Below are 65,764 nucleotides of genomic sequence, written 5' to 3'. Positions count from 1 at the left end.
GTATTTTGTTGATAAAATAATTACATGTGAAATTAGATTTAATTGATAAATAGGAGTATTTTATTTGTATCATAGTTTGTTAAAGTGTTGCTATGGTTAAATGGAGTATTAATCTTCTCTCTAATTTGAATTAATATATTTACTTTTTCGATTCAGGTGATCATTGATTAATTGTAATGGCTATTACCTTCGACTTGCTAATTTTCATTCAAATGACGGCATGGCTTCGATTTTCTCAATGCATACTAAAATTTCGAACATGAATCTTGTGGAGTATTTAATAAAAAGACGAGCACGACAAAAATAATAGATACTTAGAGCATTCGCGGTGGTTGAAGTACGGCGTCCGTCCGTCCGTGCCAGCGGCGCGATGGACCGCTGCTCGCCGATGCGCTCTTGCCGCTGGCGCGGCGCTGCTCTTAGCTAAGAGCACGTCCGTGTCAGCGGGCAGCTGAAGTGGTGGCTCCTGATTGGCGAACGACAATACTGTTGGAAAATGTTTTTTTTAAATCAGATTTTAATTAAAAAAATCCGATTAAAAATATAAAAAAAATTATTTTATTTTATTTTATTTTATTTTATTTTATTTTATTTTATTTTATTTTATTTTATTTTATTTTATTTTATTTTATTTTATTTTATTTTATTTTATTTTATTTTATTTTATTTTAGTTTAGTTTATTTTATTTTATTTTTTTCATTTAATTCCCTTAATCCATGTTTTTTATATGTCGGCGCCAAAGTCTACTGATTGATTCGATAGCAACATTAATGTTCTTTGAAACTTTCTCGCAATTTTTTTTATCATAGGATATTAATGACAACCACAACCAAATACAAATGTTAATAATTTGAAACGACGCAAACACGTCTCTATCTGACAACCACGTTCTACCACCTTAGAGTGTCCACTATAATGAGGCGCGGCTATAGCCGCGTTTGGGGAAAAAGAGGGGCGGAAGCGGGGCGGGTTATAGTGGGAAGGGTGTCCGCCGCGAGGGTGGACGCGGCGAGTGGGGCGAGATGCGGCGGACGCGCGATAGCCGTGTGCGCGGCGGGGGTGCTATAGCCGTGCCTATAGGCGCGGCGCCTATAGTGGAGACATTAGCCGCGGCGGTTGCATGCGATTTTTTTTTTTTTTTCACTTCAATTCACCTATAAATACACCCCACTCCATTCATTATTTTCACACCATTCAAACACAACATCTATACAAATTTCTCTCACTACAATTTGGGGTCGGAAATGAACAATTTGTGGAGAGACAACTGGAATGCTCTGATTCAACTTGATAGTGATTTGTACTAGATTCAATGTAGTGTGTGATTTTCATTTTAAATATAATTTAGTGTGTAATCCTAATTTTAATTTTAATTTGTATTTTATTTTTATTTTTATTTTTATTTTTATTTTTATTTTTATTTTTAATTCGTATAGTCGGCTTCTTCTAATTACGTATAGCCCGATAAAGTTGTTCATAATTACTTGAAATATTATAAAATAAAAGTTGATTATAAAATTTTGGGGCTATTGGAGGTGTCCACCATAGTGGCGGACACAAAATTTTGGGGCTATGGACAACAAAATTGGGGCTATTGACAAAAACTGGGGCGGGGCTATTGGGCGTGTCCGCCTTATAGTGGACACTCTTATTATCGATAACCTAAAAATTAAACTCACTCCGTATAAAATTAACAGAGACAACATAAAATCTCTTTGTGTCTATGTTAAGAGCATCCGCAGCGGTGATCGCTGGCACGACGTCCATCTGTGCCGCTGGCGCGGCGCACAGCTGCTCGTCGCTGCGCTCTCGCCGTTGGTACGACACTGCTTGATGCATCGAGCACGTCCGTGCCGCTGAGCAGGCTGACGTGGCGGCTCCTGATTGGCCAACGGCAATGCCGTTGGCAAATTTGATTTTTCTTTTTTTTTTTAAATCGTTTTATTAATTCGAATTTAAAAAAATTTATTTTCCCACTTCCCAATAAATTATATCCGTTTTCTCCCACTTTTAATTTATTTTTCAATTTTCCCCTAAAATTCACGTTGTCATCTATAAATACCCTCACTTTCACACAAAAAATTTCACACCACACTACACAATTCTCATCTAAATTCTATAATTTTCTCTTATCAATTCTCAATCTTTCTTTCACTCTTACAAGCTAAAATGTCCGGCTCCGACGATCACCCATCCGACTTCCGCGGTTGAAACCATGAATGGTTTAGCTCACAACCATTGCCTAGTCCGGAAACGCAATTTTCGGCCACTCTTCAAACCCAAGGTTCTCAAGGTCCGGGTGGCTACCGCCCTTACCCGGTGGACGACCAAGATGCCCCCGAAGGGCAATACGGGTGGGCACCCCTAACCCAGATTGGGGAGGGAGCATCGACTCTCAAACTCCTCCTCTTCCTACTCCTACTCCTACTCCTACTTCTACTCCTCGTGATGTTCGCACCCCGTACACTCCGGGCGAGATGGGTCAATTATTCAAAGCTTATTTGAGTATCTCCGAAGATCCGGCGGTTGGCACGAACCAAAGCGGAGATAGGTTTTGGTAGCGCGTCTCTCGCCGGTAAAATGAAAGAGCGGTTGTGTGTTCGGGCAAGGACGCGTGATTCTACCGCCTACGCCCAACTCCAGGAGGATCTAATGGAGCACATTTGGGCAAAATTTGGCAACCGTTAGACGAGCACCGCATCACTTTCCATGATTATGCGGATTTCAATAAATTGTAATATTAGGATTTCAATTATATATTTTTCGTATTTTCGGATCTTGTAATTTTCGTGGTTTTTAATGATTTTATGAATTATTAGTATTAATTTAATATTTCAATGAAATATTAATTGAATTTGTTGGAAATAAAAATAAAAAATGAAATTGAATGAATAGTTAAGGGATGAGACAGTTAATAGATGGAGGATTGTAGGTGTTGTCTCTTAGTTAAGAGATGAGGTAAAAAGTGCAGTGGGGTCCATGAATAGTGAATGGATGAGACGGTTAAGAGACATGGATGCGGATGACGTCATGTTAGGCCACCCGCAACGCGTTACGAGGGTGGCTCGAAGCTAGTTCCTCCGTGACAAGACGCGCGCGAGACGAATTGCAGCGTCCTGTCGCGTCCCCAGCCCGCCGAGACACCCGTCTCTCCGAGACGGCCCGCGAGACGTCTCGCCATGAGCGCGCCCACTCGCCGCCCCGCGAGTGGGTTTCGTCACGCTGACGCAATCAATCATTTTTTTAAAAAAATTAAATTTAATTAAAAAAATTTTGAAATTTGAAAAACGGTAATATTACCGTTTTTCTACTGTTTTCCTTTTTTTAACTCTATAAATACTCCTATTTCATCCTCATTTCACACACAAACACACATCTATTCTTCTCAAATCATCTCTCTATCAACTCCAATTTTCATCTCAAATCAACTATTTTATTATTCCCCCAAAGTTAATCGATCTAATGGATCCATATGAGCAAATGCGTCGAATAATAGAAGAATCACTTGAAGAAGATCGACGCCGGGAGGCGGAGGAAGCCGCGCCGCCCCAAAGATGCTCCCGGACTTACATCCATCGTAACCGGGAGGAAGCCGCCGCAAGGTTAGTCCGCGACTACTTCTGCGATAGCCCGGTTTGTGGAGATACCTACTTCCGTCGACGTTTCCGCATGCGGAAACCGCTATTTCTCCCACATCGCAAATACATTGGCAGCCAGGGAAGAGTTCTTCCAAGAAAGGTCCGACGCCGTCGGCCGTCCCAGGCACACGATGCTGCAGAAATGTACTGCAGCAATCCGTCAACTTGCCACTGGACAAACGGCGGATGTGTTCGACTAATACCTCCACATTGGAGAAAGCACTTGGAGAATGTGCTTGATCCAATTATGCAAAGGCGTCCGGGCAGCCTTCATCGACGAATTTCTCCGGAGGCCAAGCACGGAAGATTTTCAGTTTCTGCTTCACCTTCACGAAGAAGTGCACGGATTCCCCGAGATGCTTGGCAGCGTCAATTGCATGCACTGGCAATGGAAGAATTGCCATGTGGCGTGGAGGGGATCGTACACTACTAACGGCCACAAAGGCACCCACCCCACCGTTATACTCGAGGCAGTTGCCGACTACCGGCTATGGATCTGGCATGCGTACTTCCGGATCGAACAACGACATAAACGTGCTCCACCAATCCAACCTCTTCGCCGAAGTTTTGGATGGTAAAGCGCCGGCCATCAACTTCATCGCTAACAACCGGCGGTATAAAATGGTGTATTATCTTGCCGACGGCATCTACCCGAAGTGGCCAACCTTCGTGAAGACGTGCAACAGGCCTGTGAACGCAAAGCAGACTCTTTTTGCGCAGAAGCAGGAGGCTGCTCGCAAGGATGTGGAAAAGGCGTTCGGGGTTCTCCAAGCGTGCTTCAACATAATCAAAGCCCCGGCTCGTACGTGGTTCATGGGGAGTATGGTCGACATCATGTATACGTGCATAATCTTGCACAACATGATTGTCCAAGACGAAGGACCTGAGGCGGGAAATTGGTTCGACCCTGAAGCCCCCGAAAGCTCTACCGCAAGTAGTCCGCCTCGCAGTGGAGTGCATCCGTCTATACAAGAACCTTGTCTATTCGGGCAAGGACACGTGACTCTACCGCCCACGCCCAACTCCAAGATGATCTAATGGAGCACATTTGGACAAAATTTGGCGGAGGAAATTATTAAATTATGTATTTTTAATTTTTTTAGGATTTTACGAATTTTATGTTGTAATTTTATTTTATTTAATGAAGTGTGTTTTTATTAATTGAATTTGTTGGAAATAAAAATAAAAAATGAAATTGAATTAATAGTAATTTAAGAGACGGTTAAAGGAGAAATAAAAGATGGAGGGTTGCAGGTTCAGTCCCTTAGTTAAGATACGAAGTAAAAAGGTACAGTGGGGCCCATGAATAGTAATTTAAGACACGGTTAAGAGACGAATAAAAGACAGCGTTGCAGATGGCTTTACTCGCGTCAAAATAAGTGTATACAAAACACTGAAATAGTCAAACTCGAACTCTATAGCTTGAGATGATCTATATATATTACAATAAATATAATTAAAGCATATTAATTATAAAATTAAGATAAGTGTATACAAAACAAAACCGTTAAACTTGAACTCTATAAATTGATAGCTTGAAATGATCTATATATATATAGGGATTATTCATTTCCTTTTTGTATCTTTTGTTCTTTGTTCTTTTTAATCTCAGTCCCACGATTTTATCATTCGACGGTTAGATTGGTGCCACATGTCATTTAATAATGCAGATTTTCAGTTGAATAATGCACCATTATTGTGTAATAATGCAGATTTTCAGTTGAATAATGCACCATTATAGTGTAATAATGCAGATCATCTGGACCGTTGATGAATGAGATCTAACGGCTCATATTAAAAAGAATAAAGGATCTAAGGGATGAATAGGAGAATAACGCTCCCCTAAATATATATTATAGGGGAGCGTTATTCTCCTATTCATCCCTTGATCCTTTATTCTTTTTAATATGAGCCGTTAGATCTCATTCATCAACGGTCCAGATGATCTGCATTATTACACTATAATGGTGCATATTAGTCGGTGTGCATTATTCAACTGAAAATCTGCATTATTACACTATAATGGTGCATTATTCAACGGAAAATCTGCATTATTAAATGACACGTGTCACTAATCTAACCTTCGGATGACAAAATCGTGGGGCTGAGATCAAGAAGGAAAAAAGAGAAAATATGCAAAAAGGAAATGAATACATCCCTATTTATATATGTATATATAAATAGGGATGTATTCATTTCCTTTTTGCATATTTTCTCTTTTTTCCTTCTTGATCTCAGCCCCACGATTTTGTCATCCGAAGGTTAGATTAGTGACACGTGTCATTTAATAATGCAGATTTTCCGTTGAATAATGCACCATTATAGTGTAATAATGCAGATTTTCAGTTGAATAATGCACACCGACTAATATGCACCATTATAGTGTAATAATGCAGATCATCTGGACCGTTGATGAATGAGATCTAACGGCTCATATTAAAAAGAATAAAGGATCAAGGGATGAATAGGAGAATAACGCTCCCCTATAATATATATTTAGGGGAGCGTTATTCTCCTATTCATCCCTTAGATCCTTTATTCTTTTTAATATGAGCCGTTAGATCTCATTCATTTCCTTTTCCTTTTTAAACTCCTAAGCTTATTAAACTCTTAGGGGAAACAAGAAACGTGTGTCAAACATCATAACATGGTACATCTTATTCGTATGCATTGCAGTTCACATATTGTGCATTATATAGTTAATAACATCCATTACTCGTGACAATTTGGTGAATTATTCGTATCGTTTTATAATTTGTTATTAATGCGTACGTACTATACCCTAGCCCCTAAGCTTATTAAACCCTTAGGGGAAACAAGAAACGTGTGTCAAACATCATAACACAACACATCTTGTTCGTATGCATTGCAGTTCACAAATTGTGCATTATATAGTCAATTATATCCATTACTCGTTACCATGTGAAGATTACATACGTGTCTACGTACTATACCCTAGCCCCTAAGCTTATTAAACCCTTAGGGGAAACAAGAAACGTGTGTCCAAACATCATAACATGGTACATCTTATTCGTATGCATTGCAGTTCACATATTGTGCATTATATAGTCAATTATATGCATTACTCGTGACCATGTGGTGCATTATTCGCAGATACCAAAATGTGGCAGTTACTTTTCCGTCAAATGTCAATAATAACCCTGTAATGCATACAACCACCTTCTATAATGCAACACGGAACCAGTTTTATAGAATCAATCTGATCCGTTGATGCCTTAGATCTAATGCGTAATATTAAGAAGGAAAAAGAATCTAAGATGTGAAAAGGAGAATAACGCTCCCCTATATATATATATATATATATATATATATATATATATATATATATATATATATATATATATATATAGGGTTTTGATCCATGCAAAACCATTATTAATACAAAAATGCAGAACCAAGCATACAAAAGTCATTTTTAGGTCATTGTAAGCTTATTTTTACGTCATTATAGTAAGGATGACATGAAATGATCTTAACATGACCTCAAACCCAAAGTTTATAATATGACCTAAAATTGCTTTACAATGACCCTCTGTGTTTTTGTTTAATTATTGACCATTGGATTGTCAAATCTCATGGTCAGGATTTGGTCTGGATTTTGTATTGAGATCAAGTTTTGTATTGATCATTTTCCTATATATATATATATATATATATATATATATATTATACTCCCTTAGTCTTTTACCAAGTTAAGATAAATGTATACAAAACCGACAAACTTGAACTCTATAAATATATTTGACTAAAGTCTCTTTTTGGTCCTTAACATATAGCGATTTTTTTGATTTTGGTCCAAAATAATATCTTTTGAATTATTCGGTCCCTCACAAATAAAAACAGGTCACATTTGGTCCATTTTGGACGGAACGTCAAATTTTTTACGGTTTTAATTACCGGGTCACAAATCCGTCACTAATTGGGAGAAACTGATCCGTCACTAATCCGTCACTAATCTCCGTCACTAATCTCCACCACTAAACTCCGGCCCCTTTCTCCCAATTGCAATATTCCCACTAAATTTCAAAGCACAAAATTTCAGGAAATTCGCCAAAATAGAATGCTAAAATATTATTCAAATTCGTTGAATGTATAGATTCCGAAAGATGGCGGAAATAGACGGCGCTCTGTCGTCGGAGCAGCCGCCGCCGCCGATTTCCGACATGTTCTAGAAATTCGCGCTCGCATTCAAGACCAAAACCTATGAGCTCTTCGCCGAGGAAGACGACTACGCCACCGTGGACTCCGATTGCGACGTCACCCTCCTCCTCGACTCCGCCGAGGAGTTCATCCCCCACCAGAAAGTCATCGTCATCAAACCGGACTCGGATAATTTGGATGCGGAATTGATTCGGCCTTTAATTCCCTCTCTCTTCGCCACACTCTCATCGTTTGAAGCTTCGTATTTGCAATTTCAAGCGGCGCACGTGCCGGATATCAACCAAGCCGCCCTCGAGGAAGCTGATAAGTCCATCGTTTCGATTCTGCAGAAATTGATCGAGCTGAAGAATTTGTACAGGGAATCGGAGAGAAAGGGGCTGGAGTTTAGTGGTGGAGATTAGTGACGGATCAGTTTCTCCCAATTAGTGACGGATTTGTGACCTGGTAATTAAAACCGTAAAAAATTTGACGGTTCCGTCCAAAATGGACCAAATGTGACCCGTTTTTATTTGTGAGAGACCGAATAATTCAAAAGATATTTTTTTGGACCAAAATCAAAAAATCACTATATGCTAAGGACCAAAAAGGGACTGTAGTCAATATATTTATATCCCTATAATATAGGTGTGTGATCAACAAACTCTCTATAATACAAACTATACAAACTTTAATCATACTCACTTAATACAATTAATCAACGATTAATATATGATATTTTTCTAATATCAACATTTCCTACATTGACATATGAATTCCATTGACATTGACATTCCCCAGTGACAGAATTTGTATTAGGCGTTGACATTGACATTCCCCTCAATGACAGAATTTGTATTAGGCGTTGACATTGACATTCCCCTAAATGACAGAATTTGTATTAGACGTTGACATTCCCCCAGTGACAGAATTTATATTAGGCGTTGACATTGACATATGAATCCCATTGCTAACCGTTGATTACTTATAAGGAGTGTGTAGGATTAAAGTTTGTAGTTTGTATTATAGATAGAGGTTTGTATTTGATCACACCTCTCTCCCTCTCTCTCTATATATATATATGTATATATAGGGGTGCGTTATATTGATAACCCCTAAATATCGTAATAACCCTATAACTAAATCTGGACCGCACATTTTTAAAATCACGCGGTTGAGATTCAAACTTAGATTTATTTCATAAAAAAAAGCGGAGGGGTAAAACTGTCATTTCGCTCAATTAATTTCGCAGCCGATAAAATGATACTTCGACCTAAAAAATGACGAAACTATCATTATAAGCCAAAAGTATCATTTTATCAACTTAGAGTATCATTCTATCCGGCAACACTATCATTCTATCCGACAAAGGTATCATTTTATCAACTCAAAGTATCATTTTATCTGATGTGAGTATCATTTTATCATTTTATCAGTCAAAAGTATCATTTTATCAACTCAGAGTATCATTCTATCCGACAAAACTATCATTGTATGCTGTAAACCTAACATATACTATCATTCTATCCGGCAAAAACTATCATTCTATCCGGCAAAACTATCGTTTTATCCGGCAAAAACTATCATTCTATCCGGCAAAAACTATCATTCTATCCGGCAAAACTATCATTCTATGCAATAAACCTATCATTTTATCATTTTATCAGTCAGTCAAAAGTATCATTTTATCAACTCAGAGTATCAATCTATCCGGCAAAACTATCATTTTATGCAATAAACCTATCATTTTATCATTTTACGTGATATTTGGCGAAATTCAGAGTATCATTTTATCAGTCAAGAGTATCATTTTATCAACTCAGAGTATCATTCTATCCGGCAAAACTATCATTCTATGCAATAAACCTATCATTTTATCATTTTACGTGATATTTGGCGAAATTCAGAGTATCATTTATCGTTCAGGGTATCATTTTATCAACTCAAAGTATCATTCTATCCGGCAAAACTATCATTCTATGCAATAAACCTATCATTTTATCATTTTATCAGTCAGTCAAAAGTATCATTTTATCAACTAAGAGTATCATTCTATCCGGCAAAACTATCATTTTATGCAATAAACCTATCATTTTTATCATTTTACGTGATATTTGGCGAAATTCAGAGTATCATTTTATCAGTCAAGAGTATCATTATATCAACTCAGAGTATCATTCTATCCGGCAAAACTATCATTCTATGCAATAAACCTGTCATTTTATCATTTTACGTGATATTTGGCGAAATTCAGAGTATCATTTTATCGTTCAGAGTATCATTTTATCAACTCAAAGTATCATTCTATCCGGCAAAACTATCATTTTATGCAATAAACCTATCATTTTATCATTTTATCAGTCAGTCAATAGTATCATTTTATCAACTCAGAGTATCATTCTATCCGGCAAAACTATCATTCTATGCAATAAACCTATCATTTTATCATTTTATCATTTTACGTGATATTTGGTGAAATTCAGAGTATCATTTTATCAACTCAGAGTATCATTCTATCCGGCAAAACTATCATTCTATGCAATAAACCTAACATATATCATTTTATCATTTTACGTGATATTTGGCGAAATTCAGAAATTAAATGAGCGAAATGACATATTTACCCATCCGCCTTTTTTTATGAAGTAGAGTATCATTCTATCCGGCGAAACTATCATTCTATGCAATAAACCTAACATATATCATTTTATCATTTTACGTGATATTTGGCGAAATTCAGAAATTAAATGAGGGAAATGACATATTTACCCCTCCGCCTTTTTTTTATGAAGTAAATCTAACTTTGAATCTCAACCACAAGATTAGAAATATGTGTGGTCCAGATTTAGTTATAGGGTTATTACGATATTTAGGGGTTATCATATGATCACAACTCTATATATATATATATATATATATATATATATATATATATATAGGTTAGTGATCAAGATATAACTAATCTTAAGTGTATAACTAGAGAACAAATCTCAGCCACACATCTTAATGGAACAAATATTATTTATTTTAATAATGTAAAATAGGCCAAGGGTATTTTTGGAAATTAAATTATAAAATTTAAATCTGCTTCGATTCCTTCTATTTCCTTCCAAATTACCCACTTTCTTCATTCTTGGTGAACAACTTCCCACCGCTGAAAGAGCGTAGCGCCGCTCGTCTCCTCCCTCGCAGCTGAGGATGGAGTGGGCGGCGAGGAGGCGGAGGATTCTCTCGAGCAAGGCCCCGGCCCCTGGGTTGCTCGTAGGAAGCTGAGCAGCGAGCTCCGCCGCCGAAATGCTGCCGGCGTTTTTGATCAGCTGGAAGAGATCGAGCTCGATGGAGGTTTTCACCATTAACGGAAGCACGGCGCCAGAGGCGCATTTTATTGCTAACGTGCTTGCTTCTTCCTCCGTCGACATTTTTGGCCATAAATAAGTAGGATTAGTTATCAGAATTTTTTTATTTATGTAAGTAAAAAATAAAACCAAAAGCTTTTAAAACTCATATAGATGTAGTTGACTTTAGTCAGAAAAATGTGCTACTAAAAAAAATAGATCTGAGAAAAATTAGATTTGAGTACAATGCTAGAGGGAGAAATTTGCAGCTATTAATGTTTCATTCTTCGGAATGAGAGGAGAAGAAGAAGAAGGAAGGGATTTTGTGGTTTGAATTTGTCCCCCGTTGTTTACAAAACACATCACTATTAGCGTGATTTTATTTCACTATTATTTACAAAACACATCACTCTTAGCATGATTTAACTTCACTCTTGTTTACAAAACACATCACTCTTAACGTGATTTTACTTCACTCTTTTCACAAAACACATCACTCTTATTCTGAGTTTACTTCACTCTTGTTCACAAAACACATCACTCTTAGCATGATTTAACTTCACTCTTTTTTACAAAACACATCACTATTAGTATGATTTTACTTCACTCTTGTTCACAAAACACATCACTCTTATTCTGATTTTACTTCACTCTTGTTCACAAAACACATCACTCTTATTCTGATTTTACTTCACTCTTGTTCACAAAATACGTCACTCTTATTCTGAGTTTACTTCACTCTTGTTCACAAAACACGTCACTCTTATTCTGATTTTACTTCACTCTTGTTTACAAAACACATCACTCTTATTCTGATTTTACTTCACTCTTGTTCACAAAACACTTCACTCTTGTTCACAAAACACATCACTCTTACTGTGATTTTACTTTACTCTTTTTCACAAAACATTCACACTTGTTCACAAAACACTTCACTCTTATTCGGATTTTACTTCACTCTTGTTCACAAAACACTTCACTCTTATTCGGATTTTACTTCACTCTTGTTCACAAAACACATCACTCTTATTCGGATTTTACTTCACTCTTTTTCACAAAACATTCACTCTTGTTCACAAAACACTTCACTCTTATTCGGATTTTACTTCACTCTTGTTCACAAAACACATCACTATTATTCGGATTTTACTTCACTCTTGTTCACAAAACACATCACTCTTATTCGGATTTTACTTCACTCTTTTTCATAAAACATTCACTCTTGTTCACAAAACACTTCACTCTTATTCGGATTTTACTTCACTCTTGTTCACAAAACACTTCACTCTTATTCGGATTTTACTTCACTCTTGTTCACAAAACACATCACTCTTTTCGGATTTTCTTCACTCTTGTTCACAAAACACGTCATTCTTATTCGAATTTTACTTCACTCTTGTTCACAGAATACATCACTCTTATTATGATTTTACTTCACTCTTGTTCACAAAACACATCACTTTTATTATGATTTTACTACTTTATTTTGATAATATTTGACCATCTTCTTGCTCTACATTAAATTCAACATTCCACTAACAATTCACAATTATTCAAATCTGTGTAATCTCAAAATGATCCAATCCATGTAAGTTTGTAACAACAAAATACGACCACTACTGCTTTTATTTGATTTAATTTAAATCACGAAAAAAACAAAATATATTTACAATTTTTTATAATCTGTCATCATTTATCCCACCTACCACGCGAAGCCATCATCCACCGCCTCCGCCGCCGCGTGTCTCCTCCTCCTCCGCCCTTCCCACAACCGCACCACGTTGCCGCTCAACAGCGTCCTATCCTGCCACCTGTACCACCCCATATCCCCCATTCTCAGCGCAATCACCCCTTCCCAATCTCCCCCAAACTCCGCCTCCCCCCGCCGCCGCACTCCTCACTCTCGCCGCCGTCATCCTCATCGCCCCCAAAATCCACCTCCTCCGCGTAATACAAGCTGAATTTCATCTTCGTGATCCCTTGCCCCTCCGCCGCCACACACGGCGCTGCTCTAGCCGGAGCAGCCTCCTCCGCCGCCGCAATCTCCTCAACCCGCTCCGGCACGGCGACGACGGCGATCGGAGTCGATAAAACCCTAATTCGCCAGAAGCTGACGGCGAGCCACGCCCAAATGTTGTTGACGGCGGTGAGGAGGGCGTAGCTCAGGTAATTGAAGGCGAGAGCTTCCAGCGGAGAATCCAATGCGGCCTCCATTTTTCTACAATCAGAATAAGAGTGTGCAAGTAAAATGAAGAACACAGCGTGGTTTAATTTTGGATGTGCAATGACCATAATACCCCGCCTTATTATTATGGAGTAAATTTTTGTTTGAGGGAGTTAATATCTCCTTAAATTCGAAAATTAATACTAGCCCTTGATTTTTTTGATCTTGTGGCTATTATTTGTTCTCTAGTTATATGGTTAAGGGGTGTTTGCCATAGATCATGACCATATATATATATATATATATATATATATATATATATATATATATATATATATATTATACTCCCTCAGTGACGGGTAAGAGTCTTAGAATTTTTTTTATTTCCGTCTATCCCATAATACAAATCCTATTTTACTTAGTAAGTGAGCCCCACATTTCACTAACTAATTCTACCCACATTTTATTACTATAATAATATATATAAATGAGACATATGTTCCATTAACTTATTCAATTCACCTTTTTTACGGTTTTTAAAAACATGTGACAAATTAAATAGGCTAGTTTTTAAAAACATGTGCCAAATTAAATAGGCATTCAATTGTAAGACCGGAAGTATTACCATAAATATAATTAAAGTATATCAATTACTATAAAATTAAATGAGCAACCTCCAGTCAGTAGAGTGTGCAATAGAGTAAAAGAAATTAAATACAATATAGGCCTTCAATAGTAAGACCGGAAGTATTACCATAAATATAATTAAAGTATATCAATTACTATAAAATTAAATGAGCAACCTCCAGTCAGTAGAGTGTGCAATAGAGTAAAAGAAATTAAATACAATATTTTTTTCTCCGACTTTACCAATACAGTGCGCAATCTAAGTAAAGTACAGGTGAATAGCTTGTTTAATTCAGTAATTTGGTTTCTAATTTTTAAATTCACATATTTATATGAATTTTCTCAGACTTTTACTCCCTATCACTTTTTCTAATTTCTTGGTGGTTCATGATGAGTTTTAATAAAATGTTACGAAATTCTTATTCCCAAAATATTACACTATAGTATTTATTTATATTATTATATTTATCATTGAATTTAGAATTCTTAAAAATTTTCTTGATATTTTAAGTACTTACGGATAAATGGAGTATATGAGAAATTAATCATGTTTTTTGATGATTGGGCGAATTTTTGATGGTAGTAAATGCAGGTAAAAGAAAATATAGATCACGACACAAGGAATTACGTGGTTCGATTTACTGAGGTAAATCTACATCCACGGGAAGAAAGGAGGGCAAGATTGTATTGCTTGATCTGGTTTACAGCTTACAAATACAGACTTGCTATATGATATTTGATGTCTAGAGAGCTCTCCTGGTCTATCTGATCTAAGTTCTATTTATACATTGAACTAAGATCGTGGCTTGCATCACCACTAACTAGGTCGTGGCTTGCATCACCACTAACTAGGTAGTGGATGTCGTGGAGGTCATGAGATCCTGCATGGGTCCACTATCTCTTTGTTTGGTCCGCTATCCTGCCTGAGATCCTGCATGAGTTGACACCACTAAATAGATCGTGTAGTGGAGGTCGTGGAGGTTCTGCATGAGTCCACTATCTCCCAGTTCGGTCGAATACTGAGACCGAACTGCTGAACTATTGCCGAGCAGCTTTTGCCGATCTGAGAGTAGAGCTTGATTGGTCGGCTTTTACCGAGCTGTAGGCTGGAGCCGAACTCTTTGGTAATACCGAACTGATACTCTTCCTTGGGCTTTGGGCTGATGGGCCGTCACTGCTATTGGGCTTGTTTAGTACGTACCCCATCACTTTTCAACAACATTATTTTTCCAACAAAGAAATGCCGACGTTGGGATTTCTATAAATGGTGTTGCTTAATAAACCCAATTATTCAAATGTATAGTGAGTATCTCAAAGTTATAAGATGGAGTTTCCTTTAATTGTTACTACTTCCAAGATTTCAGGTAACAATGTGGGTGTAAACGACAACCGTCGCTCTGTAACTTACCATCCCAACATTTGGGGAGATTTTTTTCTTCCATATGCTTCACAACATACGGTAGGTATATACTAGTAGTAGTAGTATATATTGTTTCATTCTACTTTCACAAGTAGTTGATCATATTTGATAGCTATCGATGAACGAAGTTGGGATGTCAGTAGAATCCGAAACAATTATAACTTGATGTTTCATTGAAAAGCGTTTCTCTTCTACGTGTTAGGACATCTCCATTGCTGAAAAGGAAGAACATGAAAGACAAAAGGAAGAGATTAAGGATTTGGTCCTTCAAATTGATGAAGATGATATAACCCTAAAACTACAACTCATTGACTTGATCCAACGGCTTGGAGTTGGCTACCATTTCGAAGAGGAAATCGACAGAACCTTACGATGGATTCATGACACCTATAGTGGGAAGGACAACGACAACGATCTTCAAGTGGTTGCTCTTCGCTTTCGCCTACTACGTGAACAAGGTTTCCCCGTTCCATGTGGTATGTGTATAGATATTTTTCTAACTGTACACGTTGAGAGTCATATTCCTTTTGAGATATCTTGAATTAAATGAGTCGTTTTCTCTTTTGATCAACATACTTTCTCAATTTAATTATGTAGGTTATTCCTTCGTCTACTTTATTCTCTATTTACATATCTATTTTGTAATATCTTCGCGTTAACTCACTAATCATTATTTGTACAGATGTTTTTAGCAAATTCGTAGACGAGGAAGGAAATTTCAAGGAGTCGATAACGAATGATGTTGAAGGGTTGTTGAACTTGTACGAGGCATCGAACTATGGAGTGCAAGGAGAGGAAATTCTTGACAAAGCATTAGAATTTTCCTCTTCTCATCTCCAGTCGTTAATCATGAACATGAGTAATGATTCTGTTTCAACACGAGTTAGGGAAGCTCTGAATATCCCAATTTCAAAGACTCTAAACAGATTGGGAGCAAGAAAATTCATTTCTATGTACAAAGAAGACGGCTCATGCAACAGAAAGATACTCGATTTTGCGATATCGGACTTCAATCTTGTGCAGAAGCTACACCAGAAAGAGCTAAGTCATCTTACAAGGTTAGCAGAGATGGATAGCATATATTTTCATCGTTTTTTTCCATGATAAATGTGCAGTAAAGAGAATTGATTTGATTGAATTATATATTGTTGTAGGTGGTGGAAGGAATTGGACTTTGCAAATAAACTTCCCTTTGCTAGAGATAGACTTGTGGAATGCTATTTTTGGATTGTGGGTGTTTACTTTGAGCCAAGATATGCAATTGCAAGAAAGCTACTAACCAAAGTCATTTATATGGCTTCTGTCCTTGATGACATTTACGACGTCTATGGAACGTTAGACGAACTAACGCTTTTCACTAGCATTGTCCGAAGGTAGGTGGAACGTTTTAATGTTAAAATAAAGGGAAATTAAAAATAAAATATTTTGGTATAATTAAGGTGGGACATTAATGCGATTGATGAATTGCCACCGTACATGAGGATATACTACAAAGCCCTATTGGATGTATATGTTGAAATGGAAGATGAAATGGGAAAATCATATGCGGTCGAATATGGAAAAGCTGAGGTATATTTGTCAAGATGAAATTATATACTCCTATGTTGGTTGGTTGGTTGGTTTTATACATATATATGTTCCGAATTAGTGCAGATGATTAGGTTGGCGGAGGTGTACTTTAAAGAGGCTGAGTGGTCTTTCAGCAAGTACAAGCAGCCTACAATGGAAGAATATACAAAAGTGGCACTTTTGTCTTCAGGATATATGATGATGTCAATAAATTCATTAGCTGTGATCAATGATCCAATTAGCAAGGAACAGTTTGATTGGGTTTTGAGTGAACCACCCATTCTTAAATCATCTTCACTCATTACTAGGCTAATGGATGACCTTGCAGGATATGGGGTAACACTAACACTATATACACAAATTGAAATTTCTCTATCCGCTCTCATCTTGTTAGCAAAACTAGATTAACTTGAAAATTCAGCAAACTTAGCACGTTTCTTTTCGACATGAGATATACTGTGATCATGCAACTTTCTTGATAAATCAAATCTCCCCGACCAATCAGTTAACATCCAACTGACCTACTGTTTGTTTCACTGCATTCTGATTGTGATTATATAAATGTACAGTTTGAAGAAAAGCTCTCAGCAGTGCATTACTACATGCATGAAAATGGTGTGTCAGAGGAAGAAGCTTCGGCAGATCTGCGCAAACAAGTCAAGAATGCATGGAAGCTTCTAAACAAGGAACTTCTTCACCCAAGAGAAGCTTCCATTCCTATCCTTAAATGTGTTGTCAACTTCACTCGTGTCATAATCGTGCTATACACAGATGAAGATGCATATGGAAATTCCAAAACTAAGACTAAAGACATGATCAAATCCGTGCTTGTCGGTCCCATCTCCAATATTTAACAGCGATGAGACTATGGTTTAATTTTACGTGTACGTTATTGTAGCCAGTGATGGATTCAGCTGAGAACAACGGGTACAATTGTAGCATGTCTAGGCTCGACCATTTTTATTTTATGTTTAACTATGTACCAAATAACTAATAAAAAGCTCTTTTTTTATGTGGTAAGTACATTTATTATGTTATATATTGATTCTTGGAAATTTTAATTGATTGATGCATGTTCTTTATCACTTTAGATTCAAGCGATTGGCAAGGGCAGATGCAGGAAAAGATCTTAATAGGAGTCATGGCTTAAAAATGTAGAAGAACGATTGAAATGTAGTATATATTTTTGTTGATGTGTTAGTTTGGTGGAAATTAGTTCATGGTGAATGAATTATCTTTAAAAGATCAACGATCTTGACAATGGGAGTATCAATTTTATTCATGTGTTGGTTTGGTGGAAATTAGTTTAATTATGGTGAATGAAATAGCACTTCTCATGATGTTACTGATTTGTTTGAAATTGATTTCTGATAGTATTCGTTGTGAGCCCATATTTTCAGAGCAAGTTAGCATCAATGGAAAGTTGGACGTGACTCTTTTCTCTTAGTCTTAGGGACAGGTTTGTTGATCATTCACCAACCCTCAAGTATGATAAAATAAATATTACTCCTACTATTGATTTTTGTATAAATTCAAACCTAGGAATAAAGCTACTTTTTAGGAATTATATTTATATACATATTTCTTTCATTATACATATTCAAATGACTCCTATTGCCGATTCGCAAAGGAATAAAAACTGTAGAATGATAAGGGTAAGTAATTAAACTAGAGTAGTTAATATAAGTACTAAATTAAAATCCCTTTTCACCAATGAATCCGGAACGCAAAAACTACTACAACTAATATCCAAGAACCAACATTTTGCCTTAAGACGGACAGATTTCCTGTTAAAGCCATATCAGACCGATGAGATTCATCCACGTGCATATCCTAATCCTATATATATATATATATATATATATATATATATAGGGTTTTGATCTATGCAAAACTAGATTTAAATACAGAAACGCAGAACAATATCATAATTAGGTCACTTTTAGGTCATAATTAGGTAATTTTAGGTCATGCTAACAAAGCATGACCTAAAACGATCTTAGCATGACATTAAATCCAAATATTATAATATGACCTAAAATTGCTTAATTATGACCTTCCGTGTTTTTGGTTAATTATTGACCATTAGATCATCTAATCCTAGGGTCAAGATTTGGTCTGTATTTCTGGATTTAAACACATACTTATTTTGATCATCTCCCTATATATATATATATATATATATATATATATATATATATTACATATGTGATAGTGAGATAAAAGAGGTACAATTAGTATATTCTCATCACTTCTTCCACATTCTAATCCAAATTCCTAAATAAAAAAAATGTGGAAACACTCGCCTCCAAAAACTAGTGTTCCACAGGAGGCGGGGCTGCGGTCGCCGCTTGTGGGGGAGGCGGAGGGATTGTGCATGGACGAGATGCTAAAAAAGTATTGCGGCGAATTCGGGTGGTGGCAGCTGAGGCACTTTGTGCTGACGAGCATGGCGTGGGCGTTGGAAGCGTTCCACACGATGGTGGTGATATTCGCCGACCGCGAGCCGGCGTGGCGGTGGAGGCGACGAGCAAGTGTGGGATGGAGGATGGCACGTGGGAGTGGGTGGAGGGGCCCGGTAGCTCCACGGTAGCGGAGTTCGGCTTAGTCTGCGGCGACAAGTATAAGGTGGGCTTGGTTCAAGCCTTGTTTTTCGCCGGCTGCATGATCGGTAATTAATGGACTACTTTTATTCCTCCCCTCCCCTCCCCTCCCCAACTAATTAATTTTATTAAATTATGGAGTCAAAGCTCATCATGTGGAGAATAAATATTTATTCATTGGAAACTTATTTATTGGAATATTATTCATTTACGAAAAAAATTGTACAATACCTAATTAACTAACGTTTAATAGTACGATAGTTGCACTATGGCAGGAACAAGCGTAACGTCTTAATTTATAGAAAAAAAAAACTAGTTTAGCTAGATGGACTACAATATCTTTACTAGTGGAGTGGTGTTTCTGTTTTTTTATACACTACACATCTCTAACAAAACACCTAATCGATCGAATAAGAAAAATATTTAAACATGAGAATTAAGAAGGGCGAATAGAAAATCTGTGATGAATAATTGCTGTTGTGTTTATGTCCTCGCCACCGAGCCCGTGGGCCCCACCAAGCGGGGCGGCGCAGCCGGTATGTCCACCTTCTACTTCTTCTCGGGCGGGATCGCCGCCCTCTCCGGCATCGCCTACGCCTTCCGCTCGTGGCGGGCCCTCTACATCGCCACCTCCATCCTCTTCCTCGTCTTCGTCCTCCCCTTCGTCTCCGAGTCCCTGATACGATCCCTATATCTTAGTATTTAGTTATCTTTTGATTTACTATATCTTTCCATATATTGTTTTCTTGGTCAATAAGTTAGGGTAGTAATTCTAGTATTATATATAGGATAGATTGTTATCATTTTATGGAATCAATGAAATACAATATTATTTGAGCCATAAAGAGTCTCACGGTTCCCTCACTTCTGACGCTGCTCCCCGACGGGAAGCCCTGCGCACAGCCGCCCAGATTTATCTGAACTTGATCTTGAGCTGCCCGACGGAAAGGTTTCCGCGCACAGTCAAATCTTGCCTCCGCCGATCCTACGATTGGACGCCGGAGAGGTTATCGATCGCCGAGTATCCTCGTCGATCATAGTTAAGGGAAAAGCTCCTTATCAGTCCCCCCGCTGGCACCTCATCCGTGGCGAGGTGGGCCCCGCCATGCAAGCCATTGCCCGGTCCACGGGGACCTTCCGGCCACCGCCCTCCTCGCCTTGGAGGAGGAGGTCAGTGGCCATTCGCCTCGGAGCACGTCCACTAAGCAGGAGGCTGTCACTGGATCCCTAGTGGACGTGCTCCGTTGCCCCCTGAGACGCGCCCGCCTCTTCCTGGCAGTCGCGGTCAACTTCTTTTGCTCGGTCGTATACTACGGGCTGAGCTTGAACGTGGTGAACCTCGGCACCAACCTCTACCTCAACGCGTTCCTCAACGCGGTGGCGGAGATGCCGGCGTTCTTCCTCACGGCGGTGTTACTTGACAGGTATGGTCGGAAGTCACTAAGCATCGGGACGCAGTGGTTCAGCGGCGCGTTCTGCCTGTTAGGGGGGCTGATGAAGGGCTATGGGGTGTGGAAAACGGTTAGGATGGTGTGTGGGATTCTTGGGATATTTGGGATGGCAGGGACGTATAATTTGCTGTTTATCTACACGGTGGAGCTGTTCCCGACGGTGGTGAGGAACGCGGCGCTGGGATGTGCGACTCAGGCAGCGCAGATGGGGGCAATATTGGCGCCGTTCGTGGCGGTTATGGGGGAGAGGGTGCCGTTTCTGGTGTTCGGAGCGTGTGGGTTGGCCGGAGGGACGCTTACGTTTTTGTTGCCGGAGACATTGAACCGGCCATTGTATGATACGATGACCGGTATGGAAGAGGGAGAAGGCGGAGGAGATTTGTTGAATTAGAGTAGTATTGTAGTACTAGCAAGGACTTGTATGGTTGACTTAATTATATTTTCAAGTATTCTTTTGAGATTTTATTTAAAAGGATGAGAATTTTGTTATTTTGGCCATATATAAAAGTCCAATATGTATATCGCCTTATATCTCAGCATTATTACCTGCGCATACATAAAAGTCCAATATGCAAAACAATACTTTGATTAGCGAAGGTTATGCTCAATTTTGGTTATAACTAAGAAAGGTTTTAAACTTAACAAAATCAGATCACGGCAATACTCCAACAATATAACTCAATAATCCCAACAAAATTTAGTATATCCTCAACAAAACATTGCATTTTAACAACAAAAAAACAGATTCAAATTTCAATATATAGATAAAGAAGAAAACAAGATGACAATTCCTAGGCCTTATCAGCTGTAGCAGCAGCTTGACCCCTGAGACGCCCGGTTCTTCTGGCAGCAATAAGACCAACCTTTTGGCCGGGTGGTGCATCGCGACGGACAGTACTGGCATGACCAATGTGTTGATGGTTACCACCACCATGAGGATGCTCCACGGGATTCATAGCAACACCACGAACCTTGGGCCACGATGCATTTCCAGCCTTCAACATTGGCTTCTCAGTTCTACCACCTCCGGCAATCTGCCCAACCATGGCACGACAGCCACTTGGCACAATCTTCTTTGCACCTGAAGGGAGCTTGACCATGCAGGAATAACATATTTCTCAATGAAGTGGCTTTTGATGCCAGCACCAATACAACATTTAAAAGAATTTGGGCACCAAATGAATTACACAATGACATAAAATGAGCCATAGTGCAATACCAAGATAGCTTATCAGATTTATGGAAATGAATACAAAATATGAAAAAAAAACTCACCTAACATCAGATTCCAAATGTAAGTGAAAAATATGAAGTGCTCATCCTAAACTAGTACTCCACAAAGAAGTTGATTAAATACTAACCTAAACTGATAATTGGGTCCATGCTTCAATATACAGTATTACTGATAATTGGTTTGATTTTTTAAGAAACAAAAATAAAATAAATACTTTCTCGTGACTCTCGTCTCATTTTATTTGAATACTAGGTCATTGTCCAAAAGAAAATTCATTACATAAAAAATACTACTCCCTTAATCCCCATTAATTGACATTGATTGACTTGGCACGAATTTTAAAAAATATAGTAGAAAAAATTAGTGGAATATATGTCCTTTTTTTACTGTACATTATTTTATAATAAAATATAATTGAAATGAGTTTGCAGAATGTAAGGTGCATTACCAAAAATAATAAAAATAAATATGTCAATTAGTTGGAGATAGGAGAGGAGGGAGTAATATGAAATTATATTGACTCAATATTTACGTAGCATGTCATTATAGCACATTTGTTTTGTCTCTCTCATATTTTGTTTGTTCACGTTAATGCCTTTTCTCTTACTTATAAATACAAATGAAGCCTGGAAGAAAAAGGTGCATTATCTGTCACGTTTGATCACAAATTGTTTTTTTTTCTTTTTGGATTAACAAACTCAAACTAGTAACATTTGGTCAAGGCATTAACCACTCTATTGTTTAGCTAACACACACCAAAATAGTGTTTTCTTAATATACGTGTTTGGGGCTTACTAGTGAAATGTGAATTATGTAAAAATATATTTTTATGGGAATCTACATAAATTATTTTATTACAATCTCTCCAACTATTTATATTAAATTCAAACTTATTTTATTGTAAATATCACATCAAATAATAATTTTATTTTAACAATTTACGCTAAATTTATAAAGAATATATTTTATCCACTACTTATTTTTACTCACAAAAATTTAAAAAGTAATTTATGTTTGTTTTAGTATAAATCCAAAAATATGTATGAAATATATTTTCCTCAAAAACTAAAAATGAAATTGATTTTAAAATACTACTCCATTAAAGTTAATTATCTACTCCATTTTAGATTTTAGAATACTAGTGAAGATGGTCTGATCGCTGCACTCGATTTAAGTATATAAGAGAATTGATCATGTATTCAATATTTTTAAAAAAATAATATACTTATTAATAGTATTTTAAGTCATTGTCTATTTCCTTATCGTAGCAGTCATATAAAAGGATGTTTAATAATTCGAATCACCTTCAAAACGTAACTTTGTACAAACAAATTTGAATACGCAAGTATTTGCCCAAGATCGATATATAATAAGTAGGCAAGAAATGGAAAATAAAAAAGAATTTGTTCCATAATAAATTTTTCGATTTGACTTTATTGAGAAAAATAAATTGCCTCATTAATCAATATTCATTAAATACGTATTCTTTTTTGCCTCACGCTAGTCGTATCATTTTTCATTTGAACTCCTAAATGACAATTACTAGAGATACATAAACATTGGAAAATTTCAATTTCTTATCCTTTTCCCTTTTTTTCTTTTTAAAAGCTGCCTATGGTATCTATCATGTTAATCTAAACTACTTAAATGGTAATATGGCTCATCTTTTCAATTTCAGTAGTGTGAGATAAACCATAAAATATACACTAAGTATAATTCTCCAAGTTTGTAAATGCTTAATTATGATTAATCTCCACTGTACAAAAATCACTTCAAGTTTCAATGGAAATTGAAACTATACAAATTTTCAATATCTCTCAAATCACAGCTTTGAGTGAAACGAACATGTTTGGTGAATTAGAAGATTTGTTGTTCGTTGAGTGAAACGAACAGATTTTTTGCTATAGGTATAGTACTTCGAATATTACTCCATAAAGAGTGTTATTCACTTATTCATATATTTCTTCCTAAGCTCATATACAACTTTTTACTATCATATCATCTCCTCACACTCACACCCCTTTGCTACACCAAGTTCACTTCAAAAGTTGTTGAAAATGTATCTTTTTGTGTTTTTAAAATATATAATTGACAATTGAATGTTGAATACTCCAAATTTCATGTGATCCAAGCCCTTGTATATTTATCATATACACAATAATTTGCATTTCTCTCCTTTATTTAAACAAGTCAAGTAATCCTTATTGACAACGTGGACTGCAATAAGATGCCAATTGTATATAGTTGTCGCCATTTTTGAATAAGTAAACAAGATTTGAAGACTGTAAATTTTCTACAAATGTACTAACTCGTAACGTCGTCGACAACCTATCCCTAAATCCGGTCAAATTTATTGTTTAGATTTGACGTCAACATCTTAAGCTTTGTCACAAGCACCAACATATATCCACTCAACTCGGGAATAACAATCAAAACTATAAAATCTCTCAATTCATCATATTTTATTTGTAGTATATATAAATTGAATTGTGATAATTCTAAAATAAATTATGTAAAATTCAAAATCTACATAATCAAAATAAAATTAAAACATAATTATTTTTATTTTAAAAAATCACATGTCTAAATATGAAAAAGAAAAGCTGAAATTCAAACTCTAAAATCACATTTTAACTCCAAATAATTCTACTAGCCGAAAATAGAACCACAAATCATATTAAAAAGAAAAAGAAAAAGAAAAAGGATAAAGAAAAAGGAAAAAGAGGAATAGAAAAAGCAAAAAGAAATGAAAATTGCGTAAATCATTAGTAAATTAAAAAAAACAGTGCCGTTGAATTGAGTGGGGTTACATTAGTATAGAATAATAGTACTCCTCTTGTAGTACAATCACATCCTTCAGTTTTATAGATAGAACACAACAAGCCATGCCTCTATAGCCTCTATCCAACAACACAAACTCATCTTCTCGAAATCACAAAACCATGAAATCTTCTTCAATTTCAACGCTTGTTCTCATCTTGTCGTGTTCATGGGCAGCTTCAGCCGGTGATGATTTTCTTCATTGTCTCTCTCAACAATCATGGATTTCCAACGTTGTTTACACTCCTCCCAATTCATCCTACAATTCCATCCTCCAATTTTCCATTCGCAACCTCAGATTCGACTCGGAATATATTCCTAAACCAAAAGTGATCATTACCCCAGAGCACGAATCACAGATCCCGCCCGTCGTGCTCTGCGCCAGACGAAGTGGTCTCGAGATCAGAACCCGAAGCGGCGGCCATGACTTCGAGGGACTGTCTTACGTCTCACTACAAGCCCCGTTTGTCATTCTTGATTTGATCAATCTCAGTGAAATCACAGTCAATGTTGACCGGAAAGCTGCATGGGTCGGAGCTGGCGCAACCGTCGGTTCTTTGTACTACAGAATCGCCGAAAAAAGTCCGGTTCTCGGGTTTCCCGCCGGATTCTGCCCGACTGTAGGCGTCGGTGGGCACTTCAGCGGCGGAGGCTACGGCGCATTAATGAGGAAATACGGCCTGTCGGCCGATCAAGTCATCGACGCAAGAATAATCGACATCCATGGTAGAATCCTCGACAGAAAATCAATGGGCGAGGATCTATTCTGGGCAATCAGAGGCGGCGGAGGGGCCAGCTTTGGCGTGATCGTAGCCTGGAAGGTACGACTGGTGGATGTTCCAGAAACCGTCACAGTTTTTACAGTTACAAAGACCGTTGAACAAAATGCGACTCAGTTGGCACGACAGTGGCAATATGTCGCCCCTGGATTGGACTCCGATTTATTCATCGGAGTTTTACTAAACAGGGTGAATTCCACTGTTCTATTTAATTTCTTCTCGCTCTTCCTAGGAGGAGTCGACAGGCTACTTCCCATGTTGCAGGAGAGTTTCCCTGAGTTGGGTGTGGTGAGAGAAGACTGCATCGAGATGAGCTGGATCCAATCCGTCTTATATTATTCTGGGAGAACGGCAGGATCGTCACCGGACCAGGGCTTGGTCGAAGGTCTTCTAAACCGGACGCCAGAGACGGTGTGGAACCTCAAAATGAAGTCCGACTACGTCAAGGAGCCTGCTCCTGAGAGCATGTTCCAAGGCATCGTGAGACTGTTACGCGAGCCAGAAGGGCTTCTATCTCGGGTTTACACAATCCCCTATGGTGGAAGAATGGCGGAGATTCAAGAATCCGCCACCCCGTTCCCTCATAGGGCAGGTAACTTGTACAAAATTGCCGGTGTGGCTTACTGGCAGGACCGCGATGGTGAAGATTCAGATAAGTACATAAGATGGAGTCGAAGGTACTATGATTACATGACTCCTTATGTCTCAAAATCTCCGAGGGAGGTGTACTTGAACTACAGAGATCTCGACATTGGAGTAAATAATTTTGGTAGACAAACGAGCTACAAGCAAGCAAGCATTTGGGGCATGAAATATTTCAAGAATAATTTCGATCGCCTTGTGAAGGTCAAGACGGTCATTGATCCGACCAATTTCTTCCAGAATGAACAGAGCATTCCGCCATGTAAGACAAGGAGTAAGATGCAGTTTCCCAAAACTGTATTTTCTTATGAATAATTGATTCATGTGTGAGTTAATTAAATTATGTGATAGTAGTTATATGAAAATAATATTTGTAATGTGGTTATATGAAAACAATTTAATATCGTATTAGCTTATTGATTATGAATATATAGTAGTATATGATGTTTTCTAGTACTATTTTAATAATAAATTATATAGAAGTGGAATGGCCAGAGATAACAATTAGTTACTCTAGTTAATAATAAATTACATACATTGTTATAAAAAAATACTCCCAACTACCCATATCAATCTCTTTTCTCAATTTCCACCTAACTGTCAAACCATACAATCCACGAATCCATTAACTTCGTGTTTCAAATTGCTTTATTATCGCCCATTACTTTATTTATTTATTGAGTTTGTTGTGAATCTCACGACCAACCATTTTTTTATTGTAATTCTAAACCAAATTTGAGGATGATGAAGTAGTACTCCTACTATTATTAGTTTTTTATAAAATTGAAATCACTATGCAATCTGAATAGTAGTATAGTGATCAATAAATAAATAAATTCATAGATAAAATAAGAAAAAAAATACAAAAATTATTTTAGTTTATACGAGAATATAATATAAAATAATTTAAAAATGATCTCTATGAGCATCTCCAATGGTCGGCGTCACCACCGGAGCGCCGATTTTTCGCCCACGCCGGTTTGACGCCGAACCATTGGAACCGGCGTGGGCGAAATCGGCGTCAAAATCGGCGTCGCCATGCCGATTCCCGCGCTGACGCCGGTTCCCACGCCGATCCTCACGGGCGCCATTGTGGCTCCCGGATCGGCGCCAAACCGGCGTCGGATTTAAATATTTTTTTTTTTTTTTTTCGCAAAACACTATATATACGCGCGTTGAACCTCATTTTCATTCGCACCACTTGTTTTAACGAGTACTCTCTCTCTACCTTACTTTCTGTACAAGATCAATTTAAGAAATGAGTAATGCCGGTGGTAGTGGTGGGGATGCGGATGAGTACGAGCGTATGATGAACGAAGAGCTTGATGCCTATACGAGCCGTGAGGTTGATCGATGGATGCAGAGTTATATGCAGCCGGCGGCACCTCGCCCACGACCAGTTGTCCACCGTCGACAAGTGGTGCATCGTGATCATGACGCTGCACATCAGCGCCTGTTCACAGATTACTTCGCAGAGGAGTACAACTGACTGATTGGGCCACCGACGATAATGAAGCAGGTCCAAGCCACGGCGTCATCACCGCCAACGTACGAGGTGGGGTACCGCACGATGAAGAAGCCCTCCTCCAAGCACATGCCGACATGCGTCAGACGGAGGCTCATATTCGACTGCAAAATGATTTAGTTGAAGAGTTGTGGGCGCTGAGGACTGCAAGGCGGTAGTTTTTATGCAAATTTATGTAATTTTTTAAATGTAATATTTTTAATTATTGTACTTTTTTTTATATTAATGTAATAAAAAAATTTTAATATTATTATTCGAATTTTCCGTATTTGTCTCGTAATTTAAATTCCGTATGTTGATACAAGTGTAAATTAAATTATATAATTGTTATTAGTGATGTGGATAGGTAGTGTGAAGGCTATTTGATGGCTATTTGATGTCCAGTTGATGTGGCAAGCTGATGTGGCAGGAGAATTGTAGTGCTGATGATGTGGCAGTGTGAAGGCTATTTGACGGCTATTTGACGTCCGTCAGCATTGGAGATGCTCTATAGGACGTTCGTAGTACTCGTTGACTAATAATTTCAACACTCAGTAATCAGAGACTTCTTTTGAAAAAAAAAACTCAACTAATCGTCTTTCTCGAGTTCTCCCCCCCTTCTCCGATCACGGTTTACTGTAAGTCTTCCCCTTCTCTCTCTAGCTCTTGCTTTATCTGATTTAATTTCTGGTTGATTATGATGCAACTTGAGGTTGAAGCTAAATATGTGTTGTGAATCTGATTACATTTGTCACGAGTTGTGTTAGCTTTCAGTTCTTCTCCGATTAGATTTGGATTTTGGAGAAATGCAAAGTAACATAATGAAGTTAGAGAGGATCCGTAGCTTTTTTGTTGATTTGCCAAGTATGTTATGTTTGTTAGTGATTGAAAAAAGTTTGTTGAATAATTCGCTGAGCTGAAAGAGCAGGGCGAGAAACTGTTACTTAGAGTGTCTGATGAATTGCAAGAAATTTGTGACTTTCCTTTAGAGCTAGTCATGTTACTTAGATTATGCAAATTCGGGTCGATATTGAAATTAGTACAAATAATAATATCATTAGCGGATAGAGAAAACAGTAAGTTAGTTCAAGGATATTGGTTGAGTTACTGAGTAGCGAGCCATTTTCTCTAACAATATACCTGAATGTAAGTGTTAGAAGCAAAGTTGGTACTGTTTGACAAAAGTACACAATGAAAGAAATAGCACAGCAACTGTTTCGAATTAATGCCAAAACCAAAATCAGAAATAACTTGACTACCTAGATCCTCCTAGGAGGCCGATTACAACTTAGAATGCTCGACACCCCTCTCTGGCTCTCTCAAAACCTGAAGAGGGTGTATAATGCAATGAAAGACTCCTAGTCCTAACCAACAATTGAGCATAAAACCTCTAATATGTACAGTTGCATATATAAGAATTTTCCTTTCCATTCTCCTTTTTTATTCCTTTTCCTTTTTATGTAATCTGCTCAGTTATAAAGGTTATACTATGTCATAAGAGTGCCTCTGAAAATATAAGTTGTGGATATGGAAGTTTTGAGAAGCTAAATAGCTTATAATGATGACCAATGAGTGAATAGTTTTCAGTTTTGAGGTTTGTCATGCCTAAGGATATACCAATTTGAAATCGGTTCATGATTTTATCGTCTAAACTGTGTGAGATTTCACTAACTACAACTAAAAAGGAAAAGCAAGACCAACACGTTTTTCCTTAATTGCTTTCGATATTAAACCTATGCTTTGAGTTCTTAATGGTAATATCCTGTCAGCCAGCTAGAGATACCTTACAATGGATCGGGTGAAGTTCACACTGATGGGATCGACTGTGTGTGTCATGCTCAGTTTACATTTCTCAATACAGCTAGTGTCCCAACATTATCTAGCATGGAAGAAGCCCAAGGAACAAAAGGCAATTATCATAATCGTCCTCATGGCTCCCTTATATGCTATTGACTCTTATGTTGGTCTGTTGGACATCAAAGGAAGTGAAACATTTTTCACTTTCTTGGATTCTGTGAAAGAATGTTATGAGGCTCTGGTGAGTTTTTTAACAGTTGCAATTCAGTTGCTGCCTTAAGCATGATTTTGTCAAGGATGTTAACTTTGTCTTCAATGGTAGGTGATGGCAAAGTTTTTGAGTTTAATGTACACCTACTTGAACATATCCATCAGCAAAAACATAGTACCAGATGAAATTAAAGGAAGAGAAATTCATCACTTGTTCCCGATGACTCTTTTCCAGGTACTCTCCTCATTCTTTTAGTATTAATTATTCAGTACTGTTGAAAATAGATGAATGAAGTATGTCATATTTGATAAGGATTTATGCTGTTGTTATAGTTTACCTTGGTACAGATTTTATTGGATATCTCTTTGACTGGAAGGCCTCTTTTTCTGTGATAAAGGGCTCAATTATGTCATAGCTGGATTAAGAGATGAAATTATAATTCATTAGTTTAGTACCTTAACGGACAAGGAAGTCCTACGGTTGTTATTAACTTATAAAGTTTTGGCTCCTTTGCTGCCTTCTCTAGGAAACATATGGTATTTGTTAATGCAGAAAACAAGGTTTACCTGATAGTTATTGCAACAAAATCTAGGAGTGTGTACATTAGTACTGGTTAGTTTGATTGAGATTGCTTGTAGTCTATGTTTATCCTTTTTGTAAGACTTTGTGATGGTGTTGTATCTTAGAATTTACTATGCACACATGACTAAACCTTTCTCTTTTTTTTTTGTTCTCTTTTTTCATCAATCTGAATTCGTAATAAAAATGTTTCTACATGTATGTTTATTTTGAATGCAGCCCCATACTGTTCGTTTGGACCACAAAAATCTCAAACTTCTCAAGGACTGGACATTGCAATTTGTTGTGATCCGCCCTGTCTGCTCCGTCTTGATGATAACGTTTCAACTTCTTGATATGTACCCTAGCTGGCTGAGCTGGACATTCACCATCATCTTGAATGTTTCTGTTTCACTGGCCCTGTACTCTCTTGTTGTGTTTTACCATGTTTTCGCGAAGGAGTTGGCACCTCACAAACCCCTTGCGAAATTCTTATGCGTCAAAGGAATCGTCTTCTTCTGCTTCTGGCAGGTGTGTTTCCCATAAACCAGTTTATTATGCGAGGAAAGTTTAGGATGTAATGTGATTGCTATGTAACTTTGTCACTCATTGCTTAACCACTCTGTGTGTCCATTTGCAGGGAATCATGCTTGATATTCTTGTAGCGATTGGCATAATAAAATCGAACCACTTCTGGCTGGACGTTGAGCATCTTCAGGAAGCTCTTCAGAACGTCTTGGTGATTGTGGAGATGGTCTTTTTCTCCCTTCTCATGCAATACGCATATAGCGCCGAACCGTACCGCACCGGTTTGAGTTCGGTCAAGACTGAAGAGAAGAAGAAAGAATGATGAGAGAAGCTTTATACGGCATGACCATGGAGTAATAATCTGTCTTTACCACTAAGGTTAGTACATCGATTACTATACGGATGCTAGTATGAACTCAGTTCTGTAATGATGATCGTACCTTGTCTCAATGGCCATTTGCAATTTTGTTGGAAATTTTGAAGAGTTTTTAGCGGTTGCGGAAACTTATTTGTACCTTGTCTCGTATTCGTACCATAGGCCTGAAACAAGACTGATCATGAAAAGTTTGATTTACGTCTCGGTCACAACATATTGATGAGTTGGCTACTAGCTGCGAAGGTGGACTTTTTTCAACTCGCATTCTAAACGATATCATTTTGCAAAAATGATAAAATTAATAATGATTTCACCTCATAATTTTTAAACTGTATAGTACTAGTACATAAATCTCTAGCACTTGGAATGCAATAAATCAATTACGATCGAAAACAATTCATCACTGATCACTCAATTCATTTTTCTTTCATTTTTTTGTTAAATTCCTTTGTTTTTATTTGTAGATTTTTAGCTGGGTGCCAAATGCAAGAGATTTAAGTATGAAGTATAACTACACGCTATATCCCATAAAAATAAATATATTTTTGGAACGATATGATTTTTAATGTATAATTGAAGAAAATTACTATTAAAAATAGAAGTTAATTATTTTTATAGAATAAACTAAAATGCAAATAATTTATATTTTTATGGCACGAAGTTTTTGGAGATAAAATGAAGTTAAAAGACATTTTACAAAAAATGATCGAAGTTGGAAACACAAAATAAGAAATTAGCCTAAAACCAATAGGAAGTAGGATCCATCAATTATTTTTTACACTTATTTACTATTATATAATGGATAGACCACCAAATAATTACAGTATAGTTATGAGAAATGACAAAGAGAAAATAAATAAAAGGCCGCTGTTTCAGAAGCAAAAGCGTAATAAAAATCCATTCTATTCTATCTTCATCTTCTACTATAAATGCTTTAAACGCCATGAAATTAATTGATCAATCATTTGCTTGACCTCCTTATAAAACCATGGCAGCATCAATACAAATTTCCATCAGCTTCTCGCATGCTCGCCCTCTCCCTCCGTACCCTTATTCAGCCAAGAAACATTGTTTGAATAAGTTCAATTTTTTACGACCCATCAATTATCGTTCGACATCAAGAACAAAGATTGAATCTTTTCATAAAGACTGTTCCAAGGCGGGCGTTTCTAGGGAAAATTGGCCGTTTCTTGGAGTGGGCAGAGGCAAAGATGGAGTTCCAGTGAGTGGGGGCAAGAGGGTGGTCTTAATGAAGTTTCGTAACGGCTTTAATGGTCTCGGCGGCGGCGGTGGTGGAAGAGTTAGCGGTGAAACGGCAAGGACTGTGGGAAATTTGGCTTTGGCAATTTTACTCACTTATCTTTCAATGACTGGGCAGTTGGGCTGGCTTCTCGATGCTATTGTTTCCCTTTGGGTCTCTCTCTTTTTCATTATGTTACTTAATAGTTAAGATGGATAGATTGGTATTGTAGGATATTAGTTTCTTTTGGTTCTGATTAATGTTAGAAAACAATCTTAAAAGTCTCAAGTAGTTAGTTATTATTCTACTAGTATATTACAATCTTATCTTAGTATTTATTAGTACACAATCTTAAGTAGTAGTAGATTGATTAATGTGAGTAGTTTCTAATTAAGGTTGAATGGCTTTTTGATGCTATTGTTTCCCTTTGGGACCTCTCTCTCTCTCTCTCTCTCTCTCTCTCTCCTGCAGTATGATATGTATAGATTGGTTATTGTAGGACATTAGGTTCTTTAATTTCTAATCAATGTTGAATAGCTTAATATTAGTACACAGTCTTATCTTAGTAGTTATCAGTAGACAATATTAAGTGGTAGATTGATTAATGTCTGGTTTCGATTAATGTAGAATGGCTTACGCATTCCAAGTTGTGCACTACCATTTCATTAGCCGTGTTAGTGTTTTTTAGTTGTGCTGTCTTTTGAATTTATCATTTAGCTTTTTCTTGCTGGAAGCTAAAGTGTATGAGCATAAGCTGACCATTTCACTTTTGATGATCTAAAGTGACTATTAAGAGTATTTGTTCTTTCAAAGGATTGCCATTTGTTACCATGTCTAGTTGTCGATTTTATACAGCTAACTGAATGATGAAGCCAGCTTTATTTTCACTTGGCGTTTGTTTTCAGCTTCTTGCAGTGCTTGTGCCGATTGTGGGCATCGGGGCTTTTCTGTGGTGGGCAGGCCGAGATATTCTCCAAAGCAATGTTAGTGATAAATAACTTGACGTGCTTCACCTTGAGCTATATTATTATGTATTATACAAACATCATCATTTTGTGATTTGTGCTGTGGTTATTAAAGTAACTCTGTTTGGTTGAGCATTGCATTTAACAGTATGTTCATTAACTGAGCTATCTTTACATACAGTGCCCAAACTGTGGAAATGAATTCCAAGTATTCAAGTAAGATACAATCAAACTCCTTCAGTCTATGAAAAAATGTGCAAGGTGATTACCGGGGTTGAATGTACTACATTTTTTATTGCAGATCTACTTTGACCGATGAGCTGCAGTTGTGCCCATTCTGTAGTCAACCGTTTTCAGGTAAACTGAAGCCACCTGTATCCAGACAGTTATGAATGCAGGATTTTATATTCATTTGCTAGGTTCAGACGAGCTTTGCCATGCCATTTGTAGTATTTTGATATTGCTTTGCTTCATCATTCTGGAGTTGCTAACCACCCATCTCTTTGTTCTTCTATTGTGCTTTCTTTTATATTTTTCGTAAACAAGTGTCATTTTTCTCAAGGCCAATTCCATTTTATCTGAGTGGTTTTGTCATTGCTTACTTTTTATTTATTTATGTGTTTTCCTGATGATATCAGCCATTTCCTTAACCCCAGAGATAATAAACCTATGTTTTGATACTTATTTTTTACGAAGAGGCTACTGTCTTTTTATCTAGTAGTATGAAGGAGACAGATGGAATGGGACGGTGTAACTGTTGAAACACGAGCCATACTATAATTAATGAGCTTCTTATTGATGTCAAGGATTATGGTCTAAATTGTTCGGTTTAGGCTACTAACTACTAAGCTTCAACACCTAATCTATCCATTCTGTCTAAATTATGCAGTTTTAACACATTAGGGAACTGCCTGACTGTTCCAATCTGTTGAATTTTGCTACATTAGATATGCGGAATTGATCCGTATTAAGATACTGCAGTCCTTCCCTCCCTGCTTTTTATTAGCTGAATGAATTTCTCACTCATGTTACTTAATGCAGTCAAGGGTGATGAGTTTGTCCCGGAGCCAGTGAAGTTTTCCAACCAATCCACAATATTTGATCAACCATTTGGCGACTTCAATCCCCGTACGAAGAAAGGTTTGCTTCTTTTCCAATTTGATTTTCTTGCTGACTAAACCAAAACTGCATTTGCAAGTGGATTTCCACCACAGTTTTAACACAACTCCTTCAAAAAGTGTTTGTTGCTATCATCTGGCAATTGAAAACAGGCGTCTTTTATATTTGGGATAATCATAAAAATGAAATAGATCAAGAAGCGAAAAGTAAATAGATGAATAATCATTTGTTCAACTGAGAGCTTATTTTCATGTGGAAAAGAGAAGTAATAGTTCCCGGCATGTGTTCTGAACCGTGGAATGATGCTTAGCAGCTCCCAATTACAAAAATCGCGTTCCTTGAGTTGCAAGATGCAAATTTCTATTTATTGTCTACATAGCTCAGGCTTTGGTGTGTTCTGGCAAATAATTGCCATATTGTCAAAGATCAAACATATATTTTGAAAACTTCATTGTGATGCTGAGCATTTCTTGATCTTATAATGCAGGAAAAAGTTCATCTGTGTCTGTAGTGGATATTGAAGCAGATGTAAGAGATGCAGAGTGAATTAGCTTGTCTAAAACAGATACTAGGCTCGTATTAATGGAACAGAGACACTCTTATGGCGAGGGTTAACGCAGAGCTGACCCCCTTTGCGTGGAAAGTGAAGATGCACCGTGCTGTATATAATACATGAATATATTAAACAGTTTGATTGTATATTGTATTTTGTGATTCAGTAGAGCATGAAAGTCAGGTGGATTTTGTCTGTGTATCTCATTGAATTTAAGTATGGTGGTTGAATGCATACATACATATGTTTTGTTTTAGTATATGAGAGAATCTTTCAAGAGTAAATCTGTGATTGACTGTTGGATACATTAGATAAGATTGTGTCTTATTAATGTTGCTCAGTTGAATAGTTAATCTTGGAACAAAAGTCACCTTGCAGTCCTTGCTTATGAGTCTTGCCAATACTAATATTGGTGATATCAATTGAGTCTAAAACAATCTCGGGATGATTGAAACTTTGAGCAATTGTAGTCGGTACTAATGTGTTTTTGTCAAATTTTTTTCGTCTCCATCATTGAATCAGATACACGAACTATCATTTATTGTTATTTAAAATATCAGTTGATCATTTACTTTTATAAAAAAGAATAATTTTCTATTATATTTTATATTTAAGCAAAATACTTATTGTTATGTTGCTATAGAAATATTGTATGTGCTAGTTTTATTACTCCTATATTACCGAGAAAATACCATTTCTTCCTATTAAAAGTTTGTTTAAACAACGAAGAAATGTGTAAGCTCTTATCCTTCAGCACCTCTGCCACTCCTCCGGCGCCAACTTTCCGCTTAACCTGCGCCGCCGTGGCTTTTCCCGGAGCCACAGTTGCAGTGCGCTCACGGCCATGGACCTCAGCTCTTTGTATCCGCTACGATGAGCATCCGTTCGTACCGGAGGTTGAGAGAGCGGTGGACTCGTTGTACTCGGAATTCCGAGCTGTGGATAATCTGGTGGCGTGCAACTCGGCGCGCGTGCTTAAAGCTTTTAAGAATGCTCGTGTTGGATTCCATGTAAATTCTATTATTGAGCTTCATTTCATCTGATTTTTCTGCTGCCTAATGTATTGTGCTAGCATATTTTGTTTGTTTTGGTTGATTGTGCTTATTTTACAGGACAAAAATGTTTGTTGACAATTGATTTGTTCTGCTAAGAATGTTCGTTATCGGTTCTTTGGGAAAGCTGAAATTAACTTAATTGATTACTTGGTTTAGGTTTAGATCATAATTCGGTATGGGAGTGGATTTTGTTTCAGTTTTGTTCACGAAATATTTTTACTATTTATTTGTAATCTAAACATGTAAATGCAGAGCTTTCAATTACGTGATGCTCAGAGCGCTTACTTTTGTGGATTTCCTAGATGGATAAAAATATAATACACTAATCCATTGTTTACTAAAATGGATTGGATCTTCGAGATATCCCAATACATTTGCGTCATTCAAGTATCTTATTGAAAGGGTAGGACTGGAGATCCTTGTAATGAGGATAAAAATGCTCAATCATATATTATCAACTATGAAAAGTAAATGCCCCGTAAGAGGTGATGGGAGATGGTATGTCTAGATCATAGCATCGGGGCACTAATGTGATGTTTCGGATACCCATATGTGGCTCTCTTGATTGCTTTGTGATCAGTTACATGCATAATTTACTTACTCTGTCAAACATGAATGTCTCTGCATCAGCACTTTGGTGGCAGCACGGGCTATGGTCATGAGGAATCTGGTGGGCGTGAAGCACTGGATGAAGCTTTTGCAGAGGTTTTTGGTGCTGAATCTGCAATTGTTCGAGGACAGGTTTCACCATTTTTGTATTGTTGTTTCTCTATAGGGCTGGGGCTATATGTTACTTAACTTACTCTCATCTGATACCAGTTTTTCTCAGGTACTCACGCAATCACATGTGCTTTATTTGCTTTCCTAAGGCCTGGAGATGAGGTAAGTTAAAATTTGCATCTTCTTCTTTCTGTTTCTAGTACGCAAGTCATTTTTGGCACATGTTATTCCTTTGATTCAGATGATTATTATTTGCCAGCTTCTGGCAGTTGCTGGAGCTCCCTATGACACGCTGGAAGAAGTTATTGGGATCAGGGACTCTAATGATTTGGGTTCTTTGCGAGACTATAGAATAGATTACAGAGAAGTGCCAGTATGTTTCTGCTCGTTCACACACTTATTGAGAACCCTACGTTTCTTATAGGTGCTTGTTTACCGAGTATTATCTGTATTTGAAGCTTGCAGAGGATGGAGGGCTTGACTGGGACGCCCTGAAGATTGCTCTGAAACCTCAAACAAAATGTGCACTCATTCAAAGATCATGCGGTTATTCATGGAGGCGTAGCTTGAGTGTAGAAGAAATCGGCAGGGCTATAGAGATAATCAAGGTAGCTATTTTTTAGCTTTTTATGTAGTTTAATTGGTGAGTTACCACTGTTACACTTAGAGAAGATCGGTATTTGTATTACACCCTTTTTTCTTAATACCTCTTTTCATTTTGAACCAATACAGTTGCAGAATCCCCATTGTTTGGTCATGGTGGATAATTGCTATGGTGAATTTACAGATAGAATCGAACCTCCAATGGTGGTATGTAGAATTTCTTTTTCATACTGATTCCACCTTCCTCGTAGAGTTTCAAAGCTCAATGTTTATTCTATGTGGTTGGTTGCTGGCAGGGTGCAGATCTAATTGCTGGAAGTTTCATAAAAAATCCTGGTGGAACTATAGCCCCATGTGGTGGGTATGTTGCTGGGAAAAAGAAATGGGTAGCAGCAGCAGCTGCTCGTCTCTCTGCCCCGGGTCTAGGAACTGATTGTGGTTCTACGTCAGGTGATATAATGCGACTGTTTTTTCAGGGATTGTTCCTCGCTCCACAAATGGTTGGTGAAGCAGTAAAGGTGAACCATTCATTATTTTTCTGTCATCTTTTCTCCTCACAGCACCCTTCTGAATCCTAGAACATCTTCATCCAATGATGATGATTTTTCACGTATTTCCAGGGAAGCCTTCTTATTGCTGAAGTAATGGCAGGTAGAGGATATGAGGTGCAACCATTTTGCCGAGCCCCCCGCAATGATGTAGTGCAGGTGCCTTGAGTAATTTTACATTACACATTAATATCTTGTGTTGTTTTATTAAATGTTATCATACTGCTTTATTCCACTGTCAGGCAGTAAAACTTGGAAGCCGTGAACGGCTGCTCGCCTTTTGTGAAGCTGTGCAAAGAAATTCTCCAGTTAGCTCTTTTACAAAACCTATAGCAGGTGCAACTCCTGGCTATGCATCTGAGGTACTTATAAAGCTGCATTATATATCCGAACTATATCTGCTGCTTTTTATAGTTTAAACTCATCCGCGCTTGCATCTTTGCCCGATGATATAACTAAAATTGAGCTCGTTAACATGTTCTGTTGGATTTGGTAGAGAATATCCAAATGACATGATTACTAGGTGCTGTTAACTCTTTCCTGTTCGTATTCGCGTGCTTCCTGGGTAACGAGAACTCGTGGTACAGGTGATATTTGCTGATGGGACATTTATTGACGGAAGTACAAGTGAACTTTCGTGTGATGGCCCTCTCAGGGAGCCATATGCCGTCTTCTGCCAGGTTCGTGTCTCATCTTCTCTTGCACTAGTTATGAATAACCTTTCCTTATAAAAGAGATGTATCCACCACTGATCTTTGTGATCCAATGGCTGAAAACGAGCCTTGCCTTCTCACAATAAGAAGGGTTCTCATTTGAAGATATTTCTAAATTCCACAAACAGGGTGGCAGCCATTGGACGCAGTGGGGACTAGTTCTCGGGGATGTGCTAAAAGCGTTGTAAGATGCGCACGTTCCACAGCAAACATGGGCTGTACCCCTGTACGGTGTATCCGTTCCAATTTTGATCATAGTTTGATGTGTACTTCATTATTCATCTGGAATACTAATCACAGTTGATGTACTTCATTTTTGTGAATCATCAATTGTGTACGTTTTTACCATTTTGTTGCAGTAACATATTCAGTGATGCTTTAGAGGATGTGGTTCAGAGCGCATAGTACACAATAATCTACTTTCATTTCCTTTATATTGGTACATGCCTTCAATATTCTATCCTAAATTTTGATCAATTTATAGTAAAACGAAAAGTTGATAAGAACAATATGTTGCATCAAATTTAAAGTAAACTCAAAATAATAAACCAATGAGTCCTACCAACAATCTTTATCCAAATTCGGTTCTTTATCGAATGTATTTTGAATTGGAATAAGACAAACATAATTAAATAAAAATTTTCTATGTCATTCAATTTTTATTACTATAATTACAATGCAATTATGCAGTTACATTTAATTGACAGTATCATAGTAGTTCATAACATTTTATACTATTACACAATATTTCGGTTGATATTTTTTGTAACACACTACAGCAGCTCGCTGAGTTCAGATTATATTTTACTACTAATTAAAATTCTTAACATCAATCAGCTTTCATTTTTGTGACAAGTTTTAGAGCACCCACAACCCCATCTCCATTCCATCTTCAATTCATCTCATCTCTATACTATTCATGGATTCCACACCACTTTTTACTCAATTTCTTCATCAAGAGATATTAGCACTTGCAACCCTCCATCTCCAAACCATCTCAAATCTTAACTATTTTTAAGGAACACCCCAAAATGACAAATGTGGTTTATTTTTAAGGAATGGAGGGGGAGTATAAAAAATAAAAAAATGAATATTTTGAATATTATTCTGTGGATTGGTACTATAAAAATTTAGTGGGCTGGATTCAGGCAAAAGCCCAATAGGTTAAAATCCCAACTCCGAACCCTATAAATAAGCTTTACAAATCTTTTGTGCTACCCTAGTTGTAGATCTACTCTGTAATTGAACTCCATTTCTAGCAGGCGCGGCGGAAGTAGTCCCATGGTGCGCCGCCGATCTCTGTTTCGAGCCTTGTGATTGAGCTAATTCAGTTTTCTCTAATTGTTCGATTGTGTTCTGTGCAGGGTATTGATTTGGAAGCCGGAGGCAAGTGCAAGAAGACCAAGCGCACTGCGCCTAAGTCCAATGACATTTACCTGAAGCTTCTCGTGAAGGTTTTGCTCTCATCTTCTCTCGCCAGATTTCATCGCATGATTAATCTGAATTTGTATTTTGTATGTAATAGTTGTATAGGTTTCTCGTGAGGAGGACCTCGAGCAGCTTCAATAAGGTGATATTGAAGCGTTTAATCATGAGCAGGGTGAACAAAGCTCCGCTTTCGCTGTCTCGGCTCGCACAGCTCATGAAGAACAAGGTAGTCATTTGTTTTTTATTACGCTGGCGAGCCTTCTAGTTTGTTTAATTGTTTGTGTTGGTGCTATTCATATCAGCTTTATTATGGACTACTGTAATTAGTTAAATTAATACTTGCAAATTAATTGGAAATTTTGTAGTATATGTTAGTATTTTGTTAGTTAACATGTATTGCCATGTCCAATATTGGGAGATGTGTTGATGTAAATGTTTAATTGAAATACTTTGTTGGCACAGTTCATTATTCATGCTTGGTAATTTTCGGGGGCCATAGTAACCATTTCAATCATGTATGTTAGCCTATCTAGTTTGTAAGTGCATAATTAATGTCCAAATGATTGTAAATTTTTTGTTATTGGTAGGAGGACAAGATAGCTGTTCTTGTAGGACCTGTAACCGATGATATTCGGGTGCATGACATCCCTGCCATGAAGGTTACTGCCCTGAGGTTCACAGAAAGAGCCAGAGCTAGGATTGAGAAGGCTGGTGGTGAATGTCTTACGTTTGACCAGCTTGCTCTTAGAGCCCCTCTTGGACAGAACACGGTAATTCATCCTCTTTGTCTAGCTCTTGAAAATCTTGAAGCAACTTCACTCATTATTATATTTCTTGTATGCTGTTGAGCTGTTCATTATTTGACTTTAGAAACTGATAAAAATGCCTTACTTTTTAAAGGACAAAAATGTTTAGTTTTATATATGCCCTTGATCCAAAAAATTCTAAATGTTGTTTTGTATCTTAGCTTTTTGATGTAATATTACTTATCTCTGAATCCTAGTTGGTAGCATAGATACCTTAAAATTCCTTGCAGGGTATAAGGTATCATACTATTCATTCTTACTTAAACCTTTTCAACTGAATACTCCATCAGCTAAACTGTGTTTGTTTATTTCAGGTACTACTGAGAGGTTCTCCTAAAGCTCGTGAAGCTGTGAAGCACTTTGGTCCTGCTCCAGGTGTGCCACACAGCCACACCAAGCCTTATGTGCGAGCCAGAGGAAGGAAGTTTGAGAGGGCAAGAGGAAAGAGAAACAGTAGGGGTTTCAGGGTTTGAGTTAATTTTATGTTACTTTTCTTGGCAACTGACACTGAGATTTAAGATGTTGGCCTCCACCCTTGAGAGTTTTGTTCTTGTTTCAACTTTTTATGGATACGGTTATCATTGAGTGTACTCTATATTTTCTAGTAATATCCAAACTTGCCATAGTTTTTGAATTCTACTTCAAAATGTTGTTGTGTTTTGATGTCATTAATCTTTAATTCATGTTAACTCGTGGTATTCGAGTTACAACTTTATTAGTTTGATCTTTTAATTAATACGTTCAATAGTTAAAACAGTTTTGTTACCACCTCTTTTGACCTTTTTTATACTACAATACATAATGCTTTTTATTTCGCATAGTTTACTAAAATAATTGTTTCTCAAATAGTAAGTCTTTGCCATGGGTATCTTTTTGTTTTTCTATTCATGAAAACACTAGTACTCCATCTCACCTTGAGTCAAAATTTTTGGGTTGTTTTATATTGTCTATAAAAAATGACTCAATTTAGTAGGGACATTAAAAATCAAAATCTTTAGAACTGTACACTAAACACACCATAAAAAGAGGTTTTAACATGCTTTAACATAGATATAAACCCTCTCATAGTGTAGACCAAAAATGATGCTTTATATTAATATTAAATTTGTTCATTGGCTATTTTAAACGAAACTTTAATTATCTTACTCAATTAAAAATGTACAAAGAATATCTTGAGGTGAAATATATAAGTGTGGTGATTTATGAAATCAAAATAAGGACCTATATAAATAAAATATAGTAATAAATGCATAAAGATATGTTTTGCAGTGAAAACTTTCATATGATTAGCAAATTATGAACAATTAACCCATTTTTAGTTATGAACTTTCGTATTTGCCAAACTCAACGAACTGATTTCATTTCCCTCGAAGACTTGGGACCTCTCCTTCAATTTTCATTCTGAATTTTTTGACGTGCATCTTCCGATGATCGCCTCTAAGTTCATCCGAAAAAGAACCAATCCTTCCTGAAAATATTATTGTGGCATTTCTCTGTTGCTGCATATCGCCACCGATCCCTCTCATGCAGAAAATATGTTGCCTTTTCTTTTATCGGAATTTGTTATGTAAAACGAATTCCTGCGATATGCATTCACAAAATTACATACATATAAACACACATGTATGTATGCCTATGTGTACTGATTAATTTCTGCGATAGCTCGATTTTAATTTGTCTATGATACTGTTCTGGTTAGGGTTTTAGGCCATGTTTTGGACAATGTCGCCCCTGACATTGTTCGAAATCTGAATATAGCTGTGTTGTTTGAAGAATTCTTATTGGAATTGGATGATTTACGTTGAATTTCCTCCCAAAAATGTCCTCAACTGGGACCTCCTTAGAGGAAATGCTGGATTCTCTGGGGCGAAGAGACGATCAGAAGCCCAACGACATGCCTCCAGCCCTCCCGGCACGGCCGACCTCTCGCACTCGCCTTCCATCGAACAGGCGGGCAGCGCTGCCTGGCATTGTTGAAGCAGTGATGGAGCTGAGCTCATTAAACTGTGCGAACAAGGATGATTCCAAAGGCTCTAGGTGGGAGAGTGTTGGGGCCAAAACTGTTAAAAAAGTGAAACAGGGGGAATCACACTACCCCATGGCTGCTTCAGATGAGTCCAAGTCCGTAGAGATGCTTGCCAACCCTCCCCTAGGGTCGAGCTTTAGGGAGTCCGAGAGGAACATGGATATGGAGTATTTTATCAAACATGTAGGGGTTCGTTTCATTTTTGTGATGCTTGTACTGTTATTTTGAGATTTATCATGGATTTTGAGAGAAGAAAACCTTCATACACTAATTGAGCAAGATCACATATCCTGCAAAATTACATAACATGCTAAACCTCGGCGAATAAAGGAATAATAACTCTGCTGTGATCAACTCAGGTGTTTGTTTTCACCCTATTATTGACTTAGTCTGCTATGCATTGTCTTTTGTCAGTTGTATGCTAAGAGGCTTTGCTTCACTGATCTTGAACCTTTATCTGTGTGCCAAATGTCAGAACTGTGATTGCTCATTTGTTAGTATTACTTGCCCTGGTCTGTCCCAGTTGTGCCTCTATGCACACCATGGTATTTTTTGGTTGATGGGGTTTATAGATTTATGCTTCGGACACTAAAACTTTAGCTTAGGTAAGTTGATGTACAAACTTTAGCTTAGTATGTTAAGGTTTCAGTAAACTCTTGATCTGTGTATAATTAACATTTTGTTGTTCTACATGGATCTGATTAATAGCCTCTAGTTCCAAATTTATTTCAGAAACTTCTTGTTTGGTGTCGGCTACTTAATGGCCCATGGGAATCAGGAGAAATGAAATCTACTTCAGGCGATGAAGTCTCTGTCCTTCTCACAAACGGAACTGTTAGTCCACATTCCTCTTAAGTTTACAGTAATTATGATGAATCCGACTAAAAGAGTTCAGCATACTTCTTGTTATAGGTTTCCACGTTCAACAAACTGAATATTTTTCCTGCCAATCCAGACATTCTTCAGGGGGTGGATGATCTTATCCAACTTAGTCATTTGAATGAGCCTTCAGTTCTTCATAATATTCACCACAGATTTTCTCATGACATAGTATATGTAAGAGGTGATCCACCATTTTCCTAGTGTGCACATTTTGTCTATCCTTCTGAGCAATTTCTTGTGTCTGTTTTACCTAGAGTAAGGCAGGGCCCGTTTTAGTGGCAGTCAATCCTTTCAAAGATATCCAGCTATATGGGGATGACTTTGTTAACGGTTATCGACAGAAGCTCCTAGACAGCCCTCATGTTTATGCTGTTGCTGACAAAGCATACTGTGAAATGATGACAGGCACTTTACAATACCTTAAAGTTTCGAATGCTCCTTATAATAGACATCACCTAGTTCGAGGTGTTAAGTTACATTTAGTTTTGCTAATATTCTTAATTTTGCAGATAAAAGAAACCAGTCCATTGTGATAAGGTTTGTCAAAGTGTTCCTGCCTCTCAGCTTCCATTTCTGCTTTCATTCTGATGCTATTACTTGTTTCTTTAATCCTGCTGCTTTAAATTCTTTTCCTTTCTTTTGGGTGGATAAAACACAAGAAGCAAAACTTTATTAGTGAAAGATAAAAATAAGTACAGAGGATAAGGAATCCCGCAAGCAAGCAGCAATGAGCAAAATAATTCTTCATTTGGTTTAACCTTTTTCAAAATTGGCAGAGAGTTATTGCTTATGTTATAGATTCTAAAGTATGGATATCTTTTTGGAAATCGAACTATGTTTTATTATGCACACAGTGGGGAGAGTGGGGCTGGGAAGACTGAAACTGCCAAGTTAGTGATGCAATATTTGGCTGCACTTGGTGGAGGTAGTAACGGTGGAATAGAATCTGAGTTTCTGCAAACAAGCTATATATTGGAAGCCTTTGGCAATGCTAAAACAACTAGGAATAACAACTCCAGCCGATTTGTAAGTTCTCTCTGCCCATAATGTCCTAATTGAGAAGGCATCCTACATTATTTTTTATTTTTATGAATCCTGACTTGATGGTATTTCAAATTTGTTTCAGGGAAAGTTAATTGAAATCCATTTTAGTGATACTGGAAAAATTTGTGGTGCTAAAATACAGACTTGTAAGCATACTTGTACTTGCTCAATTGAATTTTTTAAGAAATAGCTGACTGACTTATTTTCTTCTATTTTTTTACATCCCTATCCTCTATCCCTGGATGAATTTATTAGTCCTACTTGAAAAGGTATAATTGCCTATCTGACATAATGACAGCTATCTTCTCGACTATATCTCCTTTATACATTAACATTTCGAAATAATATCTGATTGTATCAGTCAAGAGTTGTTCAGTTGGCTCAAGGAGAGAGGTCCTACCATATTTTCTATCAGCTTTGTGCTGGGGCTCCTTCTTGTCTCCAAGGTTTGTTTTCAACTTATGCCCCGTATTCTGTTGGTGTCCACTATTTTTCCCTTTGCTTTTCGCATAAAAATAATTATTGTTCGTGTACTTTTTAAGTATGAGACATTTATTTAGAAACATTAATCAAAACAAAGAATATGCTACTATAAGGTTTTTATTGATGGTTTGTAGTGAGCGTGATAGCTTTTTGCCATTCTGCTAAAACGGTGTGCCTAATGCGATTATAATGGAAATGCCTTTGTGGTTTTTTGTGAAACTTACTATGGTTGTTCAACATTAAGTTTGAAGATGGTGACACCTAAAATTATTCCTTTCTTTGGTCCCAGATGATAGATGTATATATTTGACATGAAAGTGTATTTAGACATTTAGTCTTGCTGGCATTTCCAGTGTTCACAAGCTTGTAGTTGCATATTATAGGATCAATGTACTCTCTCACAATAAAAAGTTTTTAGTTGACCCACTCCCTATATTTTAATCTTATAAAAATAAGCAAGGCAAATCATAGTTATGAATGAATTATACCATCAACCAAGCTAACAGATCTTGCTTCCTTCTCTGGTACACACACAAAAGGAAATATTTTATTGCTACCATATTCCTTGTAAGATATATGAAGTAGTGCACTTATTAACCCATGTTTATGCTACTGTAACTTATCACTTACATTACCCATATTGTTTCCTTTTCAGGTAGACTGATGTTAAAAAGGGCTTGTGATTACACCTATCTCAATCAGAGTGATTGCTTAGAGATCCATGGTGTTGATGATGGCCAGAATTTTTCTACTCTTATGGTAATATGCCAGAACCAGTCAACAAACAGAAATGTTGTGTATGGGGTTCGCATTCGACTAGTTTAGCTATCTTCCTTCCATTACCTAACATTCTTGCATTTGATTTGAAGAGTTTTGAATTATTCTTTCTGGGAAAGAATTCTGAATCTGGATTAAAGAAAATCACTTCAAATTAACACGACTTTACAAAATTTGGTCACTCAAGAAAGTACTTCAATAATTCATCATTGAACTGCTCAAAAGTCTTACTAATGCCTGTTATGCATTTCTTTGTAATAGGAAGCTCTAAATATTGTTGGAATATCCAAAGATGACCAAGAGCAGGCCTTTGAGATGATTGCTGCAGTATTGTGGCTGGGAAACATATCATTTCATGTCATTGACAATGAAAACCACACAGAGGTTGTTGCCAATGAAGGTACCTGCATTTCATTAGTTGTCTTCCTCTTGTTTTCTTATGGGCTTGTTCTATATAAACCCTTGTGATGAACACTAGTAGCTGTCTAAATATGATATTTTGTTTTCTACATGAAAATTCTAAAACTGAAGAACTTCTAATAGAAGCACATCCTTGACCCTAAACTCCTGATTAGGTTCAAGTTATAATAATGCTGTTTAGAATCCAGTTTCTTCTTCTGTGACCACAATGCTCATCTTCTTTACGTTGCATTTCATTGCTTACTTTTACTATTTGGAAATTCGAATGTATGTAGATAGTTCTCTATAAGATTACATCTTTTTAAACCTGAAGTATGACGGTTCTAACTTACTAAAGCTTCAAGCTACATATCACAGCGAAACCTATCACTTTTGAGATTGTCTAAGTTAATCAGTTGTTCTAGTCACAGGTATGCGATAAAGGTCCCTCCATTATCAACTTCTCAACAAACATATAAAATGCGAAATTACATGTAACCACCCTTGTCATATTCATGACTCGTCTGTTAACAGTAAAATACTGAAAAACCAAACAAGGATTTATTTTCTTGTACAAGCTTGTTCTGGAGTTACAACAGTGTGCATTCATTTGAGAAACATCTGCTTATATGCTTTTCAGCTGCTACATGTACTTGGGACTTAAAAATTTGTTGATTTTTGTCTTGTTAACACCTATTGATATGTCTTTTACCATGCCTCCTTCTCAAATAGAGAACAAATTTATGTCTTTTCTTTCTTCTCTTACTTTCCTGATACTTTTGGCTAAGGTATTTGGAGTTATTTTCTCATATCCACAGCTGTTAAAAACGCTGCTAACCTGATCGGCTGTGGTATTCCGGAGTTAATGCATGCTCTATCAACACATAGCATACAAGCTGGAAAAGATAAAGTTGCCAAAAAGCTGACACTACAACAGGTAGTTTATTAGCCGAGATTCACTTCTTTGTGGATATACATGAGGAGACATGTTTCTTTTGCTAGTCCTTTCACATGCTATATCTCAATCAAAGAATTTTCTCCACTCAATTTAGGCAATTGATGCGAGAGACTCCTTAGCCAAGTTAATCCATGCAAGCTTGTTTGAGTGGTTAGTAGAAAAGATCAACATATCACTTGCAAGGGTCAAGCATCACACTGGAAGTTCAATAAGGATTTTAGATATTTATGGGTTTGAATCATTTAAGGTAAACTATATTAACTATTAAGTCATTTGCCTCTTATAATTTTAAAATGTCCTAGCTCTTATTCTTTTTTGTACTTCCTGGCTCCAGAAAAATAGCTTTGAGCAGTTTTGCATCAACTACGCTAACGAAAGGCTCCAACAACATTTTATCCGACATCTCTTTAAAATTGAGCAAGAGGTAATGCATCTTATACATACAACACTTATTCAAAATGGCATGGACCGGGTCAGTTGGTACTTCAAAATGATAACACACTTTGACTTGCTAAAGACGAAGTAGTTAATCTGATCCATCTCTTGATTGCTGCTATATGTCCTTGATCTATTTACTTCTCTATAGTGTCTTTTACGTATTTATGGGTTTTCAAGTTTCATAAATTCTGGTGTAGTTCCATATGAAATGTCTATTGTTTTATACTACTATAATGATTTGGTTCTTACTTGCTTACTGTTATTTTTTGAATTTTTGTTCTGTTGGTTAGGAATATGAGTCGGACGGAATTGACTGGGAAAAAGTAGATTTTGTAGATAATCAAGAATGTCTCAATCTCTTTGAGAAGGTATTTCTTTTTCCCATGTTGAGGAATCTCACTAATGCAGAAGTATTTTATCTGAATCCAAGATGTCTTGTAAATTAAATTGTGTGTTGTACATTTTAATAAAGCTATATGTGCCTGCTATAACACTGAAACTCAGCTATGATGGGTTCATTCTCTTTCACTTTGTGCATTCATTGCTCACATTGCTATTTTGAAACAGAAACCTCTTGGATTAGTATCTTTATTGGATGAAGAATCAAATTTTCCCAAAGCCACAAGTTTAACTTTTGCTGCTAAGCTGAAACAGCACCTCAGTGCTAATTATTGTTTTAAAGGAGATGGGGCTGGAGCATTTACTGTTTGCCATTATGCTGGAGAGGTAAGTTCTATGGCTATACTCTTAGAGAGTTCCAACAGAAACCTATCTGATCATGGCAGCATGTTCGATCTGGTATCTGTGTGTTTACATGAGTGTGACATTCGATTTTAATCGTACTACCTTTGTGTAATCAATCTTCTCCACATACATGACCTAATCCAATATTAGTTATGTGCATAATTAGTTTACCATTCCTTTTTTATTTTCTAGAACTGTATATACAGGTCAATGTTTATACAGCTGTGCGTACATGTTGGGAATGTCTCTCCTGAACATATGAAGCCATAGTTCGTTGCATGATTAGTTTACCATGTCATTGAATCTTTGTTATTTATCTGTATCTTCTTGTTATGCATACCAAAAGTGTAAGTTATGCCAACGTTCGTTGCTCCACAAACAGTCAATTAGACCAGCTGGAATTAAAGCATTACATCAGGCGTATGTGGTCCATCATGTTTTGTTAGTTCAAACTTTTGTTAATTGAATTAGATGTTAATTTCAGGTTCTCTATGACACCGGGGAGTTCCTGGAAAAGAACAGAGATCCATTGCATTCCGAAATCATACAGTTATTCTCACTGTGTAACAGCCAATTGCCTCAATTGTTTGCCTCTAAAATGATCCCATCTCAGAAGCAAAGTGTGATAACAAAATTCAAGGTGCATCAAGTAGTCCTCTTCATTTTCCATGCTTCACCTTTGTGACAACATCTACATATCGTTATTTGAGTCATTCAGTAACCAAAAGAAAGTGCACTCTACTAACATGATTCACCAAATAATTTGATTTGAGTCTTCTTCAGTTCAATAGCCTATGATTAAAACAATGCTTCTTCATATGTAGATTTGTCAATGACTATATAATCTTTGGTTAAAAGTGCTGCAGAATTTCTTTGCACACTTGATATGATTTATAAAAGGTTTTAAAGATTTCATGGCTGCAGGACCAGCTTTTTAAATTAATGCAGCAGCTTGAAAGCACAACTCCCCATTTTGTCCGTTGTATAAAGCCAAATAGTAAGAAGGTTCATGGTGAATTCGAGAAAGATCTTGTATCAGAGCAGCTTAGATGCTGTGGCATTCTTGAAGTTGTTAGGATCTCAAGATCTGGGTACCCAACCCGGATGACACATCAAGAATTCACAAGAAGGTAAGCTGTTGCTACTTTCACTTCTAATAGTTACCTCATATTTGTGCATAATATCTCTGCCCGGCTATAGGTATGGGATCTTACTTCCTGAGAATAACATATGCCAAAATCCATTAAATACCTCAATAGCCATTCTACAGAAGTTTGATATCCAACCTGAAATGTACCAGGTTGGTTATACAAAGTTATTCTTCCGAGCAGGACAGGTAACTCTTTATTTCAGAGATTATAATTTTCTACTAATACATTTTTATGGTTTTGGTTTTAACACTTACTTTTGTACTTCAAAGGGTGGAAGTATTTTATAGATTCCTTATTTGAAGTTATAAAATCTGGTGATGCTTTATCTTGTCTTAATTGTCATTGACTTCAGATTGGTGCTCTGGAAGATGTTAGAGGAGAAACTCTGACAGGTGCTCTTGAGATACAGAAATGCTTCCGTCGTCATCTGGCTCATCGGAGTATTCTCAAACTTAAGGGGGGAAGTACCGCGTTGCAATCATGTAAGCCATACCTTCTTGATCATCATGATTAGAGTCCACTACTTTTAATTGGAGCAGCCATTTTCAAAATGTGAATGAGTTAACCAAACAAGAAGAGCTCTGCATGCATGCCACAACTAGCTTATTTGTTAGTACTAAGGGTACCTATGTTCACTGCTCAGCTAGCTTTGAGACCTGACTATGGAGGCCTTTTATTTTCACTAACTCTTGGAATAGGAAGCAATAAAGAATTCTAGTACAGTTCCATGTGTGCAATATGAAAATGATTTTTCTTGTAGTGTGACAAATATATAGCTGCAGATGTCCGTGGTGAAATCGTGAGAAGAGAGTATATTGCTTTACTAAAGCTGAAGCAGCAAGTTGCTGAACAAAAGATGGATGAGGCAGTTCTGCAACTACAATCTGGTAAAGCTTCAATCTGTTAGTTGTGGATGAATAATTCCAACGAACTTTTCTGTTTGAAAAGTATTCACTTGTGTAGCAATTCGTGGATGGATGGTACGAAGGCATTTTAGTAACAGTCAGGAATTGGAAGAATCCAATGCCAGTGAAGAACCAGATATGATGATTTCTGAAATGCAGGTACTTTATTATCTTGTGTCATAAAAAGTCAGTTCCTTTTATTCAATCAGTAAAGTCTCTTGGTATGTGAGTTCTGTTTTCTTTTATCACTTCTCTCAATTTACTTGCCAACTTCAAATTTTAAATTTCAAAGATTTTCTCTGTTGAGCAGGATGTTCTAACAGAACTGCCACTTTCTGCTATTGAACTGCAAAAGAGGTTAGTGATAGCAGAAATGACTCTTGTAAAAAAGGAAAGAGAAAATGCTGTCTTGAGAGAGAAATTACAACAGTATGAGGCCAAGAGGTTGGAATGTGAATCCAAGATGAAATCCATGGAGGAGATGTTGCACAATCAGATGGCATCATTACAAGTGAGTTATTAGCTGTAAGTTGATTCTTTTTTGAGACTGAAAGCCATTGTGAATTAGCTTATACTACTATATTACTCCCTCGTCCGGGAATAAGTGACGCAAATTGGACAATCACAAGTTTTAAGAAATTGTTACTTTGTAATAAATGGTGGTTGTAATGGGTCCCACATCACATTGTAGTTGTGTTTGTTAGTTCCATTTTTTTTCTGACACAATACACATAAATTGATAGTGTAACTTAAACTAAATTAAAAGCATTAAATAATTATATAGTACTAGTAGTTAATTTAAAAAATGAGACTGTGCAGTAAATCCCTAGGAATCGAAGTAAGAAGATCTCATACGAAGTCAACCCATCAGTTGCGTTTGGAGTTTGAGGGAGGGATGGAGACAGGTATTAGGGTTCTAGGTCGGGGGGTTAAATATGCAGGGGTGGTGGGTAGATGAGGGATTATATTTAGCTTTTAATTTGTGAATTTTTTAAAACGGTATTTTATGTGTTTTGGATGGAAATAAGGGTAATGTGTAGTTCCATATTTAATAAATTCTAAATGGCAGAATTAAAGGTGGACAGAGTACTGTTAATATGCTCTTACTCGATTGCATGTATGAACTCATTACTGTAGTGTCTACACATTACCGAAAGTTGAGATCACTAATAAGTTTGTCCTTACCAATTCACTTGTTTTCTCTGTTACAGATGAGTTTGGCTGCCGCAAGACAAAGCATCTGTGCTGATAAATGTAGCACTATATCTGAAAAATACTGTGATAACGAATCACCTCGGTTTTATGATTGTGAGGAGGCCTCTTCTCAGAATCCCAGTGCTAGTGCTCTCATCAAATATTCCAGCAAGGGTACTGCAGCTTCTACATGTGGGGACAAGGGCGGCTTAGAGTTAGCTGCTCCTCAGCTTGAGCCGAAAAAACATAAGTTTGTTGATGAAGTCCGGGCTGTTATGAAGATCAAGTCAGTTAGTCTAGTTCGGATGAGTCCTAGAGATGAACTGCAGAATATGAAAAACAAGCTCGGAGCATGGAAAACAGATATAAAGGGTAAGTTAAAGGATGCAAAGCCAAAATCACAGAAGCCTGGGCATGCTGATGGTGAAAAAGTTAATCGAAAATGGTAACTAAACAAACTTACAGTGACTGTGGAATGTTTCTTTGATATAGAAAACTTGCAGTGACTATGAAATGTAATGTTTGTTTTCAGGAATGATCTTGTCCCACAACGCCGATTCAGTTTACATTAGTTAGGTGCATATACTCCTGGTAATTCTGACGATGTATGTTTTTTACATGGATTTTGTTGTTGGCCGGAGGCTCAACCATCCTTGTCCTCTAGCTTATGAGAGTAAGAAGGTAAGTAGCATTAGTATGTAATAGATGTTAGTTGTATATTGTTTCAAACAATATGTTTGTATTAGGATATTATTGGAGGTGATATGTAGAATCACACAAATGTGTACAACATTTTTCAGTCTTCATTTATAAAAGAGCATGTATTTTGAAGTGTAGCTGGAAGGAGCGTGTACTGCACTATTGATATATCACAAATCCCTAGGTCCAGAGGATTCGCTAGATTACAAGGTCTAGAAGATCGTGGAACCTTCAGAATTCGGTCGTTGGACACACACTTTTTCCTCTTCAAAACCTCAACCCTCTACACTATTGGTTAGTATAGAGAAGCAAATGATCGATCCCCCGAGGACGAATGAGTTAGCATGCATTTGAAGGGTTTTGGGAGGGGTTGGCTACTGCCACGCAACAAGTGGGTCAAGAATTTTAAACCTTCAGAATTCGGTCGTTGGACACACTTTTCCCTCTTCAAAACCTCAACCCACTACACTATTGGTTAGTATAGAGAAGTAAAGGATCGATCCCCCGAGGACGAATGAGTTAGCATGCATTTGGAGGGTTTTAGGAGGGGTTGGCTACTGCCACGCAACAAGTGGGTCAAGAATTTTAAACTATTAGGTCACGAGAATTAAAAGCGCTTCAAGTACTAGACCTAAGAACAAAGAACCGCAAACACATTCATGATTCGAAACTTGAAATTAACTGCAGAGGGTTTATCAAACTACTGGGTCAAGTAAAAAAGTTTCCTAAAACGGTGAGACAACAAAGCAAGAAAAAGCAACAGAACAGATTTCCCGAATTAGCTAGCAACAGAAAAAGCTGCAAAAAGCAAACAAACAACGAATCTCGGTCTAACTATTAACGATCTTCATCTTCTTCACCAAATAAACATGAACATGAACAAAATAGAGCATCAAAAGCAGAGTAAATATGGATCAGATTTCAGAGATTACGATTAAACAGAAAACTATCAGATCTAAGCTACCAGGTCAAGTAAATCGAAAGCAACAGACATAGCCATGCAGATCCAACAAGTACGTATCAGATTCATCTCTCGAAACCACAATCTACTCCAGATCCAACCGATCAACATTCAGATCCATCTCCTTCAACTCCGATTCAAACAATTCCTCAACAAACAAACTTAGATTCAACTAATCTCAACTCCAATTCAACAGTTAATTGCGAAAAACATCCAAAATCAGTAAAACCCACATCAAACATCAGAAACCAAAGTAAAACAGAAAATAGAAATTGCCATAACCACGGAAATAAGGTTCAAACACAAAAGCAGTCGCCGAGCTTCCAGCAAAGAAGTTCACGGTGAGAAATAAACTACAAAAAATAAAAAAAACAGATCGTGAGGACGGTGTAACACCACGGAAACCAACTATCGCCAAGCATGCACAGAATTTCCCATCGGTGCTAAGTGCGTGTGAAGTGAGCTAACTAGAAATGAAACTAAGGAGTATGTGGAGCTGGTGTCGAATCCTCTTCTTCAAGATAGTTGCCCCTTTTATAGCTGAGGCTTAGATCCCTAGGGCTTCTTTCTTCATAATTTGTCACTTTTGCCCTCTGAAATAAGATCTTTTAGAACTGCACCTTGTTTCACTTTTGCTCCTTTTTCCCTGCTCCGGGTAATTTGTATGCATTTCCTAGGTTTGACAGATTTTTCACGCACATGAACTTAAAAATACTTATTAGTTCACTGAATTTACAGAATTTATCCCTATAACCAATACATGAAATGAGCCTTATCATATTTCTTACTAGCCTAAAAAGATACTCCATAAGAGAGTGATAGATATATTATAGTACTACTACATTATAATCACTTGTACTACTAAGTAAGGCATACCAAGCTTTGCATATTTGTGATGCATTTTGCCACATAGGGGGATCCCAATCCGTTTCTTTGCTCAATAGTCAATCCCCATATCCTCTCTCCCTCCCACCGCCCTATTTCTCCACTCAAAGTCTCCGATTCTCTTACTATCTATTTTCACTGTTTAAATATTGACAACACGCTGTCCTTTGCCACATCCCTATGTCCGCCCTCGTCCCTCTCTTCCCGTACCTCTACTCATATCTGGGCCAAGTTTGATAAATACAAATAACACTAGTACTATATTCCTTGTTTATTTAATAATTTTGGTAAATAACACGACTAATTATGGAGCCGTTTGATAAGGAAGGAAGGAAGGCGAAACAAAACACAATATTATAAGAACACTTACGGGGTAGATAAGGAACCATTTAAAAAAAAATTATTGATGTTTACTTGTGTTTTGCTACTTTCTTGCTTGCCAACTTTGACTCTTGAGCATTTCTTTTGTATTAAAAAGAACTGATGAATAAATCTTTTACCAAGTGACAACAATCGTATCTGCGAGAGGCATACAACTTTTGTCACATTAACATATATTCAAGTGATTGAGCATCATCTCATATATAATATGTTCCTTAGATGACTAGCAAAAAGGGACACAATTATTTCCATAGCTATGAAGTTGCATACAAACCCCTATGCAGCTGCAGTCTGCTGTTGCAGAAACCACTCCGATGGCCACCATTTTGGCCTAATGGTCTCGACTTTGATATCTTCCTGGCCATTGACGGTTAATGCACCTGTCTCCTTGAAAGCTTCCTCCATGCGTATAAGTGCCAAACCGCGAGACCCAAGTGCAGTTGTGACTGTCCCGGCTTTCTTTTTAGAGGCATTTTCTATCAGTTCTGAACCTGGAGATACTTGTTGCTCCACCTCTGAATTAGATCAAACGCATAAATTATTGAACTAAATCACCTAGAAACACTTTAAGGGCTTGCCTACTTTAGAACTGCACAAGAGTTGGGGCTTCTTACCTTTTCCATTACTACTCAAGAATAGCACAGGAATCAGACGCTTCCGGATTACTCCACGGTGGTGCGTACGAGCAATAAGTTCTTGGCCAACATAACATCCTTTGTCAAAGCTTATAGCATTTAGACCAACAAGATTGTACTCGAGTGGTATTGCCTCACCTACAAGAAATGATGAGGATTTTATATTTGTAGCTTAAAATCCAAAGCACATTAACAGTTAGAACAGGCCCAACACATAAAATTTGTAGCTTAAAATAGCAGTATGAATCGCTAATTGTTGCACATCACTCATCAGGCCACAAGGAGTTCAAGAAACCAGATAGCAGGATAGGAGTCGAGATCCATAGCATAAGAAGTACCATTAACACTTAGACTATTAATCTAGCAATGGCGAAGTGTCAATATAATATGAATCTAGGAATTGGGATCCAGAGTATTAGAAGTACCATTCACACTTAGACTAATAATCTAGCAATTGCAAAATGTCGATATAATATGAATAGTGTAGAGAATCATTGAGTAATCTGCTCAGAAAAAAGTAATTCCTGTATATAGCATACGAAACTGGAGTACGAAGTGAGCTACACCTTTTGGAATCTCAGAAGAGCCTTCGGCAACTCCCTTCTCTAATCTCCAAAGGTGAAAGTTTCCTTCATCCATTTCCTTGTCCTCCTCGACTAGAGGTGCTGCAGCAAATAGATTCATACACCAGACCAATAAACCGACAAGTTATTAGGTAATAATGTGATATAAAACCACATGTGACAAGTGATCAATAAAATATGCCAAATTTGCATTTTGCGATAAGAGGGCTAAAACAAGAAGCATACGTGTTGCATTAGATGGAAAGATGCCCCTATATCCTAGACAAGTTAATCGTGGATCCTTGTTCCAATTCCAACCAACATTATTTCCTCGTGAAGCTGATACACCAGACTGATCAACCGTACCACCCCAGCCAACAGAATCAGCTTCTGGTTCCTCCTGAAATGAAGACTTCCCTTCAAGGCCCCGACCAAACCGTTGCCAGCAAGAAAAATCCTCTCCGACATCCTCAATATCGACCTTAGATCTCAAGCGATATCTGCGAAATTATGACCATAGCAAACACTAAATGTTAATCCTATCATCACAAAGGTGCTGAAGCTTAAGCAGAAATTGCAAAAACATGCTTTTGGTCAACTTATTTAAAATAAAGCCATTGTATAAATAAAAAGGAGTAGCTTTTATACTGTCTGGAATAAGATACACTAAATTGTTCTCTTTAAACTCAATACTCAATTAGTTTCCCCTTTATAGTTACCTTTTTGTAGATTTGGCAATCATGAACATAAAAGTGACACATATATATAAGACCTTCATGCGCATAAGTGTGTCTGATGATATGATGACAGCATTACTTTATCGAAGATGCTGTTCATCTTCTTTTAGAAGATCTACATTAAAGAAAATTGTTTATCTGGGAAACATCCAAAAGCATACCTTATTTGCCAATAAAGTTCTAAAGGTCTCTTAAAGAAGAAAAATGACATCCCAAGCACCAATTTTTAATTCTCTCTCACTTTCTCAATGCTCTTGTATAATTCCATATCAAACTACACAGAATATTTATAAAATGAATGACCTTTTCTCAGTTTGCTAATAATATAATAAGACAATTAAGTACTCCAACTCTTAAATTTAATCAAATAGTCCAGGGTAAGAAGTCTAGCCTAAGATGATATCAAGAACTAGAAGAGTTATATGGTTGAACTGATGCTGTTCATATAGCTATGTAGGCACTGCCAGCCGTCTAATTCTAATGAGTCAGTTCGAAGTAATGTCTATATACCCACCCCGTTTCACCTATGCTTAATCCCAAGTTGAGTTGTAGGATTGCAAGTTATTGGTCTACGCAATCTCAAACATATCCACATCCAATAAAGGTGTTCTATATGATATCAAAAAGCATCCAATTTCAGTTCCATTTCTTATGGAGTAGCATGTGAACTCCCCATTGCCCACAAAGTAAGTTGCCAACACACATCACAGTCTCCAAATATAGTAGGAGTAACTCTCGAGCAAAGACATATCAAATGAAATAATTCTTCAAAAACTCTCAAATAGAAATCAAAGCTGCTCACTTTTTCAATGCAGCCAAGACCTCGTCGACGACAGATCCATCCACATCCGCGTAGATCTCCAGCTCACCGGAGTCGGGTCCTGGCCCCGACCCGGTGCGATCGAGCTTCTCTTCGGAACGGGGCGGTCTATACAGAAAAAAATCATAGAGAAACCTCCCTTGCGGAGTCAACATCGAGGCGTAGACCGGCGGCGCCGCAACCGCCGACATGTTAGGAGTAACAGCGTTCTCCGGCACAGTTTCCGGATGGTCCAAACTCCGCACGTCGTTTGTGAGTAGACCTTGGAGGAACTTGATGGTTTCGGGTCCCCTGAAGCGGATTACGGAACGGGTTTTGAGAAGACACGCCATGGGGCCGGCGGAGCGGAGACTAGTCTGTGTGGAGAGGAATCTGGGTGAATTGGAAGAGAGGAAGCGGAGAGAGGAGCTGAGGCCGTGCATTTTTGGCGCAGCCTTGGCGGCGGAGGGGTTTATGGTGGGCAGCTGATGTGTCTGTGCATGGCTTGCGAGGAAGGAGAAGACAACACGTGCGGCTCTGCGCTGCCGTATACCTGTTCGATGAAATGTCGCTGTGACTTCCTAATTAACTACTCGAATCAAATGCCATTCAAAGTGAAAATATTACTACTATATTGAATTATAAAAGTAAAACTGTTTTACAGAGAATTAGTACTACCAAATAATTAAAATAATGAAAGTTGAAAAATAAATGATGTAAAAATATTTTGTATTTTCAAACCAATTCTATAGTTCTGATTTTTAGGACCAGCACTAAATCTTAACATATGAGTTTATTAATAAAAAGTTATAAATTAAGACACCAGTAAAATTAGTCATCTTGGATTAGCACACTTGAATTAAGAAATTAATATTGGGTTTGTTCTCTGCCCGATTATATCTTTTTCAGTAAGAACGAGGAACAAGATAGTGAAATTGCTAGATAAAATACAGAAATATGGGAGGCAAGGCTTCCTCTAAATCAAAGTCGGGAGGCGAGAAAATTTCATCCAAGGTTCTTCTTTTTCGGTTTGCTTTCCATCAACATATGCTTGTCGCTCTTCTTAATTAAAGAATCCTTGAATTTTCGATTATGAGGTGTTTAATTGTACGTTTATGAGCTTGATTTACCTGTTTCAGAACGAATTTTATGTGTTATGCGACTACACATTACTTTTTTTAATGTGAAAAAAACTAAATTGCTGATGAACCCTAATTTTGAAATTAAATTTTGGACCTTTTTCATTTTTCTACTTTTTTCCCGTCTATATCGACATAAATTGTAGAATGAGCTTTTATTGGGATGGATTTTGCTGTATTCTATGAATGAATTCTACTTTGGGTGAGATATGTTAATGGTTAGCATTTACAGAAGAAGGGTAGAAGAAAGGAATCAAAGAAGCGGAGCCGAAGTTATGATTCAGTTAGCTCATCTTCCGATGATGACTCGTTGTACTTGGAACATAGATCCTCCACTTTGAAAACTGATCATAGGAGAAGGCTAACTAAAACTAGCAAGCGTGGTCGTCATGACTCTCCCTTGTCAGATTCGGATTCAGATTCATCATCCACTGATGTCAGTGATTACAAGACGAGGAGGTCCCGAAGGTCACGAGTTGTCTTAAGAGATGTAAAAAGGAAACGCCGCAAGAGAGATATCAGCACCACTGGTGATGTAGATACAACCAGTGGACGAAAAAGGAAAAGATCGGGTAAAGATCATGTCAGTAAGCCAATAAAGAAATCCTCAAAGAAGAATTCAAGAAAGGTTGCGAGCAGTTCTTTAGGCTCAGATTCGGAAAGCTGCTCCTTGTCGCAAAGTAGAAGTAGTAGCAGTAGTGGAGATGATAAGCTTCAAAGGAATAAAGTAGCTTCTGCTAAGGTAAAAGAGAGGCTGAAACATAGGCAATCATGCAAGGGAAAGCAGAAGCACGAAGATAGGAGTCCAAGTTGTACTTCAATCGGTAGGGGGGGTGACAGGGAACATTTTCCTGTCGACAACTCTAGACGCCTGAGGTCAGTTATCACTTTTGCTGATCAACCCCATGATAAAGATGGGAGTAGATGGGAGATGGATCCTCATAAAGAAGAGATTGTGTATGATGAATATGATTATCCTTCTCCAAGAAGTATCGACAGTAATGAAGGGGGAAGTAAGATGGAGGCAGGTGACCAATCGATTGTTTCATTCAGTGACAGGATATGCCTAGAAAACGTTGCTGGTGACAAAGTATGCGAACTGGGAAAATCTGGAATAGATGATGGTGATCATCATCAGTCAGAAGGATGCATAAATAAACCTGAGGAGAAAGAGATTGATACATCTGTTCCTGTTGCTGCTTCGGGAGGGGATGATCTGGAGTCAATTCTGAGGCAGAAAGCCTTGGAAAATTTGAGGAAGTTTCGCAGGATGCCCCAAACTCGTCCAAGGAGCAATGTGGTGGAGAAAGATAATGAGAGTAATGTGGCCACACTTCCCGATAGAACAGTTGATATTGGTGAGAATGTTCCAATAGAGCATGGTATCTCTGATTATCAAGAAACGAATCAGAGAAATGGGCTCCTAGCAATTCAAAGAGAAATTGTGACTCTCCCGGATAGTGAACACATTGAGGAGAAACCCCAAATGGCTAATCCGAGCATCACACCTCCATGCAATGCATCAGCGCTCGTAGAATGTTCGAAGGGAGATAAGAATTCCTATTCTCCAGCTGCTGAGATGAAAGCTGAATCAGGGAACGACGTTAGTCCTGGAGCTGGAGTTACTAAAGCAAGTTCTTCTAATGCTGAGCCGATTTCTGGGGAGCATAGCTCAGGACAAACAAAGGACAGTTCTGAATTTGAGCAGAAAACAATGACAGTGATGAGGGGAGGCGAACTCGTACAGGTAATAATGACCTATTTGTTGGTTGATTGGGTGCTTCCTTCTATTTATAGTACATTGAAGGGGAAATACTAGTGATATTTTTAGCCTCGGAACTGAAAAGACAAGATAGTAGCCGAAATTCTATGCGTAGGAAACACCGCACATAAAATCCTACTGCCAACTAGGCTTTACTACGCTGAAATTTCAACTAAATCTAAAGAAGCTAAACTGAGTGTATTGAATTCCACATATCAACTAGGCTAACACTGTCGCTATATCTATTGATGGAGCTAAACTGAGTGTATTATATCTAACATATGGTAAATTATAGTAACTCTTTTCTATTTCTATGATTTGAATCTTTATATAGGTGAGTTATAAGGTGTACATCCCAAAAAAGGCCCCTGCTCTAGCCAGGAGGCAACTCAAGCGGTAAGGAAAGGAGAGCAGAAGTGGATTTTGGATTATAATGACATTCAAAAGAGATTCATGTGTTTGCTGGAAAGCAGTGTGTGACATTCATTTTGAATTATCTGAACAAATTAATAGTTTCAGCAAGTATTTGGTGTTTTCTTTTGGTCAAGGTACCTATTTTCTCAAAGTTTACTGTTTCTTTTGGAGAATATTTCTATTTGTATTATGTAGTAGTTAACCCTAGAGTTTCTCTTATTTGAGTTCACTTCTTCAACTCAAAATCAACATTTTGTTTCATTTTTCCAGAGTCCAATGTCTTCATTTTATACTGAAATTGGGTGGAAGGGTATCAACACCTCTCGTCCTTTAGTCATCCTTTGAAACGATACTATTCATTGGCCTTTTTTCATCATTACTCAATACCCACGATTTTGTCCCTTATTTATCCCATCTCTTGCACTATTTATTTGTTTGATTCCTTATAAATAAATTTTTTTACTATCTATATTTGAACTAAATTCAGGAACAAATGGAGTGACAAAAAAAATTACGCATTTTATTAAAATAAATAATTAAATTTGTTAAAAAAACACAATTGAAATAAAGGATATGCAATAATAGGAGTTGGGATCAATTTTAGCCTAGCAAAGAAATACTAATACTACGCTCAATAAATAGCTTAGTGTGACCTTTTGGTTTTGGTTTTGGTTTTGTAAATGATAGGCACCATTTTGATTTTTGGTGTTGGTATAAAATTTATACCAATATTTTCAAAAGAACTTTTGTAGAATGGATGAATATTATAATGTTGAAAAACAAGAAAATAAATCATTGATGGGGTGAAGCAACACAATTACACTAACAGTTGCTTTTTTAAAACTTTCAGAAGATTTGTTATGTTACCAAAAAAAGAAGCTGGACAAGTAATGGATAGAAGCATAGCTGTGGTGAGCTCCGCCATCCACTAGTACTAGTGATATATATACGAGTTAGTTTACTAACTTTTATTTCTGCAGTCATGATTCTACATGCTTCATTTAGGAAATTGACAACCCCATCAGAGAGGTGGATATAGGACAATGGCTAGGCAATTCATTTTTCCGAAGGCAATAATTCTTGCATCAAGTATGGTTTTTCCTCTGCTTCAGTCGATATCCGCTGTATCTCAGAAAACTCGCAAGTTGATATAGCTTTGGGTTTTTCCTTAATCGCCGTCCCTAATTTGATAATTTTCACAAGCAATCATACTTTACTATCAATGTTTATAGAACATTGAGCTTTGTTGATACTGCACAGCTTAGTTTGATATTATATGATGTAATTCTAGACGTTAAATTAAAATAGGATATATTTTTCCTTACCGACGACACTTCTAACTAACAATATATAAGCCTATGTTTCCATTTGATGATCAAAACATTCAGGTGCACTGTTGGCGTTTGCCCAGCGACATAAGGTGGTCGACACGGGTCTGCAATCGGCCCGCCCCCGCACCCGGTCGGAGCGTGGTTGGATTCCCGACCCGGGAGCAAAGAGGTTGGCCGGCACACCAACCACCGGGCACGAAGCTCTCATTGTTTGCTCCAAGCAACTCCGCGTCGATCTTGTCCAGCACAGGGGAGTCTTGACTGAACTTCCGGGCAAAGGCGGCGCCGCCTCGGATCATCATTGTTGTGTCGTTGAGGGAGACCGTACGAGGATGTTGTCGGGGCGGATTATCCCAGGGAATGAAGTGCATGTCGTTGTTTACGACCGTCTGCGCGAACTGTGGAGTGTTGCATATAACTGTCTGGAAATAGCCTTCGGGTGAAGAAATGAAGTTGGTGTAATACATGAGAAGGGTTCTTGGGAGGTTGTCCCAACCCCATACGCAGTACTCCACGAAGTCACGTGACAAGATCATCCAAGCCGAACCTGTCACGTGTTAATGCACCGTTATTGATAAAATGATCCATGTGGTCTGTGATGGATAACTCAGTCTGCACTCGAATCATTCAATTTGATTGTGATTATTAATTTATCAACCTAAAGTTGGAATCATCCTCAAATCCTATCAATCAATGGAGGATTTAGTTGATGGATAATACAGGCTGCACTCTAATCATTCAATTTGATTGAAATTATTAATTTATCACCCTAAAGTTGGAATCATCCTCAAATCCTATCAATCAATGGAGGATTTAGGTGGAGCAACCTAATTTCTCCTTAAGGTCAGCCGGTAGGAGCACCTTCGATCATTGGGTCATTTTAAAAGATGGCCGGAAAATATCATGACCGCAGCAGGTTTTTTAAACACATCGTGTAACCAGTAGTTTTAAAATTGAACTACTATTACACAATTAAGACAATAATCATAATAATCTATTTGCATTCTTTAAGGAGTAATACTAACCGTCGAATAATTTGAACGACGTTGGTAACTTTCTCCTAGAATTGACCTGTATTAAGTCCGACTTGTCTTTCTCATAGAGCCCTGGATCTATAATTAAAGGCGTTGCTCTTCTGGCTCTGCAATATTTGGTGAATGAGATAGACTGATGAGATACAAATAGAATTTTGTGGATTGTTTGATTGTGGTGTAGGATAATTGGAAGGATGATAACTAAAATGCATAAATTGGTACAAATTTTGAGGATTTTGTATTTGTAGATAGGAGGATAAGTGAATAAATAACACTTCGGGGTGATTAAAACTCATATGTTGTCGATTTAATCATGCAAACTAAACATTTAACTTATTTTATTTATCACAAATTATCATCAGCAATTGAGAAAGGGAAATACTATATTGAACTTACTTTTTCCATCCAAGATTGCTCGTATGGTGAACGAAGTTAAGATCTCTTTTCAAAGTGGAGAAAACGTGCAGGAGATCTGTAACAAGAAATCGTTAAGATGACGAACAAAGTGCAAAAGCAGTTTGAAATACAGTATTTCAGAGTTGAGGTGAACGACTTAAAAAGCACATCAAAATGCAACCAATTTTCCAATAATTAGATAGGGAAAGTTACCATCTTGAGTGACCAAAGGATAATCAGAGGCACTAAGATTTATAAACCAGTCCCAATCTTTGTATCTCTTGAGAAGAATAGCACATGCATGCAATGTATTAGCCACCATGGTAGGCCCTCTATAGGTAACCAAATTGGCCTTGTCATGCATATACACATTCCCAACCTCTGCAAACACAGGATGCGAGCGCACACGCCAAGCAAGTTCCCGTCTCTCCTGTGCAGACGAGTCAAGATCCAGATGCACAACGTAGTAGTTCAGCGGGTGGTATAGGGCATGGAGAGTCCTCCATAGCTTGGGGAGATCGCCCTTGGATCCCGAGATCAGGTAGGCGAATCTAGGGATTGGAGGGGGAGGAGGAGGGGTTGCATTCATGGTTGGAGGCTGTTGGAAAATTGCTAGGATTGAAGAGAGTGTGGTGATGTAGGAGATGAAGAGGAATATAGTGAATAGTGAAGTGATCAAGATCAGAAGGAAGATGAATATCCACTTCTTCTTCTTCTCTAAGAATTTCATGGTTTCTTATCAGTTTTCATGAATTAGGTTTGTGAAGTGATGAAATAAATGGATATGTGGTGACTCCTGTTGCAGCACTGAGTGAAGAATTTAGAAAAAGGGGTTAATTTGTGTTTGCATTTTTTACTTTAGTAAAGGATCTTGGCTAAAATTTTTTTTTTTTGTTTCTTTGTTAACATTTTAAAAATATTATTTTAATAAAGAAGCATTTCCAGTTGATTAATTTAATATTAGATCACGATGGTATTGTTAATGAATTTTGACTTGCTTTTTGGGAATTATATCATGCTGACTATTGACATTTTAGGATTTAGAATAGATTAGTACTAGTACTTACTCCAAATAAATTAAAGGATTAGGATAGTATTTGATGGGAATAACTAAGTTGACAATTTTTTTGTCATTTCAGAATTAAGCATTTATTTAAAAGTGATGCATCTTGATGGGAATAACTATTCTACCCACCCTATACCTCTATTTCTCGCAATATACGACATATGCAATATCCCAACCTTCAAAAAAATTGAACTCACAATTGAAAATAGTGTATAGACCGACGTTCGCGTCTAAAGACAAAGACAATCGTATTAGTTGAACCTAGCCGACCTTACCTGAATAAGTATTTTTGACATATAATATTGACAAAACTTAGGCCAAAGCCACAAATAGATTGAAATTTTCATAAATATACCAAAGTTGTCACTTAAGTATTACACTATGCATGAACTAGCCAAAAACACCTCATGTCACATCATCAAGGACTTCCCACAATATGACACATCATTAAGACTTCCACAGCCCAGAGCCGACGTCCTAGCCCTCCCGAGAAAAAAAACACCAACAACACCGAAATGAATTGGAGAAAAAAAAACATAGAAAAAAATGAAATGTGAATATGATATTTTAGAAAAAATAAAAAAATATATAAAAAAACGGCGCCCTAGCTCTAGGGCGTTGGTTTTTCGTCCGTCCTTCTAGCCTAACGCAATAGCGGACTAGCCGAACGCCCTAGCCGCACGCCGATGGCTAGGGCTTCAGCTAGTCTGCTATTGTGGATGCTCAGATTTCCCTTCTTAACATTATTCGAATATTGTTATTTTAAAGGTTGAAATCTAGAATTCAATTGTTGTCG

The 65,764-nt window shown here is 37.4% G+C and overlaps 13 protein-coding genes across 23 annotated transcripts; 9 read left to right on the top strand and 4 right to left on the bottom strand.

Moving 5' to 3' along the window:
- Window positions 1–12,977: 12,977 nt before the first annotated feature.
- Window positions 12,978–13,346, bottom strand: LOC121768548. The gene has a single exon (XM_042165087.1). It carries the CDS (start codon window positions 13,344–13,346, stop codon window positions 12,978–12,980), a length of 369 nt encoding a protein of 122 aa, XP_042021021.1.
- A 1,895-nt stretch (window positions 13,347–15,241) lies between these two features.
- On the top strand, window positions 15,242–17,907 carry LOC121767711 (beta-caryophyllene synthase-like). Its single transcript, XM_042164037.1, has 7 exons — window positions 15,242–15,382; window positions 15,546–15,819; window positions 16,026–16,401; window positions 16,498–16,716; window positions 16,783–16,912; window positions 16,997–17,248; window positions 17,482–17,907. The coding sequence occupies exons 1-7, from the start codon at window positions 15,248–15,250 to the stop codon at window positions 17,764–17,766; spliced, it is 1,671 nt and encodes a 556-aa protein (XP_042019971.1). The 5' UTR covers window positions 15,242–15,247; the 3' UTR covers window positions 17,767–17,907.
- A 2,071-nt stretch (window positions 17,908–19,978) lies between these two features.
- On the top strand, window positions 19,979–21,357 carry LOC121768547 (organic cation/carnitine transporter 4-like). Its single transcript, XM_042165085.1, has 2 exons — window positions 19,979–20,213; window positions 20,579–21,357. Exons 1-2 carry the CDS (start codon window positions 19,979–19,981, stop codon window positions 21,355–21,357), a joined length of 1,014 nt encoding a protein of 337 aa, XP_042021019.1.
- A 400-nt stretch (window positions 21,358–21,757) lies between these two features.
- Window positions 21,758–22,066, bottom strand: LOC121768546 (60S ribosomal protein L8-1-like). The gene has a single exon (XM_042165084.1). The coding sequence runs from the start codon at window positions 22,064–22,066 to the stop codon at window positions 21,758–21,760; it is 309 nt and encodes a 102-aa protein (XP_042021018.1).
- Window positions 22,067–25,040: 2,974 nt separating this feature from the next.
- LOC121767188 (berberine bridge enzyme-like 18) lies at window positions 25,041–26,859 on the top strand. The gene has a single exon (XM_042163405.1). It carries the CDS (start codon window positions 25,143–25,145, stop codon window positions 26,754–26,756), a length of 1,614 nt encoding a protein of 537 aa, XP_042019339.1. The 5' UTR covers window positions 25,041–25,142; the 3' UTR covers window positions 26,757–26,859.
- A 1,610-nt stretch (window positions 26,860–28,469) lies between these two features.
- On the top strand, window positions 28,470–31,514 carry LOC121769565 (transmembrane protein 184C-like). Of its 2 annotated transcripts, none has more exons than XM_042166417.1 (5): window positions 28,470–28,583; window positions 29,715–29,983; window positions 30,065–30,187; window positions 30,752–31,042; window positions 31,152–31,514. In XM_042166417.1, the coding sequence occupies exons 2-5, from the start codon at window positions 29,735–29,737 to the stop codon at window positions 31,359–31,361; spliced, it is 873 nt and encodes a 290-aa protein (XP_042022351.1). In that variant the 5' UTR covers window positions 28,470–28,583; window positions 29,715–29,734; the 3' UTR covers window positions 31,362–31,514. The 2 variants fall into 2 exon arrangements, with proteins under 2 accessions (XP_042022351.1, XP_042022350.1); XM_042166416.1 differs by having other exon boundaries at window positions 28,499–28,583; window positions 29,719–29,983.
- A 786-nt stretch (window positions 31,515–32,300) lies between these two features.
- LOC121768951 lies at window positions 32,301–35,551 on the top strand. Its single transcript, XM_042165569.1, has 6 exons — window positions 32,301–32,829; window positions 33,561–33,638; window positions 33,802–33,836; window positions 33,922–33,977; window positions 34,662–34,760; window positions 35,227–35,551. Exons 1-6 carry the CDS (start codon window positions 32,404–32,406, stop codon window positions 35,283–35,285), a joined length of 753 nt encoding a protein of 250 aa, XP_042021503.1. The 5' UTR covers window positions 32,301–32,403; the 3' UTR covers window positions 35,286–35,551.
- Window positions 35,552–35,982: 431 nt separating this feature from the next.
- On the top strand, window positions 35,983–39,365 carry LOC121767295 (uncharacterized protein YnbB-like). 2 transcript variants are annotated; one of them, XM_042163537.1, is made up of 11 exons: window positions 35,983–36,302; window positions 36,978–37,088; window positions 37,167–37,229; window positions 37,327–37,440; window positions 37,526–37,675; window positions 37,800–37,877; window positions 37,967–38,188; window positions 38,291–38,377; window positions 38,461–38,580; window positions 38,806–38,898; window positions 39,060–39,365. In XM_042163537.1, the coding sequence occupies exons 1-11, from the start codon at window positions 36,024–36,026 to the stop codon at window positions 39,117–39,119; spliced, it is 1,377 nt and encodes a 458-aa protein (XP_042019471.1). In that variant the 5' UTR covers window positions 35,983–36,023; the 3' UTR covers window positions 39,120–39,365. The 2 variants fall into 2 exon arrangements, with proteins under 2 accessions (XP_042019471.1, XP_042019470.1); XM_042163536.1 differs by having other exon boundaries at window positions 37,309–37,440.
- Window positions 39,366–40,122: 757 nt separating this feature from the next.
- Window positions 40,123–41,804, top strand: LOC121769368 (60S ribosomal protein L18-2-like). The gene is made up of 5 exons (XM_042166156.1): window positions 40,123–40,215; window positions 40,296–40,385; window positions 40,457–40,585; window positions 40,947–41,129; window positions 41,480–41,804. Exons 1-5 carry the CDS (start codon window positions 40,213–40,215, stop codon window positions 41,636–41,638), a joined length of 564 nt encoding a protein of 187 aa, XP_042022090.1. The 5' UTR covers window positions 40,123–40,212; the 3' UTR covers window positions 41,639–41,804.
- A 673-nt stretch (window positions 41,805–42,477) lies between these two features.
- LOC121768903 (myosin-2-like) lies at window positions 42,478–53,002 on the top strand. Of its 8 annotated transcripts, XM_042165513.1 has the most exons (26): window positions 42,478–42,788; window positions 42,865–43,380; window positions 43,924–44,025; window positions 44,104–44,247; window positions 44,328–44,478; window positions 44,583–44,610; window positions 44,928–45,099; window positions 45,200–45,263; window positions 45,373–45,386; window positions 45,479–45,563; window positions 46,256–46,359; window positions 46,639–46,777; window positions 47,565–47,713; window positions 47,829–47,981; window positions 48,069–48,158; window positions 48,463–48,540; window positions 48,740–48,898; window positions 49,401–49,556; window positions 49,841–50,046; window positions 50,117–50,252; window positions 50,420–50,549; window positions 50,850–50,954; window positions 51,031–51,131; window positions 51,283–51,483; window positions 52,184–52,611; window positions 52,699–53,002. In XM_042165513.1, exons 2-26 carry the CDS (start codon window positions 42,985–42,987, stop codon window positions 52,736–52,738), a joined length of 3,531 nt encoding a protein of 1,176 aa, XP_042021447.1. In that variant the 5' UTR covers window positions 42,478–42,788; window positions 42,865–42,984; the 3' UTR covers window positions 52,739–53,002. The 8 variants fall into 8 exon arrangements, with proteins under 8 accessions (XP_042021447.1, XP_042021450.1, XP_042021448.1 ...); XM_042165516.1 differs by having other exon boundaries at window positions 42,478–43,374; window positions 47,595–47,713; XM_042165514.1 differs by having other exon boundaries at window positions 42,478–43,374.
- Window positions 53,003–55,174: 2,172 nt separating this feature from the next.
- On the bottom strand, window positions 55,175–58,423 carry LOC121767716 (putative transferase At4g12130, mitochondrial). Its single transcript, XM_042164040.1, has 5 exons — window positions 57,830–58,423; window positions 56,537–56,790; window positions 56,294–56,392; window positions 55,707–55,865; window positions 55,175–55,607 (listed from the first exon to the last, which is right to left on the bottom strand). The coding sequence occupies exons 1-5, from the start codon at window positions 58,267–58,269 to the stop codon at window positions 55,369–55,371; spliced, it is 1,191 nt and encodes a 396-aa protein (XP_042019974.1). The 5' UTR covers window positions 58,270–58,423; the 3' UTR covers window positions 55,175–55,368.
- A 221-nt stretch (window positions 58,424–58,644) lies between these two features.
- On the top strand, window positions 58,645–62,669 carry LOC121767714. Of its 2 annotated transcripts, XR_006043185.1 has the most exons (6): window positions 58,645–58,840; window positions 59,198–60,712; window positions 61,062–61,123; window positions 61,992–62,052; window positions 62,122–62,230; window positions 62,530–62,669. XR_006043185.1 is itself a non-coding variant. In XM_042164038.1 (5 exons), the coding sequence occupies exons 1-5, from the start codon at window positions 58,784–58,786 to the stop codon at window positions 62,125–62,127; spliced, it is 1,701 nt and encodes a 566-aa protein (XP_042019972.1). In that variant the 5' UTR covers window positions 58,645–58,783; the 3' UTR covers window positions 62,128–62,469. The 2 variants fall into 2 exon arrangements, 1 of the variants encoding a protein (XP_042019972.1); XM_042164038.1 differs by lacking the exon at window positions 62,530–62,669 and having other exon boundaries at window positions 62,122–62,469.
- Window positions 62,303–64,757, bottom strand: LOC121767715 (beta-glucuronosyltransferase GlcAT14A-like). The gene is made up of 4 exons (XM_042164039.1): window positions 64,116–64,757; window positions 63,903–63,978; window positions 63,498–63,613; window positions 62,303–63,019 (listed from the first exon to the last, which is right to left on the bottom strand). The coding sequence occupies exons 1-4, from the start codon at window positions 64,630–64,632 to the stop codon at window positions 62,526–62,528; spliced, it is 1,203 nt and encodes a 400-aa protein (XP_042019973.1). The 5' UTR covers window positions 64,633–64,757; the 3' UTR covers window positions 62,303–62,525.
- Window positions 64,758–65,764: the final 1,007 nt, after the last annotated feature.

This window comes from Salvia splendens, chromosome 15, assembly GCF_004379255.2.
Source record: "Salvia splendens isolate huo1 chromosome 15, SspV2, whole genome shotgun sequence".
Taxonomy (NCBI): domain Eukaryota; kingdom Viridiplantae; phylum Streptophyta; class Magnoliopsida; order Lamiales; family Lamiaceae; genus Salvia; species Salvia splendens.
The sequence above is the reverse complement of the archived record's forward strand: the minus strand, read 5'-3'. Positions and strand labels throughout refer to the sequence as shown.

What these genes read in the sequence shown, in the direction of transcription:
- LOC121769368 (XM_042166156.1), top strand. An exon ending in CACAGCTCATGAAGAACAAG is followed by an intron (nt 40,586 to 40,946) that starts GTAGTCATTTGT and finishes TGTTATTGGTAG; the next exon opens with GAGGACAAGATAGCTGTTCT. An exon ending in CCCCTCTTGGACAGAACACG is followed by an intron (nt 41,130 to 41,479) that starts GTAATTCATCCT and finishes TGTTTATTTCAG; the next exon opens with GTACTACTGAGAGGTTCTCC.
- LOC121768548 (XM_042165087.1), bottom strand. Translation starts at nt 13,346, where the DNA reads ATGGAGGCCGCATTGGATTCTCCGCTGGAAGCTCTCGCCTTCAATTAC.
- LOC121768951 (XM_042165569.1), top strand. Translation starts at nt 32,404, where the DNA reads ATGGCAGCATCAATACAAATTTCCATCAGCTTCTCGCATGCTCGCCCT. An exon ending in GAGATATTCTCCAAAGCAAT is followed by an intron (nt 33,639 to 33,801) that starts GTTAGTGATAAA and finishes CTTTACATACAG; the next exon opens with TGCCCAAACTGTGGAAATGA. An exon ending in AATGAATTCCAAGTATTCAA is followed by an intron (nt 33,837 to 33,921) that starts GTAAGATACAAT and finishes TTTTTATTGCAG; the next exon opens with ATCTACTTTGACCGATGAGC.
- LOC121767716 (XM_042164040.1), bottom strand. Translation starts at nt 58,269, where the DNA reads ATGCACGGCCTCAGCTCCTCTCTCCGCTTCCTCTCTTCCAATTCACCC. An exon ending in CTTTCCATCTAATGCAACAC is followed by an intron (nt 56,393 to 56,536) that starts GTATGCTTCTTG and finishes TATTTGCTGCAG; the next exon opens with CACCTCTAGTCGAGGAGGAC. An exon ending in CTCTTCTGAGATTCCAAAAG is followed by an intron (nt 55,866 to 56,293) that starts GTGTAGCTCACT and finishes CATTTCTTGTAG; the next exon opens with GTGAGGCAATACCACTCGAG.
- LOC121767714 (XM_042164038.1), top strand. Translation starts at nt 58,784, where the DNA reads ATGGGAGGCAAGGCTTCCTCTAAATCAAAGTCGGGAGGCGAGAAAATT. An exon ending in GCGAGAAAATTTCATCCAAG is followed by an intron (nt 58,841 to 59,197) that starts GTTCTTCTTTTT and finishes TAGCATTTACAG; the next exon opens with AAGAAGGGTAGAAGAAAGGA. An exon ending in GGGGAGGCGAACTCGTACAG is followed by an intron (nt 60,713 to 61,061) that starts GTAATAATGACC and finishes ATCTTTATATAG; the next exon opens with GTGAGTTATAAGGTGTACAT.
- LOC121767188 (XM_042163405.1), top strand. Translation starts at nt 25,143, where the DNA reads ATGAAATCTTCTTCAATTTCAACGCTTGTTCTCATCTTGTCGTGTTCA.
- LOC121768547 (XM_042165085.1), top strand. Translation starts at nt 19,979, where the DNA reads ATGAATAATTGCTGTTGTGTTTATGTCCTCGCCACCGAGCCCGTGGGC. An exon ending in GATACGATCCCTATATCTTA is followed by an intron (nt 20,214 to 20,578) that starts GTATTTAGTTAT and finishes GCTCCTTATCAG; the next exon opens with TCCCCCCGCTGGCACCTCAT.
- LOC121767715 (XM_042164039.1), bottom strand. Translation starts at nt 64,632, where the DNA reads ATGAAATTCTTAGAGAAGAAGAAGAAGTGGATATTCATCTTCCTTCTG. An exon ending in TCCTTTGGTCACTCAAGATG is followed by an intron (nt 63,979 to 64,115) that starts GTAACTTTCCCT and finishes TTCTTGTTACAG; the next exon opens with ATCTCCTGCACGTTTTCTCC. An exon ending in AGCAATCTTGGATGGAAAAA is followed by an intron (nt 63,614 to 63,902) that starts GTAAGTTCAATA and finishes CAAATATTGCAG; the next exon opens with AGCCAGAAGAGCAACGCCTT.
- LOC121767711 (XM_042164037.1), top strand. Translation starts at nt 15,248, where the DNA reads ATGGAGTTTCCTTTAATTGTTACTACTTCCAAGATTTCAGGTAACAAT. An exon ending in AGGTTTCCCCGTTCCATGTG is followed by an intron (nt 15,820 to 16,025) that starts GTATGTGTATAG and finishes TTATTTGTACAG; the next exon opens with ATGTTTTTAGCAAATTCGTA. An exon ending in TTCACTAGCATTGTCCGAAG is followed by an intron (nt 16,717 to 16,782) that starts GTAGGTGGAACG and finishes GGTATAATTAAG; the next exon opens with GTGGGACATTAATGCGATTG.
- LOC121767295 (XM_042163536.1), top strand. Translation starts at nt 36,024, where the DNA reads ATGTGTAAGCTCTTATCCTTCAGCACCTCTGCCACTCCTCCGGCGCCA. An exon ending in ATGCTCGTGTTGGATTCCAT is followed by an intron (nt 36,303 to 36,977) that starts GTAAATTCTATT and finishes TCTCTGCATCAG; the next exon opens with CACTTTGGTGGCAGCACGGG. An exon ending in TAGATTACAGAGAAGTGCCA is followed by an intron (nt 37,441 to 37,525) that starts GTATGTTTCTGC and finishes CTGTATTTGAAG; the next exon opens with CTTGCAGAGGATGGAGGGCT.
- LOC121768546 (XM_042165084.1), bottom strand. Translation starts at nt 22,066, where the DNA reads ATGGTCAAGCTCCCTTCAGGTGCAAAGAAGATTGTGCCAAGTGGCTGT.
- LOC121768903 (XM_042165513.1), top strand. Translation starts at nt 42,985, where the DNA reads ATGTCCTCAACTGGGACCTCCTTAGAGGAAATGCTGGATTCTCTGGGG. An exon ending in TCCTTCTCACAAACGGAACT is followed by an intron (nt 44,026 to 44,103) that starts GTTAGTCCACAT and finishes TTCTTGTTATAG; the next exon opens with GTTTCCACGTTCAACAAACT. An exon ending in AGTTCTGCAACTACAATCTG is followed by an intron (nt 50,955 to 51,030) that starts GTAAAGCTTCAA and finishes TCACTTGTGTAG; the next exon opens with CAATTCGTGGATGGATGGTA.
- LOC121769565 (XM_042166417.1), top strand. Translation starts at nt 29,735, where the DNA reads ATGGATCGGGTGAAGTTCACACTGATGGGATCGACTGTGTGTGTCATG. An exon ending in TCCCGATGACTCTTTTCCAG is followed by an intron (nt 30,188 to 30,751) that starts GTACTCTCCTCA and finishes TTTTGAATGCAG; the next exon opens with CCCCATACTGTTCGTTTGGA. An exon ending in TCTTCTTCTGCTTCTGGCAG is followed by an intron (nt 31,043 to 31,151) that starts GTGTGTTTCCCA and finishes GTCCATTTGCAG; the next exon opens with GGAATCATGCTTGATATTCT.